Here is a 68,637-nt window from a genome sequence, read left to right on the forward strand (position 1 = left end):
ATGAAATCTCTCTCAGTATCTTTTCGTGTACAGGTTGTCCCGTAATATGATTCAGCGTCTTGTGTGAGTTACAGAGGAACAGAGCCAGGATCCAGCCGTGCATGACTGACAGGTGGACCAACAGGATTACACAGACAGTAGATTCAAAAGCTCCTTTCAGTTTCACACCGCACAATCTCTTAAGAACACCTCTGATCAGTCGGAAGTCAGATGCATATTTCTCTCTCCCATCTTTTGTTAAATTCCGCATCGATTGGTTAGTTTTAGACACTTTGATAGCCATGAATTTTCCAACAGGAAATCATGGAGGACGGATCCTACTGACTTTTGTAATCCTGACTTTTCCTCTAGTGGACATTTTTGTGTTTTTGAAGAAATGTAAAACAAAGACCTGTTTTGTTCCACTCTGCTGGTTCATATGATTTATTATTTTCTTCACATTTAATGATTATTTTTCTTCATAATAGCTGTTAAAGCAGAGATTTTCATACATGCTACTAATAGAATTTTCTCACAGCAGACAGTTTGACTTGTCAGACACCAGTAATAACATTAATGATGGCTTTATGATTATAATTACACCTTTTTCTGCTATGACGAGCTCAGATCCACATAGTTATTTTCCATTAAATCACGTTTTCCTGATCAACTGATTTGGCACCTTTCCTAACTTTTTGTGCTTCATGGATCCTGTAGGCGTTGTTTTCCCCAAAGACTGCCTGACTGTGAAATAAATGCAACTCAGCTGCAATAATTTACGTTTTAATTTCAGCATTTATAGTCCCATGTCCACATTATTTCTTTTGGCTTTCCCTTCCGTTATCTATTTGCTCAGCTAAGCTCAATTTGCTGCGCTGGTATCAGTGAATCACCCTGTTGCAAAAGTATGTACAGTATGTACTATTACGATTCACCAAGACTAATAAATTAATGTTGGTCACACCCCACATATGAGTTTCTGGGTGTGTTTGACTCCTCTGCTCTCATTCCTCTCCTGATATTCAGAGCTTAGACTCCATTACGTGGGATTTCTGCTCCAAAACAGATTCTCGGAGAGCTGAGAGGGGTAATGCAGCTTTTTCATGCCAAACTTTTACATGCTACAAATCCTCTTTCTCTCCCTCCCCATTTGTATAAATCCTCACCTCTATCTCCTTTTCTTCCCCGTCCACAGTTAATACTTGTTACTTTATAGATGCTTTGCATTTACAGGCTAGAAAACAGAGGTCAGTCAGAGTTGTAGCTGTGATCAGTCAGGTTAGTTGTTTTTTTTTTCTTTTCTTTTTGTGTTTTTAGTTAGATAAGTTTACAGGCTGTAATCTAAAAAGATTAAATAAATAAAATGGAAAGTTCTCAGAATCTTGTCTGATGATGATATAATCAAATGTTTATCTGGTGCACAACAGGATCTACTTTATTTAAAAAGAAAGATTAATATCTTATGGACTGCCCCAGTGGTGCACAGTTCGAAAGAAGTCCACAAACTTTCAGTAAGAGTGAGCACTCCTCTTCCTCCTCCTCCTCCTCACAACATCTGTGTGAGTAAAAAAACAGCAGCAAAACAACCCGAGAGTCCCATCACTGACAGCAGAGCTCTGTTATGACAACCACGCAATCGATGCTGCCTGAGCATCATAGTTCAGCTGGTGTCCAAAGGCTATGTCCAGACGGAGGTGTGAGGGGTGAGAGGTCATCTTGTGTTCATGTGCGCTTGCCATCATTTGCTGGATTCCAGAAGACAAAGCTCAAAAGTTCATGTAAAATGTGTTGTTGATGCAAAAAAGAACAAGGCCTCGATTTACAAAGGCATCTTAAGCCTTGAGTTCACTTTCAGTCATAGTTTGACCATTATTCATTTCTTAACATCTCATCTTCATCATATCTTTAATATATATTTTTCAAATAAAATAAAGTTCATATGATTCATTTGAATGAGCATAGGAAAATAATACCATAATTGCAAGCAAGGGCCATAGAATCTGTGTCTGATATCAGTTTTTCTCTTTTAGCATGTTTTCAGTTCTGATAGTCTCTCATTCCTCTTTGGTCTTGTTTTGACGTTGGGTGGGCTTAGTGGCTCCCAGAGGGCATTTAGCAAGTGATTGGCACAGGTCATGGGTCAACTCTGAAGCACCCAGCCTGCTCATGTTTCACTTTCCCAAAGCAAATAGAAACACTGAGGTGGCAAATAGCAGTAACTTCAGTCTTATTTTGTCTGGCTCTGTTTGCCATATTAAAAGTCAGTGTTTCAGTTGCTTTTGACATGAAAATAATTATTTTAGATCATCAAGCTCGTTAGTCACTTAGTACAAGTGAATAATGCAAAATATGTTTATATACCACAAAACATAATTGCTGCCTGATGTCATTCACTGTCTATGTTTTGCAGACTATCATTATACATTTTAATTCATACACCTGTTTATTTAGAAATAAAATATTGGCAGCATTACATTTCTTGCATTTGTTAACAGAAATGTGTTGTGTATGAGCAAAACTTTTAGGAAATATGGTTGTAATGATGACAAGAGATTAAATGAAAGCACTCTGATAGCGCTGGTTTTGCTTTTACAGTTTTTTCTAGTCATGCTACAAGTGTGCTGACAGCTGCTCCACTACTGTAGTTGATACTAAAGAGCTCAACAACTATTTGATGGACTGTAATGAATTGTGGTACAGATATTCATTTATCAGCGCCAGTTCAAACTTCTCAAGAGCTGGGTCAAAGCTCAAACTTTTGAAGTAAGTTGACAGTCCCAAAAGTTAACTGGGATGTTTCTTCCACTTGTTTATTTGTTCATTTTTATTTAGATATAATTTTAAATAGAACCTCTTCCTATCAGGGAAGCTGGAAGTCAGTCACAGTTGGGTATACTGGCAAAAGGCTGGTTTATATAATGACATCATACTAAATGGTGTGAGATATTTATGTTTTTTGTATTAATTTGATTGGACAGGATAACTTACTATAGCTATTAACAACAATTTACAATGAGAACATTTTGCACTACAGCAGACAGCAAACTTGAGCACCACTGCATGTCAAAGTGGCCACAGCAACTACACAGTCAACAAAGTCACAGTCAACATTTACATTCATTAGTTGCAAACTGATGCTTTCACCAAAAATATAACCATGTTCTTTCAATGTGCACGACTTTGTTCGTGGTGCCCAGAGGATGAATTGCAATGACTCTGGTGATCCTTTAACTTATCATCTAGCAGCAGCATCAGGTCAAAAGATCAATTTGCTCAATACTTTGATTTATGACTAAATACAGGGCAAACATGACATTCTTTGTGTTTAGTGTTAATTAGCACATGTTAACTATGATGGTGAACATTATACCAGCTAAACATCAGCACGTTAGCATTGTCGCATTGAACATTTTAGCATGTTGATGTTAGCATTAAGCCCAAAGCACCACTGTAGACGGACTATACTACTTCCATGACTATATGCTTTTATTGTTGCTGTTGTTGTTTATTGTTTTACTGACCCTCAGGTGACTCCATAAATCTCCTGAAGTTTCTCTAGCAGTTGTCATGCCTCCCAAAATGGGCTTTAAAGGCTGTTTTTTGTTATCCATGTCTCTTCATTTATTCAAGGCCTGCGCAGAGTGTCACCATCCACAGCCGCCACGACCATGAAAAGGTCAGAAAGAGCCTGCAGGTAGAAGACGATGACGTCCAGTCATAAACAGAGGAGACGATGGGGGGTCTGACATCGGCTTTACCCCAGGCGACAACAGCATCTGGAGTGTGTGTGTGCGTTAATCTGAGCAGAGTGTGTGTTTAAAGCGCAGTGGGATGATCTGCCCTCATATCCACCAAAAGGGGAGAGGAGAGAAACGAAGGGAAGGAGGGGGGTGGGTTTAAGCTTGTTATTAGAAACACCAGTCAGATTCTCTGGAAAGGGATGGGAAATCCCTCTCTGCCTCTGTGATTGTCTCTCCATCTCTCTCTGGATTTGGAGTGTGTACTCCCCCTCACCCCATCTATCTTCCTCCACCCCTCCTACTAGTGTAGCATAAGCAGCATATCCCAGAAAGCAACAGAAAATTGATTGTGATAGGGTTAAGCCAGTGCTCATGTCCACACACTCAAAAGAAAACCCCTCCCCATCCAAAGGAATGGGATTATAATAAAGTGCTGCACGAGCTGTAAAACCTGCTCTCTGTTTTTCATTATCTATAGACAAGGGATTGACAAAACTATAAGAGTTAAGAGATTTTAGGGTTAAAGGACAATTCTGGCTTTTGTTTTTGTTTATGCCTGCAGTGCTTATCACATTGAATATATATGTTAGCATACATACTGTACTCAATTTTATTTTTGTCAGAGACACTTCCTGTACAAGTTTGTCCAACACCTTATAACCAGCGTTTGAACACACCAGAGAAGTAGTAGGGAACACAGGGGTTTTATAATGGAGAACACAGTACCCAGCTGCATTTGATGCAACTACAAATACGCAGTTAACACTGTGAAATGTTCTCAGTTTGGGTAGGTTTAGGTGAGGGGTCAGCAGCCTGTGACTCTGGAGCCACATGCAGCTCTTTTGCCCTTCTCAAGTGGCTCTGTGTGGCTTTGACAAAAAAATTATATGGAAATATCGTCTCTCTTTTTTTTAACATTTTAATTTTCATTAATATTGTTGTAGGCTTAGGTTACAACAACTCAATACCTTGTGAGCAGTGTTCATGAATATGAAACTGCTCACAACAAGGTCTGTGGATTATCTGGAGAATCTGGGTCATGATTTTTAGAAAGAGACATTGTTTTTTGAATTTGAGAGAAGGCAGACATCACTATGGCCAATATCGCCAAAACTTGGCAACTCACATCAAAAAATGGAGATGGAGAAACGGCACTACAGGTCAGGGGAAATGTATGTATTGATTTGGGGATTAACTGTCCCATTAAGCAAACTTTTTCTGTTCTTCAGACACTTTTTTTTTTTTACTTTAGTTCACTCTTAAGCATATACAGACACAAAAAGTTTGCCACCATTTATTCATTTAGAACATACTGTCACATCAAAGTCTTTTATTTTTTTTTAATCCACCAGCCCAACGGACAAAACTAGAAAGACATCAGCTGATGGAAGCAGGCAGATGTTGAAAAAGAGCCAGTTTGCTGCTCGGTCAAATAAATAAAGGTTAGCGAGGAATAAAACTGAGCTACCAGAGCGAGGAGACCCACCAAGGCCAAAAGGCAACGTTCACTTAGCATACAAATGCCTGACAACGAGTTCACCTAGTTGCTATTTCTGACAAAGCGGCTCACAACAGAGGCGGAAGGATTGGATTTCAGCACCGAGGCCCAGTGTCTCTGGGCTAGTGGCTGTGGGCTAAAGGCTAATCGGACACAGGAGACGATCAGTCAGGCATGATGAGAAGGTAGACCAAAAAAAAAAAAGTGAGACAGAGAAAAACAAGAGCGGGAGGTAGGGATTTCTGGTGCTCCTGGGCACTAGCAGTAACACATACACACACACACACAAACACACACCCAGAGGGATAAGACTTTAGTCAGTGGCCGGGGGCAGCAGGCGTATTTGATGCGTGATTAACAAATTAATCTGCAGTCCTACTCAATATGGATTAATGAGCTATAAATAGCTCTCATTAATCTTCCATAGAAATAATGACATTAGCATCATTAAGAGGATCTGGATAGTTAGCATCATTTGGGCTTTTCTAGACCACTGCCCACTTTGTGTGCGTGTGTGTTTGTGTGTGTGTTTATGTGTGAGAGAGAAGTTTCTCACATCACCCACAAAGGATTGGCAAGGACAACTTTTACAGCTGAGTTGGTCAAGTCTGTTCAAAGTAAAGAGTGTCAGTGTTGATTAACTGGTTGAGAGGTGAGTCTGGAGAGCAAAGCATTAACTGTTGTGATTAGAAGTTCATTTAACAAATGTCAAACAAATAATTGAAAATGTCAGCTACTATCTTATTTTAGTATCAAAGTAAGTGAAGTTCAGTCTGTAACTGCTGGTTCAATGTCAGCTTTAATGATTTTTCATGGATCATTTCAGATCAGCCGACAAATGAATTCATTTAATGTCTGGTATAAAAAATGATACAAGCATCATTTGGTTTTAACAAGCTTTTTCTAGTGAGTTGTCCAACGTCAATTACTGTTTGGGTGTGTTGCTGTGTGTGTATGACTTCAGGGACACATGACAGACTCAAGAGCAGTTAACTGGGGACAGCTTAAGCAAGTGGGGACAAAAGTCACGCACCCAGTTAGAAAAAAAACTCTGATTTTGGGGTGTGTAGTAAAGGTTAGGGTTCGATTAAAGCAATCCATTCTCATTCCAGCTCGTCACATAGCGCCGTTTTGTCACCGCCCCTCCGCATCTCATACTGATGTGCAAGCTAAGGGACAGAGTTAGGGTCAGGGTTAGGGAAGCAGTGGTTAACGGTCTCAAGGACATTAATGTAAGTCTATGTGATCACCCCCAAAATGACATCTTTCCACCTTGACAGAAGACTTATGGAAAGTCTACGGTCGCCACAACAACAAAAAATAAAAAATTGCAGGAGAGCAAAGTGATGACCCGCCCTACTCTGACTCTGATCGGCTAGTAATCGTTAGGACGGGTGATGCCTTCACCATTCTGGAATAAAAAATATTACTCCCTCACCCTCCAGCAGTTGTCCCCAGTTTTTCCCACCATCCCCCACTTTCCCAGCTCATGTACCAGTCCACCATCAACTCACATCTGCTACATTGTTTATTGTGCTTCTCACCCTTCACATCCAGCCGTAGTTTTGCCTTCCCCTGCCTCTGCCTCTTGATGATGATTACAGCTAATTTTGGGTTTTAATTACCGGCCTGCTCTGTTTTTGGGCTTGTTGGCTTTCACTGACTGCTTAACCTGCTGCCAACCCTTTTCCTGAATTAATAAAATGTCCTTTTTACCTTATCTGCTTAGCATGTGACCTGCTTTTGGGCTCATACAGAAATTAGCAGAATTATTACAAGTTAAAGTTGACAAAATCCCCAAAGGTTTGTGTGTAGCACCTCTGTTCGGCTTTCTGTTCAGGTTCAAATAAGTTTTCCTCGTATGGGTTTAGACATGATGGCCAGCCCGCTGGGTGTAGACCTTTTTCTAACAAAGCTTTACACATGAGTTAATCCAGACCTGTGGGGCATGATGGGACGGACGTCTGGCTGTGTGAGATTTGTCACCATCCAATGAAAACCATGTCTCTACATTTTTTCATGTTTTTAGATTCTTACATGTCAACTAAGACTTTAAAAACTTTGATTGTTTCATTGATGCACTGTCATGAAATTGACTTGAATTATTTGATAAATAAACAGCTTTCACTTCAGTCCAACAGATTATTTGTTCAGGTGGAGCAAGTAATTGCTGTGGTTCTTTAAATGCAAAATGTTGCATAGGTCTACAACCAACCCTTCCCCCCCAATTCCAAAAAAAAAAAGTTATTTTTGTCTCACTGGCACTGCTTCTGTCACTTTGTCTCTATGGGTTGAACACGTGAGTGCAAAATGGAAGCTAGAAAAAGTCTCTGCTCTTTGATTCTGAGTGATTGACACTTAAACTTGACATTTGTCACTGTTCTTTTACATGACTAAATTAAAAAAAACATGAAACTCCAGTGTAGCTGCACTGGATGTACCTTGCATACATCATCACATCATTCACTTTTGTCCAGATATCTGTGGGAATGAGAAATGCACAACACCGTAAGTGACACAATGGAACCAGTAATGCAAAGCACATCCCTGACAGCGAATATATTTTAGCGTGGAACCTAGCAGAGAGGAGGAGAAGGGAGGGGGACATGAAAGAAAGAAAAATAAGAAGTGAAACTGAGGACCACTTAAACACACAGACATCAGGGTACTGTAGAGCATATGGACATGACAAGTACATGAGAAACACATTCGTCCCCACCCAAGCACACACATTTTCACTTTCTGCTCTCATGTTTCCAGTAAACACCACACGCACACGCACACACACACACACACACACACACACACACACACACACACACACACACACACACACACACACACACACGGACAGTTGTTCCAGCTGTGCTGAAGACAGCCAGTCAAACTATAACATGAGGAAAACACACATGTGCACCATTAAAACACAAAGAGGGCACAGCATCCATTTCCTTTAAAATATAGGTTAAAGGAGGAATATGTAGGAATCCAAAAATGAGTATTGCAGTCCAAATATTGAGTTGTACCCAGAGACATTGTATTATGCAGGTTGAATCCCTATTTAATATACAGTCTAGGGTTGAAGTGAGTTGTTTCCCCAGACTCCCTCCACCTCAGACTTGAGGAAGCTCAAGCAGACGGCAGGTACACTGCAGGAGCACAACATTGTAATCTGACAATAACACACAACAGTGAATCCTACATTGTAAGTTGATCAGCTGTCAACTGTCAGTTGTCTGTCATTGTAAAGCTAAGCCTGTAATCGTGAAACAAAAGCCCACTGCTCCGAAAATACACACCGTGGAGTTGGAGTTCAGTGACTGCCTGTCTGACTCCATTAACATATTGCTCAGTTTAACCGTTGTCAACATCTAAAAGATTATGAGTGATTTCTTACAAATCATAAACAGATACACACTCATTAAGCAAACATTCAGCATTAATTTTAACCATCATTAATGTGAAATGGGCAAACAGAAACAGTTACTGTGGGCCAGAATAGAAATTTTAAGGAAGTACACCACAGTTGTACCATCATTGTCACAGAGGCTGTAATTTAAACTCAGCGTGTTTCCTTAATCTCTGATGAGATGTCATGTTCATTTTATGTTTTATTACAGTAAATATATAGACTTTCCTTTTAATACCTCTATAGGACATGAAGATTAATAGTTTCCTATACAAAAACAGAAAGAATTTTGAGAAAGAATTTCACTGAGGAAAAAATGACTTTGTTTTTCCTGTCATGATTTCAGTGTGCATGTAGCAGCAGCCTCAGGTAGCAGACAGAAGATGATGGGCTACCATGAGGCATAGTAAAGTATCACGGGAGTACAATTAAAACAATTTACAGTAGTTTTAATTTTTATTCCTCCATGCCCATGACATCCCTGGATGGAGGCATTATTTTTTGGTTGTCTGTCCATCCCATTCTTTTGAGCACAATATCTCAAGAATGCCTGGAGGGGATTTTTTTCAAATTTGGCACAAATGTCCAGTTGAGCCCAAGGAAGAATTGGTTAGATTTTGGTGATCAACGGTCATAGTAACCTCATATCTGTCTCATTCTTATACATGCAACATCTCTAGAACACCTTGATGGAATTTCTTCAAATTCGACACAGACATCCAATTGTACTGATTCTATTTTAGAGGTCAAAGGTCACTGTGACTTCACATCTGGTGACAGTCTTGTGAATGCACTATCTCCGGATGCTTAGTGGGAATTTCTTCAAATTTAGTACAAACATTCACTTGGACTCAAGGATGATCTGATAAGAACTTCAAAGATCAAGTTCATGGTGACCTCACAAAACACGTTTTTGGCCATAACCCAGGAATCCATATGCTACGTATTATGCAATTTCACACAAATGTCTAATAAGATAAAATGATGAGGTGATGACATTCATCTGAACTCCTTTATAAAAAAGTCCAATAGTCTCTATGTGATGACAGCATGTTTACAACTTACATTTTGCAAAAAAATTAACTTAATACCTTTAATTAAATTCCCTCAAAGTCTTCACTACATACATTATATGAGTCTGGACAGACATGGATGTAAACTGCAACTCGACTGGATGGCAGAGGCAAACAACTATGAGGTGGTAATTCTTGTTTTCTGTATGTTGCCACATATGAAAAGACCCAGAATGAACACTATAAGCTGACTTGATAACTATGAGCATTTACACAAGACATTTATATAGTCACAAGCCTTTTGATCTCTAGAAGTGGTGTCCACTATAAGACGGAAGATGGAAATTTGATTTGTCAACATAGCAGAAGACAGAACCCAGCTATATTTTTGATACAATATATATGTGTGACTAAAAAGCATAGCAGAGTACAATTTATACTGTTTGTCCCTGAATTCTTCTCTAAGGACATCTTGAACATAATGCAGGATGTGTTGGGTGTGTGTCTCAGGTAAACAAGTGGAAGAGACTAAATAAAGATAACAGAAAGAAAGTAAAAGTCAATGAAAAGAAACTCACTTACCTTTCTAATAAAGCTGCAACAACTGAATCACCCACAGCCTTTGACCAGACAAAGAGTGTGTTCTGCTTTGTGCAGACGGGACCTGAAGTATTCATGGACTACTGAAGTGTGTGTGTGTGTGTGTGTGTGTGTGTGTGTGTGTGTGTGTGTGTGTGTGTGTGTGTGTGTATATGTGTGTTTAATGTCTGATGTTAATAGGCCTCATTATGAACAACCTCTAATCAGTAAAAATAGCAATGCAGGTCAGTGTTTAGTCTGCACACATACGCATGCAGTGTGACACACACACACACACACACACACACACACACACACACACACACACACACACACACACACACACACACACACATATTCTCCATGTTTCACATGATCATTAAATTTCAAGGCACGTGTGTGTATGTGTGTGTGATTACATGGTACTGGGGTCTCTGAGGCCACTTAAGCCCTATGGTCATAGAGGGCCTCTACACGCACAAATGCACACACACACACACACACACACACACTCACACACACACACACTTGGGGTGAGGTCATTGGAGAGAGAGTGACAGCTTCAGGAAATGAAACACACCTCAGATTACGGTTAAACAACATTAACTAACATTTAAAACATGTGGCTTCGCATGACTCTCCATCAGCAGAGCTGTGTGCATCTTGATTGAAACCTTTCCTTCTTCTATCGGTCTCTTTAAACACAAACAGCAGAGTGTGAAAATGTCATTCGGAGAACACCCAGGACTTTCTCTCCAGGTTGTATTTCTTTTCTTCCCCGCCGATCTTATAGTTTTTCCTCTGCTTGTTCAAATTTTTGCTGTCAGTGTCTGCACACGCTCAGCATAGTGAGTCAAAACGAGGCTTTTCTTCCCTTCAGAAGAAGCCATCTGCTGCTGTTTAATATTAAAATCCAGTTTCAGAGTTAAGTAAACCATCATAGTAAACACACAAGTTTCGGAGTGTTTTCGTATCAACACATGCATCAAGTTACGCTTTCCTTGCTGTCAATCACCCGACATCACAGGAGGAGTTTTCCACCAGGAAATCATCTTTAAAATATTATGTTGGCTCGCAAACATTATTGTTGCATCCACGCAATGCTTGAACTGAGAGATGAGAAGAGACTTTACTCTAAAGCAGCAACTGCACAGCATACAGCCTTTATGAGTAAGCAGTGTTTATGGCTGTATTTATTGTGATGAATGACTGTCAGGCTTGTGGTTATGTTAGTTTCTCACTTGTCCTCTTAAAAACAACGCTCCCTTAAACATATGTGATGGTAGCATCTTTTAAATGACTCTGATGGTATAATCTGTGTGTTGTTATCAACCCAGGTACCCAGGTTTGATTTGTCAGGGTTTACTGACGCACATTACTGTCTGCAACAGTCTTTTTTTTATATGACCACTTAAGGCTTTTTATACTGCTTTTACATATGAAAATAGACATGCATGTCTTAAACAATATAACTGTCACCGTCCCATTATGTTTACTTGCTCAGATTTTGTAGATTAGGTCCTCTTTCCTTGCTCTCTGTGCTTCTACCATAGATAAGCAGGCTACGTGGTTAAATAGTTTCTTTTCTGTCTTTATGATCATGAGTCTGCTTGGGGTCTTTTATTTTGAAAATTAACCGGATTTTCCCCGCCTTTTCCGTGTCTGACTTCCTGCCCGTTCAAACTGCTCTGTGCTAATTGACGCGGCATCTGAAACACACCGCGAAGAGTCAAAAGTTTCTGACAACAGCAAACATGGTGATGCTGGGGGAGCTGTAATAATGTACCTATTTATTCATTTATCTTTATTTATTTATTTAATACATTTATTGGACATGTTAAGATAACACAAAACAAAAGCAAAGTACATAAGCAATAAAAAGAAGTGTGCAACTCAAATAACAGACAGGAAGAAGTTGAAATTTCTTTCTAGTCCTACCCTCTCTTATCCTTCATTCACTTATAACAGAAAATAATATTTCAATTTACGGCCATCGGTGTCCGTGATATCTTAATAATCTTAATTTCAGTCAGCTCAAACAAGTCAGCCCATTTGGACAAAATAAGAACAAAATAATCGGGGCAGATACACCAAAGCCTTCAAACTACCCATTAACAATGATATCAACAACAAACTAACAAAAGAAGAAAGCACTGGTCCATCTCATAACCATTCAGTGTTTTGCTTTTGAAGATTTCTTTTTAGTTTAGATAGATAGAAGTGCCACATGTTTTTAGCTCATCACCACAGTTATTCCACAGACTAACAGCCTTTGTTGTAACACAGTGAAGCTTTGTATTTGTTCTTACTGGTGTTTTTTTTTTATTTTTTTTTTTTATTTTGATTATCTAGGTTCCTCTCAAGTTGTGTTTGGAGCGATCCCTGGACACTAGCAGGTAATTGTTGTTTTGTTGCTCTTGAAATTTTAGTGCTTTTAGTTTGATAAATAGTGGATTTGTTGGTTCTCAGTAAGTGGTTTCATCTGAGAAAAGAGGCAAAAGCAGAGGCAGCGTTTCACTGTCCATTTGAGGACAAAGGTCATTTATAATACTATTGGATTTTTAAAACTTCTTCATCATGTTCTGTGTTCGTGTCTTGCTTGAACTACTGGCTACACAACTACCAGAGGTACTGCTGCGCTCGGTTTGTGTCTGTAAGCTGTCAGACAAAATGCAGAAGTACAGGTGAAATGAACATGGAGTGCAGACAGAGGGCTCCATCCATGTCCATATGCATATCTAACATAGAGCATAAATGAGCCTTTACTGCTTTGATACTGTATATACTATATGTCAAACTAGAGGAGAGCAGATCTCAACCAACTTTTTGATTAGTAACTGTAATTTAATTGCATATTTTTCACTGAAACAGATTGCAATTACATTTTTTTTGTATTTTAATTACATGTAACTGGTAACATGTAAGTAGTTACTGACCAGAACTGCTCGTATCCTGTTAGATATTTGTGTGAAATCTTGTCATAATTAGTGTATAAATTATTGAATTATGGTGTTCAGTGACCAAAATCAGTTAATCCTTGAGTCCGAGCTAGATGTTAAGGAGAGAAGGATGGATGTGAGGTCACACTGACTTTTGACCTTTGAAAAACAAAATTTAACCAGTTCTTCTTTGAGTCCAAGTGGACGTTGAACAAATTCCCTCAGGACATTCTTGAGATATCACGTCCCATCAAGAATGGGATGATCCCAAAACATAACTTGTCTGGCCAAAACTGTTGCTGGTGTAGAGAAATAAAAAAAAGAGATCCTCCTCAAAGAGATCCTTCAGCATATAGTCATGAATGTGTATAAAAAGAATTAAGGTGGTTGAGTCCAGTAATATACAAGATTAGCTGTGGACAAGCTCCAGGTCTGTTGGTTATGCACATGTGCACATATGCAAGTGATCACATGATCCCCTCCAGGTGTATAAGACCAAGCGCTTTTCATTCTGTTCATAAAAAAATATATACCACTGCACTTATTCTTTTCATAGGTGCGATCATTTTTTGGTTTGGGCTTTGGTTAACAGACAGAAATCAGAACACACAATGAGGGTTTGGGGTTTTTTTGTCCTCAAGCTGAAGCACAAAATCAAAACTGAGAAAAGTGAGTTCAAGTGGGTTTAACTTCCACTCCATCAATAAATCAGAGGGCTGTTTTAATGAGAACCACTTTAAAATGTGTTGGCAGGAAAACTCTCACCATACTGGTCGTGTCAGCAGAGAGGAGCAGCACAGTAAGCATAACAAAATTGACTTGTTTGTATTTTTTTTAAGCAAATCACAGTGGTGGAACATTTGCGCGTGGAGAGGCGAGCCCTGGCATTAAAATGGCTAAATCCCCACAAGAGAAAAGGTAACAGCTGCTAACTTGCTTACATTTGTACCGTTAGTGACGAGGTTAGGCTCAGGTTAAGTTCAGGTTTTTGGCATTGTTAGCTCGGATGTTGTTGTTGTTGGGTATGCTTTGGGGTGTTGCCAAGGGGGCGGCGACAAATTGTCGCTACATGACAAGCCGGCAACAGTGCTGGCCCTTAACGCCACAATCCTTCCTTCCTTCCTTTCACCTTGTCATCTAAATGTGGTCAGTTCTGGCTCTAAAAAAACAAGATGGCAAAAATTCCAAGGCTTCAAAAATCAACATCCGCTTCTTTTAGAGTAAGTACGCAGACAGAACTACAGGTTGTAAAAAATGTAAAGGCTGCACTGAGCTGGTGGTTCTGTGTACTTGCCTGAGTATGAAACACTCAACCTCTCCAGTGTACCTCCTTCACTGAAAACGCAGGCTTAGATTTGGTTGAAAGTGGTCACAATGGATTCCAATAAGCTTTCATGGTGGAGAAAGTATCAGAGACCACTCAGCATAATCCACTCCTTCACCAGTCATCCGTGCACTCCGTATGTTCCAAACAGTCATATTTTTGCCAGAACTCGGCTAAACACTCTATATCTCAGTTTACATGCATGAGCCTGCAGCTTAGTCACTGATTGTACTGTAAACTAGACGCAGACAGATGCAAATGGGCCATAATGACACCAAGATTCTTCTCTGAAACAAGCGAAATAATGCCTGTCCTGACCACAAAACTCATCATAAATCATCACTGGGGGGACAAACCAGCATCATTATAGTGTTTTTAGATAGCAGCTTACTTACAAATTGGATTTAAAGTGTTTTGGAATGGAGCCCTTCAAGCTTCGATGGAAGATTTCCAGCACAGACTCTGGGCTCAGATCCAACATGTTTGTTTTTGTTTTTTGTCCCTAATTTGTACGCAGACATTTATATCCTGGTAAGTGAGAGCTTGCTAACGTGCAGTTTGGACCGGCTTACAGTCTCATTATTTTGAAAGAAAAATGAAGGCTTACACACGTACCTTACACACACTATCTCTCTCTCAGGCAACAAAATGAGCCCCTCCTACACCTGACTGGACAAGCTGCTACATTACATCTACTTGAATACACCTTAAGAGCGCTGAGATGCATTACAGTCCCTTACACGCCTTGCTTAAGGACTCCTTGACAGCTTGTGGGAAAGCAGAGAACATTTAATATTTATGTGAAATAGATGAGAATAAAGCAGAAGGTGATCTGTATGTAAAATTGTGAAAAAGAGAGTGTGAAACCTTTAAATGTTTAAGCCTCTTAGAGTAAACAGCAACATTTCCTGAGACAAATCTTTTTTTTCAACATGTAAATTCTGACTTTATGTCTGCCGCAGCAAAGCAAGCTTATCAGCGTAAACTGTGAAGGATCATGGTCAATTAGAAAAGACATGAAAAGAAGTAGTAAAATGTTCAAGTGTGTGTGTGTGTGAGTGTGTAGGGGATGGACTGTGAGAAGAGGAGAGGATTATCGACACACAGCTAATCTCTTTATTCCACTCAAATCTACATCGCCTAAAAAAACCTCACTTCCTCGCACAGTGACTTCACACACACACACACAAGTACAGTATGCATGATGCACCTTCACACATGATGGAGACAAACGTGTCGGAGGAAACACGTGTTATGCAGATATAGAAGGCTACTTACACACAGGCAAAGAAACAAGCACACACGCCTTGATACAGGTGGACTTTGCACGTGAGAGAAGTTTGCCTGTATGGCTTTCTGTCAGAGAAATCTAAATCTAACCAAAACCAGACAGACAGAAAACTGAAAATAATAAAAGAAAGAAGGAAAGAAAGACAGAAAGATTTGGCGATATCAGCCATGGAGATGTCTGCCTTCTTTTCAGTATAATGAGACTCATCTTGTCATCAAAGCCCAAAAAAATACATGTGAAATTTTCAAAAAACAGTGTCTCTTTTCAAAAATAATGACCCTGTTACTCAAGATAATCCACAGACCTCGTTGTGAGCAGTTTTATGCAGGAATCACTGTCGTTTTGCAGTAGAATCTATCAGAACTACTGTAAAATCTACCGGAACTACTTTCTTTCCATTCGAACCACTTCCTACTAGAAAGAAAGTAGTTCCTACATGAAAGGTCTGTGGATTATCTTGAGTAATCAGGCCATGATTTTTGGAGAGAGACACTGGTTTTGAATTTTTCAAATGTATTTTGTGTTTGTGAACGCTTTGAGAACCACAAGCCAAGTGCCATTTAGTTCCATTATGCCGGAGGGAAGGCAGGGATCTCTACGGCCGATATCTTCAAAACTCTGCAGCTCACACCAAGAAAATCTAGATGGATAAATAGCACTACAGGCCAGGGAAAAATATGTATTTTTTAATTTTGAGGTGAACTGTCCCTTTAAGCCTCACTTTGAGCCACCCAGAGTAAATATGCCTGTATGTACCATTGATTTGTATTAAAGTGGCACTCCTGAGATTTAGTGTTGCTCTTTTGTAAAGTTGGGGAGACAACTTTACAAAAGAGCAAATTGAGGTGCTTAGAATAAGTCCAGGTTTCTCACAATGAAGCTTGATAGGATCTTTTGTTTTTCCTGATGACATCGGGGTGATTTTCTCAGACTTTAATGAGCAGTCCAGAGCCACAGGAGAAAGTTTCCACAGGCTGAGTAGTGCTCCTCATAACAAAAGAAAAACTGAACTTCATGTTTAAAATCAGCGGAGTGCCCTTTAGGTTTATATGCAAAAAAAATAAATAAGTGAAAGAATAATTTGCATTCTGTTTGAACACCAACCAAGAGGATTTTGCAGTATTATAATGACATCATGCTAATTTTACTGATGCTAATTACACAAGCCGGTACTTATTCAACCACAAGAGACTGCTTGTCAGGAAAACATAAACATAGGTTATTTAAAGTGTTTGAACAAATGACTAACAGTCATTTTCTGGAGAACATGTTAAGTTTGTTTCTGCGATTCATTTGGCTTCACTCTCACAAAATAATAAATGTGTGTAATTTCGAACAGTTTAATTTGTTTTGGGGGTTTTTTGGCCCTTTGTCTTCCTCTAACTGAGTGAAGGGCGTTCAGCAAGCATTGAGAACCCTTCAGCGAGAAGACACACTTGGCTTTGTTCAGTGAAAAGAGCTGCCTGCAGATAGTTTTTGTTTTCTTGCCAGGAGTGTGTAATGCGAGGTAGAGGAGGGCAGGGTTTCCTGCAGCGCTGTCGCTGTGTCGAGCCTTGGCAGGGTGGCGGTAAATCACAGCGAATGTGGGGGATTGTGTCGTGTCATATTTTGCAAAGTCAGCCGCTAAACCTTGATGAAATTATTTTTTCTAGGTTACAATGATTTCGTCATGTAAAATTGCATTCTCCTGAATTTTTCTGATTGTGCAAAGCTTACACACACACACACACGCACACACACTCACCCACACACGCAGGCTAACAGCTCAGTCTCTGCCCGGCTGGAGCCTCCGAATCATTAAAACTGTCCCCGTGCTTTGACACCTGAGCGACATGCTGATCCTGTTTCTGTGAATGAGATTAGAAATATACTGGGTCACTGCACCAGAGATTGCATTTTTTTTATCAAATTAAAACACCATATGCGCAGACAGACATTAACCATCTCACCCACACTCTCTAGATACAAAGGAGACAATCTTCTCCTGCTGTCTCCTCTCTGTCTCTCTCTCAAAGTCCAGATTATGTATCATGACTCACTCAAATAATCCTGCTGTGTAATTATCAGCCTCCAGTGGTATTATCTAATCTGACACCTCGTATCACAGCACATGAACGTGTACACATCCACACTCATCAACACAAAAACTCTTCTTTGTATGGATTTTAACAACTGCCTCTCTCTCTCTCCCTCTCTCTCTCCTGCACTCTTTCTCTCACACACACATTTATCACACATGTATCTTTACGAAGACGTTTCAATAACTCACCTACCAGAGACCAGAATTCATAGCCGGAAATAGTATTTAGTATTATTTTCAAACATGATCTAATAGAATACAAGTTAAACACTTTCAATTTCCCTTTATTACAGCTTTATTACATGTCTCGTGCTTTGTTCCAGCACCATGTATGATTATGATAAGTGCTGGCTATTGGTACTCGATACCTTTAGAGTATCATCTGAAATAACCCAATACCAGCACCAGTACCAGTAGTATCCACACTTCCGTCAAATGATTCCTGTATTCGATCTTTTTTGTACCCACGTCTAGAAAAGAAAAACAGACTATTTGTATGGTTTTGCTCCCAGCCAATCACCACAAGTGTCGTGTAATTAGCCCACTACCACAACAGACAGTGTGCCAAGATGCCACATGCAAAAGTATGGCAATACTACACGTGTGGGGAAAAATGTGGAGGAATCGTGTCAGGAGTGCTTCAATACACATGATAGGATGGATGAAGAACTCTATTGCAGTGTATCCCAATCTTTTTCTCCAGAGACCACTTTATGAGAATACGCAGTTCACAACAGGCCTTATCAATAAATTCTCTGAGGAGTTCATTCGTGCATAAATGAACGTTCCTGACCATTTTTACTGCTATTTTTAGATCACTTTATATTGTCTTGAAACTTTACTGAAAACATGTTCAAACTTTAGAAATAAGAAATAAATGCATGTAAGCTAACAAGCCATCTCATCGCTCTAATTTCTTCTCAACAGAAACACAATATTGGGACATTTTAGCCTACTTAATAAATGAGACAAAATAAGTGTATTTAGACAGAATTAACAGGCTAATTTTTTCCCTCTTAGAGTAAAACAATATACACATTTTAAATGTTTTATAAAGGGTGTACTGCAGAATGTTTCCCATTGTCTTTTTTTTACCCAAATAAAATCTCCTGTGACCCACCTGTGGGTCCCGACCCAGTCTTTGAGAATGACTGCTCTATTGATCGTATCACTTTAAAGGTACTGATATTGTGCTGGTATTGTACCTTTTAAAATGATACCCAACACTAATTATGATTAACTGACTTTAATTTATTGTTTTCTCTATGATGGTAAAGGACATGAGTAACTGTTTGCAGTGTGCAGTATGTATTCCATATCACCACATTAAATGTCCAGCAGAAGAACTGAAATCATTATTTGAGTACATTTAGACTCTACAGCTCCAACCCTTCAAATTCATCACTTTTTATTTTGCATTTTGTTGCGTCATGGCATCACCGTTTCTGTCACTGTGTCCAACTTTTGTTGGATGAAATTTGCCCAAAACTGCAAATAATAATAAACTTAATTTGTGTGCACACTTTGTGTTTTTTTTTTTCAGGTTTTTAAATGTATCTTGTAACACTTTTGCCAAAAATCAGCAGGCCACTAAGTGTTCACGTCTCTGCAGCAGCAGGATCCTTTTCTGTCCTCATGCTGCCCCCTTCTGGAAAAAGTCTGTCATTGCAATCTGTGGATCCAATGCCCAGAGTAAATCTGTGCTCAGTGCAGTGTTTCAGAAAAATGTTATTTAGGTAGTATGAGCTTTTCTTCATGTTGCACACTTTTTCTGCTTCATGTATACATTATTATTTTTAGTTTAGTATTCACCATATAAGCAAAATAATCTGAAATAATAAATTCAGAGCCTCAGAGTCAGTTAAAAATGCAGTTTTTCCCTCACAAGTCCTGTACTTCTCGGTTTTATTGCTATATTTATGGGGATTTATTGGCAGAATATGGCAGAAATGTTATATAATATACATATGTATGTTTTGATTAGGATATAATCACCTGAAAATAAAAGTCTGTGTTTTTTTCATTATCCTAGTATGAGCCATTTATATCTACATGGGTTCTCTTATGTGGAGGCTGCCAAGTTGAACCACCATGTTTCTGCAGTAGCTGAAAATTAACAAACCAAACACTGGCTCCAGATAGGGCCTTTTGCATTTTTTTTTGCAACTTTTGCACTTTTTGCCAACCATAGTTTCTCCTGCATGTTTGGAAGGGGAGGGTGAGGTGAAGTGTTTGCTAAATGCTACTGAATCCTGCACACTAGCCCTTTAATATACTAAAATAATAAAGTCAATGCCTCAGGATCAGTAATAAGAAAAAGATTTGCGATTGATTAAAAAAAAAAAAAAAACTCAAACCAGTCACCTTCAGTCCCCTGATGGCCTGAGGCCTGTTTTGCTTTGGCGATCTAGCTTTGATAAAAGTAGGAGGTCCATTAAAAAAGATTTTGGAGAGAATATGAAGGACATGGCAGCTGTCTCTACTGAAAACAGGGACAATGTTGTAGTTGCAACAGAAAGGTCAGACAACCACTGGATTAGTTGTCATGGCTCCCTGTCAACAGGTTTCCTGCTGCCTGTGGTCTCTCCCTGCAGGAGAACTGAGATGAGGCTCATCAGGGAAAATGATGTTCACCTCGTCTGACAGGCTGCTAACCTGCTGTCAGTCTCCAAAGCTCTGTTCTGTTCCAAAATGTACATTGACAACAAAATTCCTCAATTTGAAGCATCGTGCAGCATCACACACACAGACATCATTCCCCCAGCTGTTAGCCTGTTAATGTGAAACACCTGGATCCCTTTTGCTGAAAATTCTACATGACTGAAATTAAATATGATATGAAACAAAACAAAAACTGATACCATTACAAAACTTATTCTATCAAAATGTATGTAACTTGTGAATGGATGTGATTTGATAAAATTACAAGATGCAGATTATTATACAGATTATTATGTAATATGTTGATAATTTACAACTGATTATGTAATATTTATATTATGTCATCCCTGATAATTATGAATGGTTATGTTAGTGTCAATGACAATACTTAGACATATGTGAACAACAAAAATATAAATATAAAATGAAACATTAACGTATCTAATTACATTATAGATTTTATTAAATTCTATATATATATTCTAAGAACAGATTGTCCAGAATTACAAGCATGACTAGTAAAATTATTGGAAAGAGCAGAAACAATATTTAATGTATTTGTAAAGCACAGGTGAAACAAAAAGCCCAACAAATTACATCTGATCCTCTTCATCCAGTTTTTAAAGCCATACCAAATGCAATAACTCTGCTAAACTCAAAAATATGATTCAGACTGGAGCCATGGCTGTTATTGTTGTCTGCATTGTGCATGTTCTGTTATTATTGTGTGAGCTGTAATTTAGTGTGATGTGGTTTTTTTACCAGACCTGTGAAGCTGAAGGCCAGGTTCCACATTGGTGGACAATAAAGATAGTGATTATTATGTAGTTCATGCTGCAGGTCATGTGGTCTGAAAACCCACAAACGGCTCTGGACTTAACTAAATGTCCTCAGTGACACGTACCTGTCTGTTTATTTGTCTCTGTCCGTTTGTCCGCCCGTCGTCTGGCTCGTGACCTCCAACTGTGCGGCCATCGCGGGTCATCACTCATGATGTCACAGCTTCCGGAAGTTCAGAGGTCACACTCTGACCTCACAGGAAACCTGGAAGACACTCGCTATGTCTGTCACACAAACTGCTCAACTTGGAGGGCGATCAGAGGTGATCAGACGTTTACCATTGAACTCGTCTGAGACCTGGAGGCAGAAACACGATCAGACGAGTGTGTGAACCCAGCTACCTATCAGGGCTAAAAATAGATTTTAGGGATTTCAGCATCACTTCATCAGAAGCTAAAAACATACATAGTGAATTAAAAAAGACATCTCAACAACACATAGCTTCCATATCAATTCGTATATACACACGGTTTCCATGTAACAGTTTGCACATACACACCCTCTGACAATAACAGTTCATCTTGATCTGGAGGAACCTCTTCTACTCTTCTAAGAAGAAGAAAATGAGTTGGATCAGACATTAATTTTGGTGTCTGTCTGATGATGATTGTTTGGAGGGGCAAGTATTTTTTAACTCCCATTATTTCCATAGCAGTCTGTACCAGACGAGCAGTCTGTGATTTCAATAGTGCAGACAAGCTGTTATACAGGCTGTTATCCCATATCTTATAAGATATAGAGAGCTGATTGCTGAGCCTAACATGCTGGGTGTAATTCATTAGAAAAGAAAAATAACATCTTAAAACAAAAGGATTAACATCTATCTGTTTAAATTTCTGAGTCAACATGTGAAGCCTCAGGCTCCTCCAGGTGTTTAGTGACCAGATGTGTGATGCTTAATAGTATCATCTGTGCTACGTCCCTGCATGTAAGCAAAGAGGCATAAAGTACCTATCTGCCTCAATCCTAAACCGGGACAAAACATTTGATAATGATAATGGAAGTCAATGCAAAAGGCCTAAAATTGCTGTTTACCTTTGGACAAATTTTGTTGGAGCAGGAGGAATTATTGCTTTTCTTTCCAGAGGGTGGGGATGGTGTGCAGCTCCACAGGTTTTTTGGGTTTTTTTTGGAGGATGGGACACCATGCTGATATCAGCTAATTTTGGATGTTTTTAGGAGAAATGCAGAGATGCCATCAAACACCTGTGGCCTTTTTGGTACAAGTGTGCTTAAAGTGGCTCAGCCTTTTAAGGATCTATCACCAGTATGCTTAATGTGTTTCTTTTAACAACCCAAAAGAACAGGCTTATAAACTCTTATCCTTACCAAAATAATAATAATTCATTATCACAGGGCTAAGAGGTCACAGAGGTGTGGCTCACTAAGTAGCCTGCTAGTTTTGACTGAGGACAAAAAAGTGTCTTCTTAATCTGCATTCTGTAATCAGTATACAAACTTTTGAAGAAATAGTGATTTTAATTAACCTGTGCAAATCTAATTTTTACAGTCTCAGAGCAGACAAAGCCCTGGGACCCCCTGTGATTTCTGGTGCCCAACTAGCAGGGAAACCGATGCTCTACAACATCTCTACAGTCAGAGAAGTAATGGCTTTCAAATATCAAGTAGGAGTCATTTAATTCACTTGCTTTTTGCAAAAGGACATTCCTAACTGGGGTCATATTAATGATCGCTCTCATAGCATCCCAGAGTTTTTTGCAAGCCAAGTTCTGTTTGATTACCTCCTTATGCCTCCTCCTAGCTTCCCAAAGCATGTGACATTGTTTGACATGAACTGAAGCTGTGCTATTCTTCCCTTAATTTACAAGTATCATATGTTTGTTGTCTTTAAATGCTTCAGTGATTAACTTTGAAGAATTATTATTTATGAGATTGTGGCTTGTTTTTTATTTATTAGTCAGGATGTCAGACAGGACAAAATCTGTCCCTTTACAACTGGTGTAATGTTGTTAGTATTATGAATTTGTTTCATGAATTCCAGCATTAAAGAATTACCAAAAACCTCTGTAGCTAATTTGAAGTCAATGACTTTTATTTTGTAGGCACTTTCAAATTCACACAGAAGAAGAAAGAAAACAATGGTGGAAAAACTAGGCAATAAATCACATCCTCTTCATTATCATTATGTTCATGTGTTGTTTTTTTGTACAAGAGAAAAGCAAATATGCCAACACTGCCTTGCGCTTCTTACAAGCTAATAAAGTTCATGGAAGGAAAAAAAAAAGAAACAGTGATCCATTTGATCTAAAGCGCAGTTCATGTGGGGTTCTGCCTTCTGAAAGGCAGCCATGTCACACATCTGTGAAATCCATGTCCAGAGAGTCTGTGGTGATTTGTAACAGCACTATGATACATCACGTCAGAGCAGACAGCATTCATGTGTGTGGAAAAACAAAGGAAAAAATAAGAGCACATAAATAAATCTGTGCCTCTGAGTTGGGAAGCATCCATCCTGCTGAAGTGTCCTGGAGCGTGTCAGACTGCTGCAGCTAACACTGACCTCTGACCTCTGACCCCCTCCTGGGGTCTGTTAAGAGTTGCATTACTATCAATATTCTTATTTCATTCCCATAATGCTGGAAATGTAAAGGCTGCATGGTCTCTCGTTTGGAAAAACCTTTGTAACATGGTGTTCATGTGTTAAAAATACTATTAATGATGATCTTTACTGTGTTTTTTTCAGTACTTTGGAATTATAGTATATAACTCCCTTCCTGGTATATCTATCTGTGCACAGTGGACACATCTTAATCCTTAAAAGAACTGACTCCTCTTGACTTCTATCAGCAGCATGCAACAATGTACAAGGACAAGGCAAAAGGGAGAAGGAAAGGAAGAATCACGAAGGGAAAGGTATGTGAATATAAGCAGATTTTAGCTTCTCAGCGCTACGTTGAGGGAATGAGAGGGAAGGGCAGAATGTACACGGTGAGATAATAACAGAGAGGTTACTTTCTGTCCTTCAAGAGCTCTTGTCCTCAAAGTAAGTCTGTTCGATGCGTCTGGAGAAGGACAACAGGTTGCTGTAGCTCTTGATCCTCTCTGCCAGCTCGGTGTTGGTCAGTCTGGTGGTCAGTATAGTGAAGAGGTGACCGAACACCAAAGCGTCCAGTTCTGTAGGCCTAAAAACACACACACACTTAGTTTGTGTGATACTGCTGAAATCAACCATTCAGTTTAAAATGCTTAATTATAATTATGTGGTATGCAATGCTTTTTCAAGTGCTGGTAAAGATTCCGTCAGCAATAACACTTTTAAACTGCTAAAAAGCACAATGTGTTGTTTTTAAATAAACATACTGGTCATTAATTATATTGAGAATTCATCACATATTGTTTAAACCTGTACCTGTTTCAACTACAATCAGTCAGTTTAAGCGTACACCATATTTAGAATATTTCCACTGCTTTATCTTGTCACCAGACAGCCTTTTCAGATTGGAAACTGCTGTTTATCTAAGGCAAATATTGCTCTCTCCAAAGCCACCAGGCTCCTCAATGCTTAGCTTCCATGCGGGTACTCCTCTCTTTTCTTTGCTTCCCCAAACTGGAGACATGTTGACCACAGTCTACTGTAGATAATACACTGACTTTCAATAAGTAAAACATACAACCCAACTTCATATTATTCAAACTATGTCTTTAAATTATTCTGTATGAAATAAGCTCCGCTGTTAGATGTGTAAGAGGTAATTGCAGTATTTCGCCACAAGGTGGTGCTAAAGAGAAGCAGTCAGATGCTTCCAAACATTTATGTCCTTTTGGCTTGGATCCCTATAAGGTCAGCTGCAGAGAGGAGGACACTGAAGAATACCCCTCACTATGCCAACCTGTCACTGTTTTGTCATTCAGCTGCTATGACAGACAGAGAAAAACAGTTAAATAGACACATACAGACGGATACATACTGTTTATTAAAGAAGTATGGTTGTGTTCCCAGCCTCTGAGAGAGAGCCTGGCAGCACTGACTCACATCCTCATAAACCTGAAACACCACAGGAAAAAAGGTTTTTAATCATGTTTTGTCCAGTTATGCAAAGAGACTAAAAAGCATAAATAGTATCTGAGATAATTATAAAGCATGTAAACTATCAGACATTCACAGACGGGTGGTTGCTAACCTGCTCCAGTGTTTTCCCTCCCCAGCCGATGGCGTTCATCTTCCTGCGAACCTCCCACTGCTTCTGGTAGGCGAGGATGTTACTGAGAGGCCACGAGTAAGGACTGCTGTATCTGGGACGTGTGATCTACACAAAACACATACATATGATTATTAAAATCAATCACTGCCAAATATTTTCTTATAATCTAAAGACAAGTATACACACCTCAGCAGCTGTAGCGTCATCACACCACTGGATGTACAACTGCAGAGAGGTGAAGAATGACAAGATGTTATCAGAGACACTGAGATTAATCGTGTCTAACTGTGTTATTGTTCTAATACTGGTATACTGTTTCAGCTGTTGCCTGGCAGTGAGTGTGTGTGTGTGTGTGTGTGTGTGTGTGTGTGTGTGTGTGTGTGTGTGTACCTCAGCAGTAAGCAGCATGTTGTTGACCAGCTCCATGTACGCTTTCATTTCAGCTCTCTGAACATCATCTAAGCCATCGCTCAGAGAATGACCCTGAGAACCCCAAAGCACACAGAGAAAATGTATTTTCTTTTTATCTTTAATCAGTTCTACGAGTGATTTCCTAAAATTAGCAATATTGTTACAAAATTAGATCAATGACAACTAGACTGATGCTATCAAGCCTTACATTAGAAAGGATGAAAAGCTACAGAGACCTCAATTGTGTTAAAAATTTAGCTTTAACAGATGACTAATTTCTGTGGACAACGCAGTTTCCACTCTTCTGTAAGGGGGGTGTTTTTATTTAGAGCTATTAATCAACATTTTAATGTATTTGCTGGTTGCTTTGGTCCTCTTGTCTTTGGGTTGTGAACGGGGAGGAGACATTTGTGAATGTCATCTTCATATTTTTCAGCATTTTCTGACATTTAGTGGACTGAACAGTTGATTGAGAAGATAACTGACAGACAAAGAAAGTAATCATTAGCTTCTAATTTTTGTTTTGTGTTAATGCAGCAATTTTATGTGAAATTTACAGCATACATTGAATGTAAAAGGCTGTATTTCATGCTGTTAAAATCTGAATAGAAATATTGCAGAAAGATCAATGACAGATTCAGGTGATAAAATGTCTCAGTGTGTCTCTGAGCATTAAGCAAGCTGGGATAAAAGTCAATAACACACACCTTAGCTTTGGTGAACTGCACTATCGGCCCCAGTTCTGACACCACCTGGTTCCCTACATGGATGAAGGGAATTTTACCTACAGAGAGACAAATAACAATGAGCAGAACATTAAGCAGTTAGGAGGAGTATCATCCAGTCGAAACTGCTGTCAGTTTCACCTGCAGCAAGACACAAACTGGACACAAATTAGTAGGACAGACCACAACGCAACGGCTGCAAAGTGCACTGACGTTATAACACTGAATTTCCAATAAAAGACAACCTGGAAGCTCAAACACTACAGTACAGAATACTGGTATCAAGACAGCATCGATGTTTGCGCTCACAAGGCCAGTAAATGAAAAATGCTTGCAGTAGTGTTGTTGCAATACTGGGATTTCTAAATTTGACACAATACAGTGACAAATATGGATAATTGATACAAAGGATAATTTAGTCAACATTGAGGGCATAAAGTTTAGATTTTCATTCAAAGATAAATATAATAAGGCTATAACATGATATACCAAATATGATGAGTGAATAAGAAGACAGGATTGTAAGTGAGAGGAGGCGGGACTATGTGAGCACTGCAGTCAAAGAGAAGAAAGAGAGAGAGTGCAGCTGGTTCCAGAATATCAATACTGCGAAAAAGGCCTATTGAAAGCATTTCAAATATTAAATATTTATGTATCAATACTTTTGACAACACTAGTTTGCATATACATCTGCAGGAAACCTTGACAGTGTAGCTGCTGTGCAGTGATGTCAGCACTCCCACTTGTGAGTCTTAGGAAGACGGCTAAAAGTTTGTTTCTCCTGCATCCAAGATTCTACAGTCACCACTGCTGATGGTGATGGTGGTGTCATCCTAAATCACAGCAAATCTTATCTAAAACCAACACTGGCTAGTGTTAAACATATATTATGGTACAATGTATAGAATAATGCAGATGAATGAATTTTCTCCTGACACACTGAACCGTGGGATGCCTTAAATACCAGCCACATTCTGGAATCAACATAATAACCCAATGTATTTTTCTATTTAATAAAAAAAAAAAATCCATGTTTCTGGCAAAGATAACCATGTATACTGATTGTAATGTGCATGGAATAATGGAATTATAAATTACTTCTGTTTGTTTTGATATCGGCATTGTATATTGGCCATCAGACCCTCTGTTATGTCCCTATATGCTGGCATCAGCCATTGAAAAACCCATATCAGTCAACCACTAAAGTACAACCACCTCTGCAGCAGTATGTATACTAACCAGAGGGTGACATGTATTCAGCATTTGCTCTACAAGCGACCTGCACTGGGAGACCGCACATCCTGAGGTAGGCCTGTACAGAAGACACACAGGATAGGGTCAGTTAGAACTGAAACTATTAACTGATAAGCAAATCAGTCTACAAGAAAATGAAAAACTGATGATCTGATATATTTTATGTCATCTATTAAATAACATACAAATTCAATGAGTAGTTATTATATGTGCCAGGGCTGGGTGAGATGGACAAAACTGAATATCACTGAATCATACCTCAATATGACTGTTGGTTCTTTCACAAAATAAACACTATGAGATTTTTGATGAATAATCATCAGTGATGTAAATATAATGGCTAAGTGGGTAAAGGCACCTAGAGTAGTTCTGTCAGAACATTACATCGCTTTACTGTAATGCAGCCTTTAAAATAAGGAAAATCTAAATCATCCAAACAACAAACATCCAAGGAAAACATGCTGACAGACATATGCTGATATATTTCCTGAGAGTAAACACAGAACATCACCTGAACAGCAAGAGATGAGGCACAGTCTGACAGCAGAATCTGATCCTCTGTGAAAACAACAACAAAGAAACATTGACAACCACACTCAGCCATGCCTCTGTAGCGATAATACATAATACATGCATTTCAGACAAACGCCGACTTACCCTTCAATGGTTGGTACAAGGTTGCAGTTTCAGGCCAGGGCTCAGCAGCTGTCAATGTCAAAACCAGACATGCAAGCAAGCACACACAGAAACACAAAATTATAAAAATGCAGCTGGCTTATCAAACTGTTATATTGCTCCCGAGTTTAACAGTAAACGTCCTATTTAATTGTGCACTGCATTCAATAATTAAGTCAATGTCACGTTATTCAAAATGTAACTACAGGCTACGTGCTAACAGACACGCCCCCCATAACGGCACTGACACCATCCTGAATATCCCTTAGCTTAGATGCAGACCCATTTCAGACATTCAGCGATAATAAAAGTTATAATTGGACGAAAATTGACAATGCAATCCCTTCAGAATCAACTTCTCAGCAACAGTTCAGGAGGGTTAATATCCATGTCGGGCGTGTATGAAGTGAAAAAACGTGATTTACGCCGACTGAGTGTAAGTAAACTTCATATAACTCCATACAACCAATGTAAAATCCAAGATGGCATCTATGTTCTTCTCTTCCCTAATGCGGTGCTGCTCAGCGGCACTGCGCTCACTCATGCTCCTGGTGGCTGAAAGTTATATTGCACCAGCCTATGGTACTGCATCATTATTGTTGCAATATACTTTCCGGCCACAAGAGGCAGCTTTAAGCAGACCGGTGCCGAGGAGCTCTCGAGGCCGAGAGAGGAAGAAATTATTCGCCATCTTGGATGTTACATCTCTGGTTGAATTACATACAATTTAGCCACACTTCATCAGAGTAAGTCGTAATTTCGTGCATCGAAACAAAGCTGTCATCGACGTGAATCCTCCTGAACTGTTCCTACATAAGTTAACTATCCTCTCTTTGGTTTGTATTTTTTAACAACAATCCGATACACGACTTTATTAGCATTGTCTGCCCAAAAGTGGTACTACACTTGTGCAGCCACCTAGGACACATAGGTTAGCTAGCTAGTGTGACAGTGTATCAGAGCTAGCTTAGCCAAGCTGGTGTTTAATAAAGACACAAACAAATATGAAAAGGGACATCATTCCTTACAGATGTAGCTGAACAGTCCTGTTACATTGCTATGGCAATGGTCACTTGTGTTATTAACTGGCATTGTAAAAAAGGCTACATGTCTGTAACGTTAGCTGGCGTTAGCTAGCTAAAGCTAGACAGTACTAGAAGCACTGATCAAAGTCAATGCGTGAACGTTACCTGCCATCTGAGACACGAAGGCCTCTGCTGCAAGAGTCATCCTGATGATTTAAATATCCTTACTGTTAAATAATAATTATACAAAGAGGTGATGTCGGTTCCACAGTGTGCAAGTTTAAGGGCAAGTGCTTGCTCTGCAGTCACCGTCTGGTCCGCCCACTATTAATGTGCCGGGTAGTAAACTGGCTGACTTTAGTTCCGCTTTACGGCGGAGCTGGATACAGTAACAGTCTGCTGCAGTGGACTATCCAATGTTTGTCTACCTGTAAATGTAGTGCGGCTTTCTTTACGATCTGTCTTGTGGTGACAGTGTATACAGATGGACAAAATAGTAACAAGAACAAAAATAATTTTAACCTTAAAATGGACATTTGAATCACGTTTGACGCAGTTTCAACAACTTAACTGTGTAAACTTTGCAAACAGTGGTATGTGTCACTGGTTTGTCTGCAGAATTTTGTGCAGGCGAACCCTTTATTATCACTTCCTGACAATATTTATATAGATGTTAGTTAAATCTTGATACGTCACACATTGGCCAAGGCTAGTGCCTAATAAATGATAATAATAATAATAATAATAATAATAATAATAATAATAATATAATTACATAAGGTGTATCATGTTTATTCGATTTAAAATGTAGTTATTATAATTTTTGTTACACCGATAACAGCAAAGAAATATGTTCAGAAATTGGTTTGTTTGTTTGTTTGTTTGTTTGTTTGTTTTCATTTGAATTGCCGCGGCCATAAGGTAATGTTCTTCAGGAGGTTTGGCGTGGAAAAGTTTGGGAACTGCTCAAGGCGACTGTATAATTACTCATAAATATCGCCATGAAGGTTGTGATCATGACTCGAGTCTGAGGGATGGAGCTTTTCTTCCATGGTCTTTGTTTATTTCCCTTTCAGGCAGCAGTACCTAGTGCAACCAGCCGGAGGCGTTCCTGCTTCACAGTCAGACTGCAGAGAGGGAGGATAGTGTAAGTCAGTAGCCAGCATGCAAAACGTCCAGGAGGCGCAAACACGTATGTTTGGGGTTTAAAATATATAATTATACGCGTTTACAATATAAAGAGTACAGATGCCGGTACTCAATTAGTGGCACAACATAAGCTGTTTATTTTAAATTATATTTGGAATGAATAATGCCTGTTTCTCACTGACTGTTGTCAAGTTTGCTAGTGAAATATTTTTTGCCCAATATAGGAGCATGTGCAGGTATGTTATTTATTTATTTATTCATATGAATATTTCCACTACGGTCTCCGTAATTTTAAAAACGTACGCTAACAAAATAATGAGTACAGTACAGCGTGGCAACCGAGTAATCAATGGCAGTTCTCTATTTGTAAAGAAGTTGACTGAATTTCCTACAGCGGAGCAAAACAAGTAAAGTAACCTTCACTTCTTTTTGGTTACGGTCTCATATTTCTGGCATATTAGAAGCCTCCCGTTTATCCGAATGAATATTTGGGCTTTTGCTGGTCTGTGTGGCCAGCTGTGGTGGATCTTTTTCGTGTGATAGATATTCCATGCTGCTCTCTGTCAGCCCCTTTCCTGCACATTTAACCCTGTCTCGTCCGGAAGCCACCAATTACTGTCTCTCATTTCCCACACAACCCACCACACACTCACACACACACACACACACACACACACACACACACATGCATAGACAGACAGAGGATTTCTTTCACCTAAAGTAATCCATTTCGTCCCTGCATTGTGCGTAAACAGTGCGTAAAGGCGCAGAGCAGTCACCAAGTCCTCTGGATGGCTATGAAAATATATTTCTAACCACATAGAGACGCTGATAGTCTTATATCAACTTATTAACATCTCAGATAATACTGAAGTCTGTGCAATCACATTTACACATTTTTCATTTCCGCGAAAAAACATACCTAGCATTTTAGATATTGTAACAGCACCATTGTGTAGTAAATTCTGCCTCTAACACCAGGTCTTTTAGGCTACTATATCATTGTCTTGGCTTAAGACAGCAGTTAAAGCAGACTGTCGCTCTATGTGATTAAACGTTAAGGATCACCGTTTATCCGCGGGATAATTCGGAGCACATTTTAAATCCTCCCACGGGAGAAAATGATCATACTTTAAAAAGCTTCTCAGTTGGGACGTCACGGACTAGATATTTGTCTTGGCTCACCTCAACTGGCTTGACGCTCCGTTAAATTATGACTGCAACAAAGATCGTGTATGTTAAAGGGGATTGCTCTGTTAAAAAGCGTGGAAAAATGTTATTAGCCACACGTCTGACAATACGGAGGTATTTTAACGCACAGTCGTTTGATTCTTTAAACGAGCCAAAGATGAAGATTATGAATTCTTCTTGCATTCATAAAGCACATTCGGAATAATTTTTACGTCACTTCCGTGGACCCTCACTCACCATCTCGTCACCCTCCAACAAAGTCATCTATCCTCCGCTTAAATACGGTCACAGCATAAACAGATGGTATGTGTGTGTGTGTGTGTGTGTGTGTGTGTGTGTGTGTGTGTGTGTGTGTGTGTGTCAAAGAAAAAAATATTCAGTTTCGCGGTTTGAAACATTTTTATTTTTTATCATCTAAGTATTTTTATCAAAACATTTCCACATATAAAATTCTTACACGAAGAGTTTTTCCTCTTTTTTTCAAAGATGAACACGTACAAAAAAGAACAGAGATGTCGCTTGCTACAAAGAATAAAATATGCTTCTAAATAATACAAATACAAAATAAGTACTGGCGTAGGCTATAATAGAGAATAATAGCATATAAAACTGGAATCAAAGAGAGAACACATTCTTTAAAAATGCAAAGCTGTTAATGTTGTTTCAGAAAAGATGAATCAAACAACAAACGTTCAGAAAGTTCTGTTCGTTAAAACCCTGTAACCCTGAGAAAATGTGTTGGATTTTTAATCAGCTTCGTGCATCAAAAACCTCCAATTTGGCTGCTTTCATTTGATACAGTTTCTATTTTATTTACTCCCCGTGTGTACATGTGTATGATTTTCTCCAAAATTATTGAAAAGTCTATTCACTCTTTGGAGATTTAAAACAAAAGAAAAAGCACGATATGGCTACGTATCCTACTAAATATGCATTGTTTTTGGATGCTTCTACAAAATAAATGCTAAAACTTTATTTCACCAACCATTCTGCAAGTCAGCTGCCGAGCAATTTGGCGTTTCTGCTCCTCTGTTTTGTCCCTTTAAGCGCAAGTTTGTGGAAACAACATTTTGGTAATGTGCATATTCATAAATTAGGCTATTTCATCTTTTAGGTAGCTATTATAAAACCCTGTATTATGTTTACCCTGTAGAAAATAAAACCCTGTTTTATCCAAATGACACAGTCTCTTCTGCGCCTTTAGCATCGGATGTCCAAATATGAAACAATTCCCTTACTTCAACAGAGAGGTGTCAGACCATCCACAACCTCGAAGTTTACCTAATTGTAAGACTCAAAGACATTCATTAATTATTAAATATCACACTAAAATGTTGGGGCAACCCCTACACAACAAAACCTTTTAAAAACACGTCAAAGTAAAACTTGAAATGAGGCATTGACGAAATATTAAAGCCTTATTCGGGCCTGTAGATGGAAGCCTGTAGTTTTAAAGCAGTTTGGAATTGTTTCAGGACTGCAGTCACCCTGGATCAATTTAGCAACATCAGTTTTGGAGAATGAAGGTGCTAACGTGGTGGCCGTGACGGCCAAACTCTGCTCCCACCGCTGTATTTACACAGTTATCACTGCCTTCACGTTACTGTCGCTGCTGCTGTTGCTGTCGTTGTTGTTGTTGTTGCTGTCCGTAGCCTTCTTGTTTTTGCTCCTTCCTTTGGTGTTCGGCAGCTTGTTGTCCTTCTTCCAGCGCATGCGCCGGTTCTGGAACCACACCTTCACCTGCCTCTCGCTCAGGCAGAGCGCGTGGGCCACCTCGACACGTCGGCGGCGCGTGAGGTAGCGGCTGAAGTGGAACTCCTTCTCGAGCTCCAGAACCTGCTGGCGCGTGTACGCCGTCCGTAGACGCTTCGGCTCCGGGCCCACGTGGTTTGGATTAACTGTAAAATAATAAAGAAAGAAATTAGTAAAAGGGTACGAAAATGTCAGTTTGAATTGTGTTAAATTAGTTTGTTTTACTTTACTAATTTTATTTTGTTTTCAATTATTAATACCAATAGTATTTTTACAATGGTAAATACCAACAGCCTGTACACTGTATTAGCTAAAGAAAATAGAATTAGCCCGGAAATTTAGCATTTTAAAATTTAATCTGAATATTATTGCCGTTATTATCGTGTGGTATTTTTGTGTTATGTCCATTTGTGGTTGACTGGGAAGAAATTCAAAAAACGATTTTACGTCTAACTTTCAGCTTTTTGTTCAGCCGCAGCGTTGCACACCAGACACACAATTTCGCCCGCGTGCACACGTAGACACACACACATACACACACACGCACACACGCTGTGGCAGGGCCATAAAACTTTATAGGGGTTGTAATTCTCCCTGACTCTCACTGAGATCATAAATAACTCGGCAACAAAAACGGTGCTCCTCACAAATGGACAAAACACTAGAAAGAAAGAGAAAAAAAAGAAAGAAGAGAGAGAAGAGAGTGCGATGGGTATCAGAGAAACTGAAGTGATGGAGAAATTAAATAAGGAGAGAGTGTGATGCAGAGATGAAAATCTTGAGGCTATCTCACCATGAGCGACGTGCACTTTCTTCATCCACGGGTAGACAACAATAGGCGGCTTGTCTTTCCCCTGGCAGGCCGTTTTCCTCTGCACCTGAGCGGGTTTGGCACAGGTCATCCAGGCCTGGCACTGCAGGTCACCCACCACGGAGAACCTCTCCTTGCCGGGCGCGTCTGTCTCTCTGTAGCCGGGGAAGGGCGCACCTTGGTGCTGCGAGTGGTCCTCTCCATCCTCCCGGTGGTGCCCCTGCAAAGAGTGTTGATAGCCGGTTTGTTGTGGTGTGTATGGAGGCGGAGGGGGCTGCATGGGCTGATAGCCACCACCATAACTACCACTGTCCTGGGGGTTGTTGTAATACCCCCCTTGGTCACTAAAATTACTGTAATCTTCTTCACAAGGCGGGAACTGCGGCTCAGCATATTTACAGCTCACCACGTAGGACTCCATGATTGATTTATAGCGAGGCTGGTAGGAGAATACTAATTTTTCTTTCTCTCCCCTCTCTCTGTCTCTTTTTCCCCCTCTGGCATCAAGCCATCCTGCGGCTGTCAAATAGACGGACGGCCGCGCGGGCCACGTGACCCTGCGGCCGACCAATGAGAGACGGCACTTGGGGTTGTTTATGTCAGACGTAATGGGATAATTTGAAGGGGAAAAAAATGTTCATTATAGGGCTAATGAAGTTTTGCTGGCGTGGAAAAATGGTCAAGAATAGATGTTTGTGGACTGAAAATAAGGTTAAGAACCTTTAAGACCCTTGCAATGTGGAGTCTAATTAGTCTCACTAAAAATTGATATATTTGAATATTTTTAATGACATTTCGTATCTATCTATCTATCTATCTATCTATCTATCTATCTATCTATCTATCTATCTATCTATCTATCTAATCTTGTCTCTTTATCTGCCCACTCCCCACCCCCTCCCACACACAGCACCTATTGAGCTGAACTCGGACTGTAGATTTATGACTTTTAGCTGAATGACTTTTACCCCCTCACAGATGGCCGGAGCTGAAAAATTAATCTCGCCCATATTGAGGGACGGCGCGGCCATATTTGGCCTTGTGGCGAGTCAAAGGATGGACAACAAAACATGGCCGGTCAGAAAGGCCCCCAATAAAAGAATGAGATAAAAGGGTCCCAGACAGTGACTAGTAGTTGGCTTTGTTAGGGCCGGGGTCAGCCCGAGGTGTCCCGTTCACCACCACCAACTCTGCTTTTTAAAGGAGGGGGAGAAATGCATTGCTTGTCTTAAAAAATGATGCTAAAGCAAGCTGGACGAGAGATAAATGCGACAGGGTTGAAAAATGAAAGCGAATTATGCTGGATTTAAAATAAATCGAAATACGTGAAAGAGATGAGTGAGAATATGCTAAATTTAAGCCCTCACACGATGAAGGGGTCATATAATGAAGATGCTTTTATTTTGTAGGCAATGCATGCATGAAAACGATGTTTCTTGTTCAAATTAACTTGTTTTTTTCTAAAATAAGAATGCAGAAGTCTAAAAAACCTGCAAACCTGCAAAAATCGTACGTGAATTTAGTTGAATCAGTAGATCTTTTCTTCATAACTTTTTAAGTTTTATTTATTCAAGTTAATTAAACTTAAAAATTCTACTTTTTTCAGAAGATTTCACTTCAGAACTTGTAAACATGAGTTCTTCTAACTTAAAGTATTTGACTTGAAATGATGAGTTGAATGACATACTTGAATCAATGAATACTTTTTACTACAGTACAATTATTTGATAACTTAACTGATAGTTACCAAGGAAATTAAGATTTTTCATAAAAAACATATAGTCAGTTTACAGAATATGATGCATTGTTGTAGATTAAATTACCCATGAGTATATAAACACAGTAAAAATATACAATAAGTTAGTGGAAATGCAATTATACAGGTTTTATTTATTTAACTCAGCTTAAAATGTGTAGTATTTTACTTTTGGAACTTAAAAACATGAGTTCTGCTTGAGTTCTCAAATGGGTTGAATGACTGTACAGAGTTCAATCAACTCATTAAATTAAGTTTCAGAAGAAAAAATCATGATCAGCATGTTAGCAGAGTTCCCAGCATGCAAAGTTTGACAGTTAAAAGTCTTCAGAAACCCTTCTTTTTTATAGTTTGAAGAAAAGATATGATGAAAACTTGCTATGAGAGAATAAGAAAAGTTGTGGTTGCTATTATTCACATTATAGAAAACACTGCAAACCATAATGAAGGTTAGTTTTGAATTATTAACGTTTAATAAATTCACTGGGAGCATTTTCAGGTATTGCCTTTGTGTGTAGCTCAAACAGGAGCAATTGTACGAGCTGACTTTTTAAACTGAAAAAATGTAAACTAACATGTTTTCACAAGTACAACTGAATCAATATCAAACTTATTTGACCAGAAAAGTTTATTTATTTAGAATCATTACAAAATTACCCCAATTTGTCTTTTCAAATTCAGACTTAAAATTTTAAGGCAATTTATGTTAAAACAAGTAGTTTATTTTTACAGTGTAGAACGTAAATCCATGTTATATCCTTCAGGATTACACGAGGATTTCTTCTTCGGCTGCAGCTGCTCTCTAAGGAAGCCGAAGGTCTGATGCTCAGCCAAAACCTCTTAATACGTCCTGCGATGTACTATTATTTCTGCCTAATATATCCTGTAATAATAGTCTAATAAAGAGAAGGGGAAGAAAATGTTTTTGCTTGGCTGGGACATTAAAAGGAGCTTGTGCAGGAGGGTGTAATATGGGATTGAAGATCTTGGCAAGGCTGACAGAGTGAAAGTGAACGAAAGCTTCAATGGGCTCAGTCTATCTCATCTAATGAGTCATTTGTTCTGAATTGCTCATAATGAATGACTGAAAATGGCCGATAAGCTACCAGATCAGTAATAAAGTGGCAAAATCTCACTTTTTTTTGTCAGTTTTAACAATTTTACCTTTGTTTCACAGGTAATGGTGGACTATAACATAGTGAATGAGCCTCTTGCCCCAACATCTTCCACTGAGATGCTATTGAGTAAAGCACTTAAACCGTATTTTGCAGTGGGAAGTGTTCACCATTGTACGCTAAAAAGCTACTTTTTATAGATTTTTCTCCCCACACAGGATGATCTTCAGACACTTTATTATTTAAAGCCTCAATTTCAGACATTTGGTAAAATCACTACTGTGAATACACGATTTATTGTCACATTAGCCACAGCCCTTTATTAACAGAGTAGGCTGTAGAAGTACATCCTTATCAGGTTTGCATGCACATCAATACCAAGATCAATTATTGTGTTGTTTTCTGTTTTTAAAGGGACAATTCAGTTCTGAACTATTGAATTAATCAGCAGCTATTTTCATAATCGTTTTGAGTCATTTTCTAAAGAAAAAAAAGTCAAATTCTCTCATTCTAGCTGCTCAAATGTGAATGTTTTCTGGTTTCTATAGTCCTTTATGACAATATATCTTCATATCTTCAGGTTTAGGATGTTACATTAGGCGATTAAACGATCAAAAGATCATTAGATCAATATATATTTAATTTTGTCTGCAGTGTTATGTGTCCATCTAGATAGTTTTGGTGTGAGGTGCAGAGATATTGGCCGCAGAGATGTCTGCTTTCTGTTGAATGTAATGGAGCTGGATGGCACTCAGAGCACCAAAAAACACATTTGAAAAACTCAGCAGTAAAGTTCCTTCCAGGAATCATGACTCAAGGTTTCATGTAGGAACTACTTTCTCTCTATCTTTAAAATACATATTTTTGAATTTGAGGTGAACTGTCCCCTTAAGGCTGTGTGCTGCAACCAAATTGCTGTTTTGATATCTCAATCAGGACTCAACAGAGCAGACCTGAACGCTGCCAGGGAATTGGATCCAGTGGTGTAATCACATCCTACGCTCAGCATGTGCAAACCATCCCGTTCAATCTGCTGATCTGTTTGGGCGCAAATATAAAAAAAAAAAATGACCTAACTTCCTCATCATCTCGTCAGAGCTGCTAGGTGCAAACAGCCATATAGCCTCTAGAAAAGTGTGACTTATAAATTGTAAAGTGTGAAATGTAGAATGTAAAACAGTGCAAGACCGAAAAGCAAAAGCCGTGTTAACAGTCTTCAGTTTTTCATTCCTCTCTCTTGGATTTTGATAGATGGTTAGTCATCGCCCATAGACTCCCCTAGAACCCAATCTGTGACCGAGGCAGCTCCACACACATTCGGTTCTACAGGGTATATATAGGCGAAGGTTCACTTCACGGCTCGCTGCTGATGGCTTCTTTTTGATGGTGACAGTGATATACACTCACATGGTCTCACACAGACTTTTTTTGTTGTATTTATTACGACTCTGCCTCAAAATATAGTAAAACACCAGTCATGTGCATGTTTCTATTGTTCAACATGATGTATCAGTGTCATTGTATAATTTATTGAAACCATTAATGGTGCAGTAGCATGTAGCATTTTGACATCAATAACTCATTAAGGCACAGTACATTAATTCTGATACATAAGTGTAATTACTGTAAGCAAGCAAGACCATCACTGACAAGACTGACTGTCAGCCTCGACAGTGCACAGTGGACAAGGCGGATATTGGGATGGGAAATCTGCATGCAATCTGTCTTCGAGCACAGTGGGGGAGTGATTTACAGAACAAAATAGCAGGAGGGGTGGCTGCTCCTCCACTGAAGCTAAAATTTTGTCATAATGGTACATGGCGTAACAAGTGAAACGCCAGTGAAAGAATTTATGATAAACATCAGCATTAACAGCATCAGTAGATAAGTGGTGTGAAAGGAGTCGGCCATGTATTGATGTTTGTACACTCTCCATCATAATACATCATCCAGCTCAGCACTGCAAGAGCTTTTCTAATTAGTATGTGTGACCTTGGTTGTTCTTTCAGTGGGGTATATATGCTTAAACTGGATTAGACAAAGTGGCAAGGAAATATATCAGTATTATATCGATATCATGATATTAAGACTGCATATTGTCTTGGATTTTGGATATCATTATATCATGATGCAGTATAAGTGATGTCCTTTCCTGGTTTTTCAAAGGCTGCATTGCAGTAAAGTGATGTAATTTTCCAAACTTTGCAGACTACCTGCTCTATTATTTTCCTCTACCCATTCACTCTGTGGATGATTAGTTATCAAAAATCATGTACCATTTTTTGTGAAGCACTAACACTCATCCCTACAATATTGTTGTAATATCGATATCAACGTATTTGGTCAAATATTGGGGTTTTTGCTAGTGTTCATATTGCCCACACCTACCAGTATGTTGTTTTGGAGAACGTTTGTTGAGATTAGAGTAACGCTAAATGAGATTATAACATGCAAGGGAATAAATTACAAAATAATGGTGAATATTTCTCATTTTTCCGCTGATTGTCTTTCTTAATTTATATACTAAATGTTTTGGCGGTTATTAGAGGGAGATGCTATCTTTCAAAACATGAAAATGCATTGTTTTGCATCTGTAATTTGCACAGCTGCTTTGTCATAATACAGTTATGCTAAACATTGATTGGACACTGACAGACTGCAGTGTTTATATTTTGATTTTTTTTATCAAATTTATTGCATGGGACAATTCAGTTATCCTTGGATAGTGGTAAGGAGCGATCTTACCCAGTTCTACACCCTTACACAGAAGAAAAACAAACTGCATACATGACAGTTTGTTACTGACGGCTTCATGTGGTTGAACAAGCCTTGTATATTTTCTTATTCTAAACATTTGATAAACAACCAGGGAGCAGTCTGCTTTACAGCAGCTGGTAAATCCACCCCCTTTCCCACATTTTCACCAGCCTCTTAGGTTTTTAGGAATAGAATAATGGCAGCTGGTCACCTGCCAAAGTTGCTAAACAAGTGAGCAGCTTGTTTACAAGCTACCAGCCGCAGTGCACACGTGACCAACAGTGGGATGGTGGCTTTATGGCAATTTGTGAACTTGGCCTGGATGACGATTACAATGACGATTGACGATTACAATGCTTGCCGGAGGGCAATTCTAAATTTCTCATTTAGATCCCGCTGAAACACATTTATGATGGTCCTCAGCCCGTATCGATTGTTATACTGTAATTCAGCTTCTATTGTCAGCTGGCCGGCGGAAGCACCAAAGGCTATTCTCAGAGTTTAGATTATAATCAGGCAATCTGCAATGAAAGGCAGCTTTAACAATATGACTGATAGCTTCAACACTGTAGTTGTTATTATTGTTACTGTCTGTCTGTGCTCTGTTTTTGCTTGGATACATATTGAATCAATTGTAAAATATATTTTATGTATTGATTTTTATCCCACTCTATTTATCAATGCCCATGCACTACTGAAGGCAACGTTGTCGTCTTTTTCCATTCCCACGCATCATATCTTTATTCACACACAGTAATGTAATATTAAGAAAACTGCTGACATTTATGCACAAATAATATAGGATGCGTTGTTCATGTGTGTTTACTGTAAGTTTTGGTCAAGATGCCACAGGGGTTTTCTGCTTCCAGCTCTTACCCTGGGTAATTTTCTGTGTTGGCAGGGGCTCATTTTTGCTGTTTATGTTCACTAAATTCCCATGGCTGTGTGAATGAGGAGCTGGTGAAAACTGGGCTGAACCATTTGTTGCTAAAGCAAAAAAGCTTGTGTTGGAGTGAAAGAAACAGCAAAACCTTATTCAAGGCAAGATTAGTTTCATATTAAATAGTGGGAAAGGTAAATACAAAAGAGTTTTAAAGCTGAGCTAAATGGATTTGGTTGAATAATGACACTGCAGACGTTAGAGCACCTATCTGCACATAATGGTCAAAAATCTATTCAGTTTAGGACTATTAATCCATGCCTCCACTAAAAAGGACTTTGACCTAAAACTTTCATTTTTCAAAATTCTTCCAACCTAACCTCTCCTGCTTGAATAGGGTTTTTTGAGAAGTGGAATCATTAGCTTTTACACCTTCTGAATGGGGTTCCCTAGCTCTGAACTTTGGCGGACTCTTTTTAGGGGCCACAACAACAACAGGAGTGATGTTTCGCTTTTTGAAAGAGCATTCTTCTTTAAGAATGTAGCCTAGCTGCCGTCAGGTCGCGGGAGGGTCAATCAGAATCGTTGACCGCTCGTTCACCGTTTCATTAGTCCTCGCGCTGCCGGACAGGGCCACGCAGGGGCTCGCGCTGGGGACCATCCAGAGTTCACGCGGCCTGCGGGAGTCGCGAGCCCATTGTTTCGCTGGTCTCTCCCTCTCCAGCTCTCCGCAGATGGATTATTGTTGTGTAAAGACTGATACTAGTTGGAAATTAAAGAGTTAACGTGGGAGAAAACGACGAGCATGGACAGTTTGGATCAAAATAGAGTCCATTGATTTAATTTCTGATGAGATTAGCAGGAATTTCATTGATTTTGTTTCTATTCCTGTAGCTGCCGTTTAATCATCCCTCATATCCATTTCAGTTATTGGAAGAGTATTGATTAGCATCAGCTCCTGAGGCTACCAGGATGAATATTCCTCTATTATATTTTGTACACACCCAGGAGCTTGTCTTTCTGAGCATCCTGCAGGGCTGATTTTTCCTGCGTATTTATTTTAGCATTTATCATTTTTCATACAGACCTCCCAGACTCAGCTTTGACCACAAATAGTAACAAATACTATAAACTGCCTACAGTCTGTTAGATAAACTCTTACGTAAATTCTCTGCTCATCCACAGTCGGGTTTGTGATATAAAGCCATTCAGATGTGGCTTTTCTTTCTGGGGTCGTTTCACTTTTTCATCTTAGACAGGCTGACCGCCGGCTCACCCCTCCGCCCCCGGCCCTCTGCCGGGTCAAAGCCGAGCTGAGTGCAGCTTTAACCCGGTTTAGACATTAACTGCGACCTCCAGCCCCTGGGAACCCCAGTGCACCGTCTCTGACTGACCAGCAGCGAGAAGCCGAGAAATACTGACTGTAAATCAGGCTTATGAGACGCTGAAATCAAACGCATCACAACATTTAGTCAAGATTGCTTTTTTTTTTCTTATTGCAGCACAGGATTTGTGATATTTTTTTTACTGAACTGTAATTGCAATTTGAAAACTTAATGGCCCTGAAACTAAAAAGGAATGATAGTATTTGGTAATATTTAAGAAGGGAAATTAAACCTGTTTCGTTGGCTAAAATATTATTGAAAATAAAATTAAAGTATTCGAGTTAAGAAATGTGTGCGCTATTTTTTATTTATTTATTTATTTATTTAACCACAGTTTCCTAAACATTTTAGAGTCAAAAGTAATAGGCTAATTAATTGCGTGTTAAACATTTCACTGTAAACAGCACATATCTTTGCCATTAAATAGCCATATTACTAGCTGTGTACTTTCTTAGGTTAATGAAATTAAATTTTACTTTGAGCATGTAGATACAAATAAAATATACAAGAAAAGCAAAACGAAATAAATAAAAACAACGAACTTAACAGCATAACGTTCAGCAGATTCACAATAAATAATTCATGTTCGAAAATGAAGAAGTGAATAAGTCTAAGCCCCCCCAAAAAATAATAACAGGCTGCAGACTATTATCTAAATACAATATGGTTGCCGTTATATATATATAATAATATTTTTTTTTAGAAAAATGGTTACTGTAAAAAAAAATAGACATAATAAATAAAAATCTTAAGTCAGTCTACAGAACATTTCACTAAATTTGTGCAAAATCCAGTTAAGAAAAGTGATGCAATATTTGCTCACAACTAAGAACTTCAATGCACCAAAAGTGTTCTACAACCCTGAGCATTATTCGGTTAAAGGTTGTTTAAAAGATTAATGTCAGTGTTGTTGTCTATTTGTGCCTGTCGCGCAGTTATGGAACAGAGTCCCCAGCTGTGACTATAATCAAAAAATTCTCCTTGTCATAAACTGTACAGTTCTCTTCTCGCTTCTGTTTATAGCCTGTAGAGGAGCGAGGCTTGGCGTGAGCAGAGACGGTCGTAAAATTTAACATCTCGAGAAAGCGCCATAACTCCTGATAACTCAAACTGTGTTTACATATACACACAAACAGCAAGCAATACACGAGCAGAATAAGAAATCATTTTGAATGCGGCAGTCTGAGCAAGAGACAAGGTATATTGCAAAAGGTGCTGTAAGTAAAAACTCGCAAATCCTGCCGCCTGCAGAAAAAAACAAAATGTAAAATGTGTTTTCTAACACAATATCGTTAGAGGGTCATACCAGTAGCTAATGTTCCCTTATTTTAAATTATTGTTGTTGTTATGTCGTCTGTAAATACAGGACTGTTATGTCAAAATCCAAAACCTGATAATCCCCAACATATGGAATAAGCTTTCGCCGCTTTAGGGAATGAAGTAGGCCTATATACACTATATGACCGCTTAAAAACACACATGTTGTGGAGATCGTGCACACAGGCACGCTGCTTCATGTAGGACTTCCCACAATGCACGTTAAAACACTGACATGTTCACTTAAAAAAAAATCATGGGAAACTGATATTTGATATCAACCACGTCTCTGTCCTGTGAGGTGAGGACAGACAGCAACATCAAAGCTATGATCCTAAACAGTGCTAAAAAATGGTGTTTCCTCTTGCCTTGGAAGTCCTTGAACATTTTTGATAAAGACTTAAAACAAGTTTGAAAAATTAATGACTAGCCGAGACCCCCTCAAAAAATAGCTTTAAATTATTTAATTAAAAAACAACAAGACAAAAAAAATCTTAAATGAACCTGACATTTTTACTACTGAAAACAGCCTTGAATTCAACCCAGGCAAGGCCTTGACAGTCCTTGAACATATTTGATATTTCAAAAAAACTTTAAACTATATATATATATTTTAATTCCCTCAAGTGTAGACATTTTTCTGATGATTTGACTAGAAAACGCCAATGTAAAAAAAAAAAACAAGCATCAACAAAATATCTAAAGCGAATCAGTGTCAAATCTTACCACTGAAAACACTTGAAATTCATCCAAACAAGACCTTGAAAGTGTATTTGAAGTCCGGATGTCCAAGAGGATGTGAGTGCTCTTCAGCCAAAAGTGTAACCTCTGGAGTGAGTTAATTAGATTATATGTTGGACTACAGGTGGATCTCTGGACCCCCTCATCCACTTGAGCAAGGGCCCTTTGGGGCTCCCCGAACCGCAGCTTTAACACCCCCTCCACCTCTGTCCTTCCATTTGCCCCCCCGCTCTTTGCAGTCATAACTTCATATCTGTGCCAAATATGAAAACAAGACGCACTTACTTGCTTTGATCTCGCGTTAAAACGCGGCTGTTTGCTACTGTAAAATCCCGTTGGAGCGGATCGAAGCTGATTATCGGAACCGTCTCTGCTGTTTCTCTCAGCGACACAAAGAGCATTCTGTTGATTTCGGACAAATATCGGCTACCAATCCCATCTGGCCGCCTGTCGGCTATTCTCTCTGAGTTATATTTTGGGGCTTGTCAAACCGCCGGCAATAAAACACACTTTATTACCGTCACGTGCTCAGCTTTTTTTTCCCTTCGCTGCTCCCACGCGGGTTCATAAATTATTAGGCCCTGCACCGCGAGCCACTTTAGTCGATAATGGCGCCAAAGAAAAAAACACTTTAATCTCTGAGGTTTTCTGCTGTTGGAGATTAAAAATTGCCCGCTTTATGCCTTTTTTTAAACCTTCCACTTTTTGATTTTACCTTTCGCCCATCAAAAAGCGTTTCCACTTTTTGTGACGGAGCCAAATATTTTTGTCTTTGGGTGGAGTATTAATCGAATTATTTGCCTCCTTTGATGTAACTGGGACTTTTTGGGTGCCCTGATAATTTAGGAAAACATGTTCCTTGGGGTAATTGTGTTGGATTTTTAAGCTCGGAGTCAAATCTGTGCGTAAAATTATTTTCAAATTTTATATTTTGTGTGATCTGCACGCTGTCACGTTATTGAGACCCCCGTGTGGGTTTGACTTGCAGTCCTTTCCTCCAAAACAAGCAGAGACGCTGTTTGCATTTTTCCGGATGTTTCTGGAATGCTGTTTGGAGCATTTGTTTCCTGCTTTGATTTCCGTAAATGGGGAGCAATAAAACCATAAACTGGCTCTGTGAAAACAGACCGCGCGTCTGTGTGTGTGGCTGAGTGTCAGCTCTGCGGCTGCTGAGGACAACCAAGTGTCAAAACCATTAATTAAAACAACAGTTAATTTTTTTTTTTTAAGTTTTAAAATAGTTTTAGAATAAAACAATTTGAATTTCAGTAATGATACACTTATAATAAATGGGTAAAAGTCATAATTTTAATACCTGAACCCGTTAAATTGAACTTAATCAAGGCACATTAATTCAGTCATCTGTCTCCAGGAAAATAAATAACAAGTATTTCATGGGTAGGCTATTCTCAATCATGTGCAACAACAAAAAACTTAACTACTTTGTTTTGTTTTGTTTTTGCAACGCTTTGTTTATTGGTGTATCTATTTATTTATTTATTTATCTATTTATTCGTTTGTTTTTCAGAAATGTTACAAAATATCCCCAAAACGGTCATCAAACGCCTTACAGTTAGTGAAATTGTTAATAATATGCAGGTTAAGCCGAATAACTGCAGCGGAAAACAAATCCGTTTTCTTGATCTTCCCTTTAATTAACAAAATGTCACCGCCGTTTTTAAAGCACAGCCCTACTTGAATCCGTGATTTATAGCGCCTTGGCTTGGCGTCCTGCCTAATGACGCCTCCCAGCTGCCGTAACATAAAATCACGTCCAGACCAAACAAAAATGTCCCGGGACAACAGAGCGCACCAAGTCGCCATGTTCGAGGTGCATTCATGGTTCTTCGGAAAAACGAATTCTCATAACCTCAAAGCTGAGTGAGCTGGAGGCTGGGAGGAAGATGGTGTCCTTAACCATCTGCAGAGCTGGAATCTGTACACTGATGCTATCAGAGAAAATGTCATACTTGAATCTGTTGCGCCATCTAGTGTTTAATTGTAATACAACAGCGCCAGGTCTGGTCTGTGTGACAATGAAGGATGCAGCAAGTCTGCCCTGTAGTAGTCTCATCTAAAGATGTTTTCTTGGGCTGCAACTAACGATTCTTTTCATCATCAATTCATTTTCATGATTAATTGATTAAATATTTAGTTTATGAAAATGTAAAAAATGTTCATCACAATCCCAGAGCCCACAGTAACATCTTTAGATTGCCTCTTTTGTCCAGCCAGCAGTCTTAAACCAAAAGACTCTCCGTTTACTGTCATGAATGACAAAGAAAAGCAGGAAATCCTTACATTTAAGAAGCTGAACGAGCAAATGTTTCACAATTTTTCTTGAAAAATAACTGAAAAGATTATCAAAACAGTTGGCAACAAATTTTCTTGCAAAGCACTAATTCATTAATTGACCAGTCGCTGCAGCTCAAATGTTTTGACTTCTTTTTTTAAAATTTAATTTCAACTCAGTTTGGTTTATTGATCTGAATGTTTAGCGAACAATATTGCCAATGCATTAAGGACAATATTACATAACACAAAGGAGATACAGTACATTACCACTGTAATACTAATGACATCATCACCATTATAATGATATATTGTCCTCTTCCTTTGATAATGGACAAGGATGTAGCAGCATCCCCGTTAGTATGAGAAGATTTCAGCATCAGTTTTGAAGTAGATAGTATCGTGGTTAATATTTTTCAGGTATTGGTCACTCAGTACGTGTCACTGTGAGAGATTAAAAACACTTCTAGTCATTTCAAAAATATTATTAACAAATGTAGAGAACTTTGAAGCTCTGATGGAGGTTTCCTACTTGCTTTCTGCACTGTTTCACCTGTCTCCTGTCCCTTATCACCCCCTGGTGGCTCATATTAACAATAGCACTCTTGCAGAACAATGAACCAAAATGGCAAATTATGACACCATATACTTATCATAGCTCACACAGTTATACTGTGTGCTTTATAGAAAATTAGGCTAGTTTTAATGTGAAACAGACTGTTTTTAAATAGCTTTCGGTTTATGTTTGAAACCTTTTTTTTGTTACCTGTATCAGGTGATAATGGCCAACTGCTTCACTTTTGGTCAACTTCTCAAGCTGTGTGAGTTCTGTAAATTAAAAAATAAAATGTTATCAGTGAATTGCATAATAATGAGCTGCATAAAAGTCAAAATCTTTGGATAAACATCACAAACAAGCCATGACTTTTTACTAAAACGTAATGACCACTCTCCCACATGAACAGTTCTCAAATTGTTCTTTATTTTGCAGTAGTTTGGTTATTTTAAATCATTAAAAATCAGGACAAACCTGCAGGTTGTTTTCTCCTTTGTAAACATCTGTCTGAATTTGAAGTCTCTGCACCATCCTGCAGGGAGAGAGAGACAAGCATGTTGTGTAATCATCTGAGAGGAGACACAAACACATTTATAACTGTCTCAGTCTTTCTGTCTCTGTCTCTCTCTCTCTCAGGCTCTGTGTCTGTCTGTTGTGTGTCTTTCTGTCTGTCTCAGGCTTTGATTTAATGTTTGTCTCATTCTCTGCATCACTGTCTTCCCCTATCTCCTTTTGTCTCTTTGTTTCTCTCTCACACACACATTGACACATAAACGCACACACACACACACACACACACGCACAGATCTGCTGCTGCATTGCAGTAGGTTGTAAATACTGAGTGCCAGCTGAGCTTGACTGAGCAGCACCAGTGAAATACTGTCTTTGTTTCTCTCTATCTCTCACACCCCGCCTTCTGTCCTCAGGGGGAGAAAAAAAAAAGAAATGTAAAATTCAGAAAAGGAAGAAATACTGTCTCTCTGTCTCTTTGTCTCGCTGACACTCAGGCTGGCCTCATAAAAACAGAACGTCAATGAAGGTAAAAAAAAAAAAAAAAAAAAAAAACAGAGGACAGGATTCCTTCTGTCTCATTCTGTCCATCTGTCCAAGTGCGTTTTATGGAGGAGAAACAAGAAAGTCAGCTTCTTCTACGGAGGCCCCAAACGATTTCATACAAAATTAGCATGAAGAAAAATAACAGGACAAAAATGAGAAAACTAAAATCTAAGAGGAAGATGTTTTCTGATCATTTGTCTACTTAGAGGGCAGATTATACTTTGCGAGAGAAAACCTATGTATCACACCTAAATGCCAACATTTAAGGATTTGCTTGTTTGAATTGAAAGAATCTTAGTTTTTCATCTGAAGGAAACACATAAAACCACTTTGTGTGATATTGATGGTTTAAACATATGCATATCTAATATAATAGCCTCAATTAATGTGCATGTGTATTAAAATCTCTCTAAAATTACTAAAAATGACCATATTTATGGCTGCTTGGGGCAGAAAGTCTTTGTATCAGCCTCATACATCCTCAAACTTCTTAAATACGTGTGTAGCTCACTACAATGAAGCATCTATTGGTTTCTCCATAGACATATGCTCACTTACTATAGTATGTAGATATGCAGATAGAACTTGGCCTGGTTATTGCAGCCTAATGCAATTGTGTTATGATATAAAATGAATCATAAAGGATAGTGCTTTTCCAATAACCTTCTGACTTGCTTGGAGCATTTGGAAATACAAGAACAGTTAAACATCAAACCACCATGTAACAAAACCTGTTTATTATATCTCTTAATGTACAATCTAGTCAAATTATGTTCATCTGCAACTAATTTTAGTTTGATGTGCTGGTAAATAAAGACATTTGGTCAAAATGTGCAGCCAAAATAGAGAATATTAGTATTATTGCAAGTATATATTCAGGTATTGTGTAATATTCTGTGGTCTAGTTGTAAGAGCCTCCTTAATTGGTTAAAACTTATCTATTATGCAAGATACAATTAAAGCCTATTGATCCATGGACATTAATAACAGAACAATCCACAGCAGAGCATAAATGCTGTATTAAATCTACGCACATAAGCATCTAGTGGAGCAATTATTGGATATCTATTCGTTTGCACAGCATCGCGAGCATTAAATTGCAGTTGAAGTGTCAGAGCTCGGTGTTGGTACCTGATGCGAGCAGTCTGCTGGACTCCATTTTCCTCTGCAGCATCCTGAGAGCAACAGGACAGAACAGAAAACAGAATTAACCACCCCACGAGCAGATAAAAACACAAATACAAGCCAGGAATCATTGGAAGTTCAATTTTCCACATGCATTTTGGAAGAGGAGAACTAGATAGTCGAGGAGAGAACAAACGTGCAAAATAAATCAGTGTGCGCATCTTTTTTTTTCGCCTGTGAATGAGACATTTTTTCACATCTTGTCGGTAATAATCGTCATTTTATGTGTGTTGTGTGTTAACAAGTGGCGTTTAAATAGCACGTTTTAACATTAAACCATAACATTTAACGAATAAATTAGACAAACCTACATTTTTTGTGGGAAATTTTGCAGAAAGACCAAAAAACATGTCGAGAGAAACCGTCGATGGAGGCGCGCGGGTACCGAGCAGCAGTTCTGGGCTGCCGAGAGCGCGCGAGGAAGGCTGCCCGTGAGGATACGCGCTGCACGCGCACACATGACCGTTAGCGGCCAATGGCCGCCGGTGCTGGCTCGTAAAGCCGTTTTATGACCGATGTGTGAGTGTGTGTTTGTGTATTTGTAAATGACGCAGACAGAGAGGGGGATTGGTGGCAGCTGCACTCAAGAGAAAGCTGCATTTCGTAATCAGCAAACACTCACACACACACGAAGAATACATTTTTAAAAGGCCTTTGAACCAGTCTGATTTGCAATTCTGTTTCATTTTTATTTGGTGCGACGATGGAGACACTGATTATGACATTTATGTACAAAAATACATGTCATCGTTTGTGTGTGATGTGTTGACCTGAGAAGCAGAAAACTAAGTCTTTTAAAGGAAACTAAAACTGTACCACAGTCTTAACCGAAATAACAAATACCCAAAATTCTTTGGTTTGGCAGTTTAAGCTAACGCCAACCAGCGCAACAGAAACTTTAAAAAAATTTCTTTTACTGTTAAACAACATTACATATTTTCCCTAAGACTAACTAAATACAAATTATGTAAGATACGCTAAAGAAAAGGGCAATTGTTTTTTATAGCATAGTCTTTGGTGTTTTTTTTTTGTTTGCTTGTTTTTTTTTCTTTTTCTAACCACAGGAATTCTTTTTTTCTTTTCTTCCAGTAAGCTCATGCAGGATATATTTTCTGCTGCTGGTTTCTTTTCTTTTTTCCTGTGGGGTACATTCTAGAGATTATTAGTGATCATCAATAATTATCACGATTGTTTGAGTACAATTTAAGATCTCCGACGAAATGCTGAATGTTTCTTATCTGCTCTGATGGCGGAATATTTCAATTCCAACTTCAGCTGCACAGGGGCTTTATTGTCATGGGAAGCACTGGTTTAGGCCTACATGCCAAAGCAAGCGTCAAACAGAAAACAACTAAATATGTACATAACCAAAAGAATTGTGACTGAAGAAAAAATATTTATTACTAAAATTCAGTTGGCTGTTTCTACTGATGCCTATTTAACCTGCATTAACTTATTTATTTATTTTTTTGGACCACGTGGGGGCAGCGGAAACAAATTTTAAATTGTCTTATGTCTATGATGTTTATTTTTCGTTCAGGTTTACTGTTTGTTTGTTTAGATATTCCTTCATTTGTCATGCATTTAAATTTAAAAACAGCTGTAAGGATACACATGAAAATATATTTTGTTAAGTACGCTAATTTAGACTCAAACTTTAAGTTAACTCCCATAAACTTATTCCGGCCTGGGCCTTGTGTTTTTACCCACAGTGCAGCAGGCGCAGCAGCAGCAGTAGCGGTAGTGTTGACAGGTTAGCTAACTTCATTCCTCTAAATGTTTCTTTAAATTAGATGTTGATGACAGTATTTTCACAGCTGAAAGCAGAACCTGCGCTGGACTGTGATGTGGTTTGTTTTTTTCTGAATTAAAAACAATATAATTCCCGCCTCCTTTCACTACAGAGGCCATGATAATGAATTTGCAGTGAATGGTTTCACTGAGAGCAGAGCGCAGTTGTCAGACTCGTTAATGCGTGCGCACTGCGCATGTCAGCATAGTTTTTTTTAAATGTACAATAAAATTGTAATCCTGCTAATAATCAAAATTTGTGCTAAATATATCTACAAATCTTCTACCTCTTTCTGTGTAACTGTAATGGAATACATTTACTTTTTCAAATCCTAATTATATAATCCCATTACACATAATGGGTTACTCCCAGAGGCTGCAATCATCACTTTTTAAGTTGATATGGTCTTATTAGTAAACAGCATCTTATTTACACATCCAGCAGTCATTTAGAGTCATATTTGTCTGCACCCAATGAATTTGATTCCAGTATTTTCTCTCTTTTAGCTCAGTTTTTGGTCTCCACCAACTCCTGATGGAAATATCTGGTTTTTAAGATGTTGAATTCTCCATTATGTTCACCAGCTAGTTGCTAACCATGTCTGTTGGTTGTCTGCTGCTGATCCAGTAGTGTACAGTGCTTTGTTTGTTTGTTTGTTTGTTTGTTTTTTACAGCTTTTTCACTGAAAACAGCTGCTGGAAAAACAAAGACATGAGAGCAGTGAGAGTGAACCAAAACAGTAAAGTCACATTGTAACATTTTTAGACAGTCCTTTGATACATTTGATACGTTCTTGGTGTAAAATATCCCTTATAGCTACTTTTTTTTTTTTTTTTTTCCAGAAAACAAGCTTCACAGACACCCTTTCTTTTACAAGTTGAACCCACAGTTGACTGCAGTAAAGTCTTTTGTCTGGGAAACAATCTCTTTAACTGAGGTGGTGTGTACAGTAGGACTTTGTTGCAGTATTTGTTGCAGAACTCTTGATTCTCATTTGGTCAGGTTTTCCAGCTATCTATTAGTTCACTAAATATTTCCATAGCATGAGCCAAAAGGCCATTTTCATCACCACACTTTAATTTAAAATCATTTTGTCTGTCTGTGCTTTGTAGTAATAAATACAAGCACAGGTAGGTCATTACTATATGGCTGGTTATATATCTTTTGTTGCATGTGATGGAAGTGTAATACAGTGCATGTGCTGTTCAGATTGTAGTTAATTCAAATACACAAAACTGTCTTTAGATTTTGATCTTAATGCCACGAAGGCGAAGCCATTCTTTGCCTTCTTACCCCTGACAGAGCTAATATGAATCAGGTCATTCATTACTCTCACCTTTACAGCATTCAGCTTCATCATCGTTACCCCCTGAGTGAAATATTCACTTTAATATCTTCACGTCTTACTTTTTTTTTTTTTTTCTGCAAGGGAAGATGGTCATCCGAACAAAAACTGCAATTCTTCAAGGCCTTAATCATTTAAATTTTTAATTGAACTCAAACTGAAATAACTGTTTCCAAACTTAAATTAGTGGTACAAATCTTGGGAGTGCATTTTAATGACTACAAATAAATTGGGTTTTAGTTATCTGAGCTTGTTCAGAGAATCATAGTCATTCCACCTTGAATATTGCAGGACGGTGTAATTAAAATAATCACTCATTTAGTCACTATGTTCTTATAATGCATTAAAGCTCTTTATGTGTTATTATTTCAAACTTCAAGTCTTTGTGCTGCCCAGTCAACTTTCCAAGTGTTCTTCCTTTGACAAATAAAAGTAGCTGCTATAAATAAAACATTCACGCTCTTGCTCATTTACATTTTCATGGCAGTGGCAGCCATCTTGTTTCAGGTGGTTCAGTACCACAATCCAGCCGTGCATTTAAACCGTTTTAGTCTCAGGGACTCTAACAGCGAGTGGATAGAAAATGGAAAAAACAAAGGATGCAATCAGATGTCGAACTGCATCTTTGTCAAAGCTGACACGATTCCTTCTTGCCTTCTGAATCCCACATTTGTCAGCTTGTCACATTTGGCACCTTGTCCTGAGGAAACACACACCTGAAATACAACATTTCATTTCATTGTACATGGCAGGTCAGCATGGGAAGCCTTTCATATTTTCAAGGATTGCAGCATATATGAGACAAAAAGTTGTGATTCATTCTGTGGGGCGGTGATATATCTCCTATGTTTATGTTTGGGTCTATGATTTATGATTTGTCTGTTTTATAGCAATGCAACTCTCTGAGAACATGAGCAGAAAGATGTGTTGACAACATTTTAATGCCTAACTCAGTAATTTATGTCATACTTCATCAGCGATGAAATAGTGTGCTTTTTAAACAACAAGATTTTTTTTTTTGCATTGTGTTACTGATTTACAATATTGGGTGGAAAATGTTTACATTCTTTTCCAATTTTGTTGTGAGATATTTTGTAAAAGTCCCTTTTCTCTGCCAAACAGCTCTAAATTTAATGGCTGACATTTAAAGGGGCAGTTCACCCAGAAATCAAAAATACATATTTTTCCCCAGGCCTGTAGTGCTATTGTTTTGGTGAGAGATGCAGAATTTGGAGATATCAGTTTTAGAAATGTCAGCCTTCTCACTCATATAATGAGACTAAATGGCACTCAGCTTGTGGTACTGAAAAATTTAAAACAAGTGCATCTTTCCAAAAATCATGACCCAGTTTCTCAAGATAATCCACATACCTTGTTGTTAGCCGTTTCACATAGGAAGAAAGTAGTTCTGGTAGATTGTACTGCAGAAAAAAAGAAGTTACTGCATGAAACTGCCCACAACCGCATCTGTGGATGCTCTTGAGCAACTGGGTCATAAGACATTGCTGTTAAGTTTTCCAAATGTGTTGGCTCGTTGAGCACCACAGGACTCGTGCCATTTAGTCCCATTGCATTGGAGAGAAGGGAGACATCTCTGCCAGGCAACTCACACCAAAACAGCAATGGATAAAAATAGCACTACAGGCCAGAGGCAAAATGTGTATTTTTGATTTTTGGGGTGAACTGTGCCTTTAAGGTATTGGTTTTATTTTGAAAAGGAAACATAAAGTGGAAGTAACATCCCCCTCTGATGCTCCCAGATGGCAGTATTTTTATGATCTTATGTTTTCACCTGTAATCAAAAGTAATCTTCCTTATTTTTAATTTGTTGTCTAAATTGAAATAGGATGAATGACAATGAGCATCACCTCAAATAAAACACACACACACACACACACACACACACACGCACACACACACACACACACACACACACACACACACACACACACGCACATACACACACATATTATCATGTAATATTACAATATGACCATTTCCCTTCATGTATTACACCCTATTATCTCTAAATCGGCTAATTTGAGGGAATTCATTCTTTAATCATTTCCCACAATTCTTATATAGGCTAAACATTGCCAGACATTGTGTCACTGCAACTCAGTGACACAATGTCTGGGCTACCGAGTTCAGACTTTTAACAGAACAGCTGCTGCACTTTCAGAAGATATTGAAATTTTAATCTTAATCTGTAAATCCAGATGTTAAACAGGCCAAATGTCATGGAGGATAAATACTGTAACTGGCTAAAGGCAGTGGAAAAGCCCTCGAATTAACTTGAGTTAAAGCACTTTGCCACTGAATATTTCTGTTCAAAACAGACAGATGGATCAGCAGCGGTGGAGTGTAACTAAGTACATGAACACAAGTTATTGTACTTAAGCACAAATTTGAAATGCTTCTTTCCTGAGTCTTCTCTTTTCACTACATTTCAGAGAGAAATATTGTATTTTTACGTCACATTTATCTGACATCTTTAGTTGCTTTAAAAATTAAGATTTTTCATACAAAAAAGAGCTGTTGTTATAAATGAAACTACGCAACACAACAGCAGGCCCATCTGCAATGATGAGTCGATTAATAAATTAGTATTTTGATAGAAAATGAACTGGAAAGTGTTTTGAAAAGAAATTTGTCATGCAAAAACATTTGATGATTCCAGCTTCCCAAATATAAGGGTTTCCTGCTCTTTCTTTGAATTATTTTAATATTTTTCATGCTTTGTTTTTAATAATTAAGATATCTGATGATACTACTGGTTGGGAGGAAAAAGCATTGTGAAGGTGCCACTGGCATCTGTTCTCACTTTTTTTTTTTTTTTTTTTTTTTAGAATTGTTACAAACCAAACAATCAGTTTATTGTGGGAAATAATTAGCAGATGAATCCATCAAAATGAAAATCAGTTACAGTCCTCTTCAAAATAGTTTAAAAAATAACTCCAGCTCAACCAACTACTGCAGTAATATCCTGCTTTTACATTAATGCATGAGTGATGATATTCTACTGATATAATATTAATATTCTAACAGTCAAAGTGAAGATTATTCAGAATCCACAGTGCCAAAGCAGCTTACACTGGACAGCAGCGCGACACTTCCACCCAGCGGACACAGTCTGTAACTACACATACAGGCATCAGCAATGATGCTCGACTTGGTGTTGTGTTTTTATTTGGGTCACAGTCTTTAAAACCACTTCATATCTTTGAATATAGAGGCGCCACTTTGAGACAACAAAATGTCTAGGTTCACTTCATCAACAAAATACATTTTAACTATTTATTACTTCTTTGTTAGGGTCAATCCAGGGTTGTATTGGCTGAACTGTGGGTAAACTGTAGTTTAACCACCTTGTTTCCCCTCATTGATCTGAAGATAGGTGAGTAAACTCTCTGTCATTTCAAAGAGGTGGATAAATTGAGTTTACTTGTGTTTACGCACCAGGTTCCATCAGCGTTCATTTAAACTGACGCGTTCTCATAAATAACAGATGAATATTACTCTATCTGTGTATTATCTACCTGTGCCGCTACAGATGCCTGTGTACGGCTGTTAAACCACGCCGCAATCCTTTATATGAATAATCATTTTGCATGTAACTCACCTTCGTTATTACAGTCTGTGTTACTGCACCGCTGTGACTTATTTTTATGTTATTGCACGCATTGTATTGGGAGCCACATTTAATCGGGAGCAATAATTTGATCATCACTTGCCGTCCAATTTAATTTCTGCTGCACAGTAAATATTCCCTTTGTTGTAGTTGACTGCTAATGCGGTTGTTTCGTTCATTTTATTTTATTACATCTTCTAGTTATGTCCTAGATATTTAATTGAAATTTCCATTTTTTTTTTTTTTTTTTTTTTTTGTGTGTGTGTTTGTTTGTTTTTTTTTTTGTTTTTTTTTCTTTTGGTGGTGGGGGTTCTCTTGTCATTTTTGGCAAACTAAACTAAAATTTATTTTTTTCTTTTTCTTTCCTTTTTGCCTTTGTTGAACCATAGGGAAGAAGTGTGCTGCATTTGCGCATCTGTCTTTTGTAGATTTTTTTTTTTTTTTTTTTAAAATATTATTATTATGATATGTTAAAAGACATTTATATTTTCAAGCTTTAATATTTTCCTCAGTTTTCATCTGCGTAAAGCTACACAAAGATAGCACTCAGTCAATATTTGGAAATACATCACACAAATGTGCGTAAAAAAACACGCATTTTAATTAAGAGAACTGGACGAGACGAGAAGCTTCTTTTCTATCAGTTCTGATACATAGCAAGAAAAATTCTGTCAGTCATTGTTGCAAAGTTACCCACAGTTTGTGGCATTAGAACCGCAGGTATTTCAGTTAAATTATGACATAGTGGCGATAATCCGCATTTTAACAGTTTTAGGCCTACAAGAAATGAACAAATCAAGACTGAAACGCTATTCAGGCACAAACGCTTTTGTTTACCTCTTAATCCTCTGTCTAGTGAAATTTCCTGTGTTTTGTGGTGTCTTGGTGTGTAGAGACGTGATTGAGGCTGTCTGGTCTCATCCGCAGACAATGACTTTAACATTTAGAAGGACAGTTGAGGCTCCGAGGCAGGAAAGGGTGTCCAATAAAACCATATAGTCCCGATGACTGTCTGGCCTAAATGACTTTATGGTACCTCTCTGTGTGCGTCTCTGTGTCTTGAGTGTGGGGAAAGTCACGTTTATTCTCCAAATGCATGCTGTTGCTTTATGACCCTGCAGTAGGATGAGCGCTGAGCGCGTTTATATGGCCGCAATAAATGAGGGAAGCTACGAGGCGCTGCACTGACTTTGACAAAACAAGGAGGCAGAAATGTCCCTCTGTGGACCGAAACACACACCGCATACCTGAGAGCAGTGAAACACCTTGACGTTGTAATAATATATTCCTAATAAAACATAATAAATGACATTATTAGTCTGTAATCCAGTGAAACGCCAAACGTGAGATTCTGCTTTTGTCCTGTTTTTCTCACCATGACAAAATAGGATAATACTACGAGAAAAGGACTAATATTATTTTTAATGGAATAATGTGAAGTTAATGTGTGTGTCTCTATTTCATAAAATATAAGTAATGATCTAATACTTAAATTATTTCCTCCTAGAATGCATAATAGAAGAAGCAGAAGTAGCTTGGCATTATTATGTTTGTAATTATGGATAGTTAGTGGTATAAAACGAAACATGGCTGCTACAACTAGGCTTAGGATGACCAGATTCCAACACACCAAAAAGGGGACAAAGGTGTGGGACAGTGTGGGACACGTTACCAATGAGAGGTCTGAAATTCTGATCTAACTTAAAAAGAAGAGTGATTTCTCAGGGGGGGTTGTTGGTCACTTTCCTTTTCTTTGAGGTGGTTTCCATCATATTGCGTCTTAATCTGCATATCTTGCGAAATGTTTGGGCGGAGGCCTAAATTTTCAACGTCCCTCCTTGTATAAGTGTTTTCCCAAAATGTTTGGCATCGTCTCAGTATGTGGGACGGTTGGACGAGGGGAAAATGCTGTCCAGTCCCTGTGCTGTGCAGGACACCTGGTCACCCTAACTTGACTTTTTCCCCCTGCATGTTACCTTAATTAATCTAGTTGTTTTTCTTGTTATTTTTCTCTTTTTAAATTTATCTGCTGTCTGTGTTTGTCAAATGTGTGTCAAGCTGGACGCCTTTTCTATTGCGAACCAAACGTTTACGGGTAGTAATCAAGGTTATCTTGGAATTGTTAACAAAAACTAAAATAAAAGGTAAAACTAGATGTGGAAAAAACATTTAAATTAACTGAAATAAACTTTATATAGACTTTTAAATAGAGTTTAAAAAACGATATTGTGTACAAATATAATAGGATGTATGTATGTTACAAACCTAACTAAAATAATATAAAAATATTTGGAAATGTCCTTAATTTGAGTCTTTCTCAGTTTGGTCAAATTTGTCCACAACAAACATGAAGAGGCTCTGGTGTGTGTGTGTTTATTGAGGCTACTATGAGTCTTATTCCTGACAAACGCCCTCGATGTTATAGAAAAAATACAATCAAATAAGGTAACAAAACCAAAAACTAACGTAACTAACGAACTAAACCAAAGATTTTTAAACAATGCAAGCAAACCCACTCTGAAAATGAACTGAAAGTAACTGAAAACAAAAATGTAAAACCAAATAATAATAAAAACTAATGAAAGAAATACAAAACTAATCACTCTGACACAAATAAGGTAACCAGAACCTGGACAACTAGGCTATACAACTAGTGTAACCTAGACATTGAGTAAAAAAAACAGAATCGATAAAGATTTTTTTAAATTAAAAATGATAAATAAATAAATGAAATAAAATAAATCTTTTAAAGCTACTATAAAGAACTTTCTTATTTTGTGGCAAAATGGCAGTTTTCCCACCATAATAGCCATCAAATGTAACGTCAAAAATAAAATTATCTAAATAAAAATGTCCCCCTGCTTCTTTTTAACTGTCAAATGTACACCTGAATGTAATATAAGGTGGAAAAATGTAAACAGTGGCTCGTTTCACGTGATTTCACGTAGAATCCAACCCGGTGTCAGGCATTTAGAATAATTTAACAGAAACAGCCAGTCTTTCCACTCATGGCGTCGTTTGCTTATGGTCAGATAGAGGCATCAGAATTAAATTAAGACTCTTTTAATGCCAGTTTAAAACTGCGTGTCTGGCTTTAAAATCGCACAAGACGAAATGAAACGTGAAATAAAAACAGCAGAGAAAGCGCACAATTAACAATGATGTAATGCATATTTTATTTCATTAAAAAAAAAATCCCCACGAGCAGCATATTTGTCCTAAATGAGCAGATGAAGGCCTCGTTTAATCACATTTTGACTCTAGTCAAAGCACAGCACAGGCCGCTGAAGGCTAACATAGCCTGATGTGTGTCCTTTTTCTCCCAGAGAGAGTGTGTTGTTGTTTCTGAGTCCATTTCATCCCCGTCGAAAAAAAAGACCCCAAAAAACAAACAAAAAAAAAAACATTAAAAAAAATCTAAAATACCTTTGATATCCCCATAATATTCCTATAATATCTTAACAAGATGTTATGTACATTCTGAAATGAAAATCGAGTTGTGCGTTGTTTCTGTAAAACGTCTTTTTTTTCTGTTTATTCTTACAGGAGGTAACAGAAAGAGAACCATCAGACTGCTGTCACACCATAGCTTAGCCATGACTGGTGTGTGTGTGTGTGTGTGTGTGTGTGTGTGTGTGTGTGTAGAAAGAGGAATATAGGCATGGCCATATCTGCATATTAGACCCACAGTAACAACAGATATACATAGTAACAATGACAACAACAGCAACAACAACAATAACAACAAATATGACCATTCGGCTACATGCACAGTTTATAAAAAACAAAACAAGGACGCTCATTCTGTTTGGAGGAACAAAATGTTATAAGTCCATTATGATTATTACTTTAGGGGAGACTGGGGTTGGTTGTAACACAGAGAACTGAGAGTCATTTCCAAAATAAAAAACATCTGGGTATCGGCCTTTCTGACATCATTACCTGGACACACTTGAAATACACATAGAATCACTCCAAAGTGTTTTGAATGTACTGATTGTTGTTATATTAATTTAATAGTTTGTTCGTCTGTTTATTTTTCTTTATTTAAAAGTTAAAATTCGGCAAACTTGACATACTTAAATGTTCCAAAACTCATAGTCCACACCGAGGATACAACTGCAAGCTGTGTAATAAACTTGAAGACAGCGGGACTGACATATTTGAGCATGTTGCAACCTTCAAATTCCCTAAGCTGGTTAATATAATGATTAACACATTTTACTTTATCTTTAGCCTTAGAAGGAAAGACAAGAGTACTCCTTAAAGGCCCAGTGCATAAGATTTAGGGGGATTTATTGGCAGAATATCATAGAAATGGAATAAAATATTTTTAAAGGTACTACAAGGAGTTTTTGAACTCCTCATATGAGCTACACAAGCAGACAAGATCATTCGTGAATAGACTGGCTGTTTCAAAATTGTTATTCTTAATGTCAGATTCTCCATGAAATCACTTGGAACAAGCCTGCCTTACACTTTCTTTCTTTACAAAGATAAAGTGAGTCATAAGTTAGCTAGTTAAAAAGAAGCATGAAGAGATTCTTATGCAGAATGTCAATTTAATTTTGACATTGTAATATGTATTCTTACAGTGTAAACACTACCACTTTTGTCCACAGAGGCGTCCAGAATCAACAAAACAGAAAAGCCTCTTGTAGCAGCTTTAAGTATGTTGTCATTAGTGAATTATCATCTGAAAATAAGAGTCACTGTGTTTTCATTACCTTAGAATGAGCGGATTATATCTACAGAGGATGCAGGTCCACCATGTTGAACTGCCATGTTTCTACAGTAGCCCAGAATGGACAAACCAAACGCTGTCTGTAGCTACAGCCTTTTGCATTTTGTAAGTTTAGATGCTTCTGTATGCTTGGAGGTGGAGGATGAGGTGAGGCGTTTGCAATTTGCAAGCTTACCGCTAGATGCCACTAAATCCCACACACTGGTCCTTTAACAGTAAAACTTTTCACAAGCTGTTGTCCTCAGAGGAGCAACAGATAATTTTGTATACCTAAAGCTATGTCACAGAATGCTGCTTATTTATTAAAATGGTTCATTTATACACTGAAGTAGCATGATGTTGGATGTTGCAGTTTTAAAGTAGGTTTTGACACTATTTTTTCTCTGGTTTGAACAAACTTTCACTCGTCCCATCTGAAACACTTTCCACACATTAATTACATGTGGAAAAAACATTTCACATGGTTAAAATTCACATCTAGGCACGTGATGATTTCACATATAAGCACATATGGTTTTCATATATTTCATATATACTATCTTGTGTGAAATGGACCTAAAATTGCAGTATTTTAAACCAAGAATATGAACAAATTTCACATGTAAATTCAAGCTAACATAAACATAAAATGATCGTCTTCCTGTTTACATTCGTTAGAACTGAACTGAATTTAACTGAAAAGGGACAGTTCACCCAAAATCAAAAATGTATATTTTTGCTCTTACATGTTGTGCTATTTATTGATCTAGATCAGCGGTTCTCAATTTTTTCTCAGCCAAGGACCCTTTACAATAATTTGATGCACTTTTATGTCTACTTAGTTATGTAAAAACACACAAAAGAAATGTATTAGAAAGATGTTAGACATATATGAAAAATAATTTCACCATGTCAACACAGATTAACTACAGTGGAAAGAAAGTAGTGCCCATAGATTCTACTGCAGGGAGAAAATAGTTCTAGTAGATTCTGCCATAGACAGAAAGTAGTTCCTACATGAAACTGATCAAAATAAGATCTGTTGATTATATTGAGTAACTGGGTCATGATTTCTGGAAAAAGACACGTGTGTTTAATTTTTCAAATATTTTTTTCTTAGTGCATTGAGTCCCAAAAGCCGAGTGCCATGTTCTTCCATTATGAGCGAAGGCAGACGTCTCTACAAGCAATAACTCCAAACCTCTGCAACTCACACCAAACAATCTTGATGGATAAATAACACTACAGGCCAGAGGAAAAATGTCCCTTCAATCTCTCTGATTTTGTTTCACATCTTTTTAGGGTATTAGTTTATTCTAAGTGTCAGGCTTCTGGTTGTTTAGATTTCTTTTCCACAAGTATTTCATTTTAATTTAAAATAAATACTCCGCGGCTGTTTTTCAGGCCGTAACAGACAGATGCTCAGACATTGAATCACTTCTGGGATTTATCTTCGATAGTCGCCTTGTAGCACTGTCTCATCTGGCAGACTGAAAGCAGCTTTTATGAGGACAATAGTTTTAGCATTAAATCATAAAACACAGTTTGGCAGAAAGCACAGACAATTTATGTGAAGTCAAGTATGTGTCAAGTAGTTTCACTTTTGGACATGTCAGATACCTCTCCTCGATCAAAAACAGATGTGTTTTAAAATGAGTAAAGTCTTTGATATCATCTAGTGTGTTTTTTTTTTGTGATTCAATTTATGGATCTCCCTGTGTATGTTAACATTTTATTCTGAGGATTATTTACAACTCGCCCAGGTTACAGGTCGACTGTCTTCATTCGGTAACATGCAGATGGAAGAATTCTACACCAGAGTTCAGAGGATCTAACATGAAAAGGCCAAAAAACAGTGGTAGGAATATAGGTGTTACAACGCATCCAGGTCTCCCCTGCAGAGTTCCACCACTGCAGTTTACCAAGGCGGCCATATTAGCGCCACAGTCCGTTGCTTAGTAACAGCTGATGCATCGTGGAGCACTGTGTTTCTTTTATGAGCTCTCCTCCTCCACACCTATCCTGGAAAAAAAAAAAAAAAAAAAAAACTACCCCCGGCCTCTTCTCCACATCCATCATTCATTCATACTCCTCCTCTCCCGGGTCATCAGCTTCTTCATCTTCATCCGTCTGTTCTGGAACCAGATTTTGACCTGTCTCTCTGTCAGATTTAAGAGTCCTGCCACCTCCAGACGCCGGTCCCTGGTCAGGTACATGTTGTAGAGGAACTCCTTCTCCAGCTCCAGGGTCTGGTGTTTGGTGTACGGACACCTTTTCTTCCGGGTGGACTTGGCGTGGATCCAGCTAGCCGAGGGGTTTTCTGCAGAAGAGGAAGACACAGATTTTTCACTTCAAGCACACACCGGTGTGCTCACGTTCTCCTGGTTGGTGTGTATCTGCGTGCCTGAGTGTGTGTGTGCTGTGGGGAGTTCAAAGACTGACATAAAAATCAAAGAAAATATTCTCAGGAACACGTTTTATGAGCCTGCAACTTTTGGCTCATTAGAAAAAGAAACAACAGCACACGCTCAAAACACAGCTCCATAAATAAAGACAGTGTTCAGTCACTTTCACCATTAAGGTTAAACCAGTCACAGAGTTTTATTGGCATTAAGGGTTCTTTATGCCCTCATTTTACCCTTCCTTCATTTTAATAATTTAACATAATGTGACAATATGTAAAATTATGTTCAAGGTTTCTAATGCAGCCATAGACCTTTTAAAAATGCTTTTGGGAAGACAGCGAGCAGCAGTAAATACAGCTGAGTGTGTCCAATAAAGAGCTTAAATCTGTGCCTGAGTGCAGGCAGTGTTGCCAAACTGAGTCTCGTTTTTAGAATTATTAAACTGTGGTTGGAGAGGGGTGTTTGAACCTTTGACTGATATGAAAATGCTTTACTGGCCACTTTAAAAAATGTAAAGCAGCCAGAGAGTGACATGAAGTTATAGTTGAACAGACAGCCAGTAGGAGAGCAACAAGTATTTTGGCTTTGATGCACAGATGACATCTTTGCTCGCTTTGTTTGAGTTTCTGAATTATTTATGTAATGAACTGGACTTCAGGTTGACAAAGATCTCCTTTACTCCTTTATTTATTTATAAGTAAGTTTTATTCTGTTGCACATACAGTGCATTTGAACAGTAAAGCATTAGCCTGCATTTGCGGAAAGTTATGTACATGTTGTCCTGTATGCTCCCATATGACAACTTTTTCATTTGTGGTTTTCTGTGTGTGTGTGTGTGTGTGTGTGTGTGTGTGTGTGTGTGTGTGCGTGCGTGTGTGCGTGTGTGTTTACGTTATTTGAGATTATTAAAAAATATCCTGAAAGTTGATGTCATTTTAGAACATTTACATGGAAATGTGTATGCATGTGCATGTAGCTTCACAACAGAGAAATAAACAAAAACAAAAAACAAAATATAGAATATTGGCAAATATAATAATATAATATGTTTTACTATCTAATATTGGTGTCACCCTTGGCCCCTAAAATCCAGTACGTGTGGGACTATCAATATAATGGCAGGAAAAATTCAAAGAAAAATGTCTAGTAATGAACAATAAAATTGATATTATTATTATTATTATTATTATTATTATTATTATTATTATTATTATTACAGTCTATTGTTTTGCTTCATGTCAAGTCTTTTTTTTCCCATGTTCCTCAGTCATTTTTGTTTATTGTAATTCAGACTTTTTAAATAAATACTTTTGGAGATCTCAAGTTAAGAAACTAATAATTGCAAAGTTTATTAGTGGCTGTTCCAGGCATGTTGCATAAAGTTACCTCTGTGCAAGCTGAGCAATAAAGAGCTTATAATTTATTAGTGTTTTTGGATAGAAGGGCTTACAACCTATACTCTTGTTTGTAATGCTCCTGCATCTTAACACACTTATTCAGAGCTCCCATCCTCAGCATTATTGTTTATGTTTACACTGTTTATGTATATGTGTTTATATTGTCATATACACATTTTTACACCTTTCTCATTTTCTATTTTTCTATATATTGTTGCATATTGTAGCATAATGCACTTATCTTCACATATTTTGACACACTTGTTATTTTTAGCTGTATTTCTCTATTCCTGTTCTTGAAAAGGGCAACTTATGTAGGTAATTTTTCCTTGGGGATCAATAAAGTATTTCTCTTTAATAAATCATATTGCATACACAGGCCATTTGCAGAAAAATAAGATTAATTGCCAGAAAAAAATAGTCTAACTCATGAGTTTACTTCAGAGAAACGCAGCGCATGTCTACCTGCTTTTTGACTCTAGTGACAAATTGTTAAATAACAGCAATAGCACCTTAATTATTTTAATGGACAATAAAGTTTTATATTTTACCGTTTACAAGACATTTATAGGGCTATAAAAGTCACACACACTTACTTAGGCCACGCTCTCCCTCTGTCATACACACACACACATACTGTCACACACACACTGTCACACACACACACACCTGTGTATGCACATGCTAATAAACATTCCTGAGTTTGGTGTATCTGTGTTTACCCGGGTCAAGCTGTTGCTGTGTTTTTCTCTCCTCGTCCTCTTTTTTGGGCTCCGGCTTCCTGCCCAGCTCCTCCACCGTCCCAAGCCGCTCGAGGACCACCTCGGTCGCGCTGGCGAAGTTGGAGTCCTCGGGACTGTCGTGCGACGGCGGTGAATTCTCGGGTTTGACCGCCTCGAACCTCGGACTCGGATTGGAGAGGTCACCCTGAGCGGGGAGGCACCCGGGGAAACCGGCCGATGCGTGCGACAGAGAGGTCTCCGAGGTGGGGGTCGCCCCTTCCCAGCAGCGGACGAATCTGCTCTCGGAAGCCGCCGAGGATGCGAGGTGTTCGGCGTGGGTCTGCGTCTGCGGGCCGTAGTAGGGGTGGTGGTGGCTCAGGAGGTGATGTGGGTGAAAAAGGCCGGGGATGGAGGCGCCGGGGGTGGACTGCAGCTGCGGGGAAGAGGATGAAGATGAGGTGGAGGTGTTCGTCCAGGGAGAAAAGCCGTTTAAGCTCGTTTGTTTGTTGGAAAAATGTGAAAAATCCGGAATGTGTGAGCCGGGGGTCCCCTCCTCCTCCTCCGCTCCCCGGGCTGGCTTTGCGCAGCCGGCCGTCGAACCCTGCAAGCCTCCCGGGATGAAATGTGCACCGTACGGCTCCTCGGTCTGGAGCCCCATCATGGAATAATAATTCGTTAGCGACATGTTTATTTTATTATTTCAATAAAAAGACACTTAAGTGCGACTGTAAAACGTTAGATGGGCTGGTATAGTGGCTTACATCCTCCCTTAAAATGGTAGTAATTTTTTTCCTGCCCTTACCTTCTTCTCGGCTGCCCATTGGTTACACTGAAGATCACATGGTTGGACTGTATTTACCCAGTATAGGAAATAAATCAAATAATTCTTTTGTGCTCAGAAACAGGCCCACTATCCTGCTGCCAGAGGCACCTGAATGTAACATACACGTTTTTAAAACTCTGCGCTGAAACATCGTTTTACAAGCTGAATAAAAAGTAGCAGGGAGCCGTTTACAAGCCTGTTTGAAGTGTGTGTGTGTGTGTGTGTGTGTGTGTGTGTGTGTGTGTGTGTGTGTGTGTGTGTGTGTGTGTGTGTGTGTGTGTGTGTGTGTGTGTGTGTAATGGCCCTGAGATTAATAGAGGAGAGATGGGCTTTGGCTTTTCTTTGTCTGGTCAAGTGATACCTTGATTTTGGTGTTAAAATGAAAAGATCGTGTAGTTTTTGGAAAAGTAAGACGTAAACTCTCCTTCGAAGTTCATGACGGACGTCTTTACTTGGGCTGTTTTTGTGCAAAGGCTTCTACCCAAAATGACAGCATATTGTCTTCACTTGGATTTGTATCAGTGGGCTGGTTCACTTGTCAAATCATTCAGTTTGTTTATTGCAGCTGTAGGGTATTTAGTCTGTATTCATGTATTTATTTACTTATTTGGTGACTCACTGACGCATCCTACGTATGGATTTATTGACTGTAGTCTATTATTATATTATAATAAGTCTACATATGGATTTTACTTTTTATAATTTTACTTTTTACTCTGCTTTTATTTTGATTGTTTTTTGTTTGTTTGTTTGTTTTTTTGTTATTTTATTGTTTCTTTTTGTTTTAGTTGTTATGTTTTTTCTTCTCTTTTTGAGACTGCCTCTGTATAGTGAAAACCATTCATCTCCAGTTTTGGTGACTTTGAATTTTTCAGAGACTGAGACCAAAATAAAACACTTAAATCTTTACTGATTTACATATTAATTCATCGACTGATAAATAAAACTGCACATGGATTTTTACACTGTTTTTAAAAAGTGTTTTTTTTTTTATTTTACTGTTTTTGTTGTTTTGCTTTTTGATCTAAAACATTTAGTTTGGGTAACTTTGAATTTTTCAGAGACTGAGACCAAAATAAACCTTTTTTTTTTCTTTTTTCTTTTTTTTTTTTTGGATTATCATAAACAAAAAGCATGGTCATAAAGTCACGTGCTCACGGAGCTGTTTTTCTTATAATTGACGTTTTGAATCCATCTTGGTCCAGTGAACCGGTGGTTATTCGAGTTGTATGCATCAGTTACCTCCTTAAGCTGCTGAAAACTGTTGGATTCAACCGTATTTGGCCCCATTAAAGACTTTAAGGAATCCATTCACGTCACTGTGCCCGTGTTTGTGTGTGAAAGTGAAATTCTATTGGTTGGAGAAGAGGGTGACAACCAGGATGGGGGCGTGGCCTAAAGACACAAATCGTAAATTCTGTAACAACCCTCTAACATAGACCTTGATCCCTGTATCTTGTGCACTCTAAGCGCCATCTGCTGGCTGGATGAGTTCAAACAGGAGGGATTCCCAAACTTTATCATGTCACAGGGCTCAAATATGTCCACAGAGCACAGACTGCATTTAATAAAATCTGGTCCTGCAAGCATTTTTATTAAATACAACTCCAGACACAATCTAGGTGTCTGCAATTTTACTATGAAACATCATTTATGATTTTTTTTTTTTTTAATTAAACATAACTCTGCACACAGGATGATTAACATCTGAACAAAACAGTCCTGTAAAGAGCATAACTGTGCTACCTTCCAAAGAGTGACATTATATAGTCCTGCCCTTTACACAGCAGCCATGCTTGACATGAAATAGTTGGTTAATACAGGTGTTGACAATGATAATAATTAAGGCTCAGTACCATTCAGGGCAACAGAGTCAGTGTGCCGCTGCACTAAATTAAATGGGATCTTAATTAGCATCATTGGTAACACCTATGTTACCCTACTATTTCATATCAATATGGCTGCTGTTAAAAAGGTTAAACCAGCTGCCTCGAACAGTTATTACCAAAGAATATCCATCCATTCAACAACAACAAAAAAAAAGTTTAATAGCAATATTTAAGCTGCCAACCCTGAAGATCTGCAGTCTGTTTTAGTAGACAGGGCACTTAAATGCATTTTTCTTATTTATCACATTATAAAGTTAGCATAAACCCTGTCAACTGGTCTGAGTAATAAAAGGAAGAAACACATGAATCAGCACTTAAAATTTAATTTAGCTGGGCCCTTGAGAGTTCAGGCCAGATGGAT

The 68,637-nt window shown here is 38.4% G+C and overlaps 3 protein-coding genes across 3 annotated transcripts; all 3 read right to left on the bottom strand.

The window, feature by feature from the left end:
* Positions 1 to 24,032: 24,032 nt before the first annotated feature.
* Positions 24,033 to 29,958, bottom strand: mtx2 (metaxin 2). The gene is made up of 10 exons (XM_084736345.1): positions 29,772 to 29,958; positions 28,564 to 28,611; positions 28,418 to 28,464; positions 27,892 to 27,964; positions 26,635 to 26,711; positions 25,907 to 25,999; positions 25,703 to 25,741; positions 25,496 to 25,621; positions 25,283 to 25,359; positions 24,033 to 24,496 (listed from the first exon to the last, which is right to left on the bottom strand). Exons 1-10 carry the CDS (start codon positions 29,809 to 29,811, stop codon positions 24,337 to 24,339), a joined length of 780 nt encoding a protein of 259 aa, XP_084592471.1. The 5' UTR covers positions 29,812 to 29,958; the 3' UTR covers positions 24,033 to 24,336.
* A 3,183-nt stretch (positions 29,959 to 33,141) lies between these two features.
* On the bottom strand, positions 33,142 to 35,970 carry LOC146315697 (homeobox protein Hox-D4b-like). The gene is made up of 2 exons (XM_084736120.1): positions 34,492 to 35,970; positions 33,142 to 33,844 (listed from the first exon to the last, which is right to left on the bottom strand). Exons 1-2 carry the CDS (start codon positions 34,928 to 34,930, stop codon positions 33,522 to 33,524), a joined length of 762 nt encoding a protein of 253 aa, XP_084592246.1. The 5' UTR covers positions 34,931 to 35,970; the 3' UTR covers positions 33,142 to 33,521.
* Positions 35,971 to 62,758: 26,788 nt separating this feature from the next.
* Positions 62,759 to 67,060, bottom strand: LOC146315698 (homeobox protein Hox-D9b-like). The gene is made up of 2 exons (XM_084736256.1): positions 65,565 to 67,060; positions 62,759 to 63,360 (listed from the first exon to the last, which is right to left on the bottom strand). Exons 1-2 carry the CDS (start codon positions 66,247 to 66,249, stop codon positions 63,116 to 63,118), a joined length of 930 nt encoding a protein of 309 aa, XP_084592382.1. The 5' UTR covers positions 66,250 to 67,060; the 3' UTR covers positions 62,759 to 63,115.
* Between the last annotated feature and the right edge of the window lie 1,577 nt (positions 67,061 to 68,637).

The sequence above is a fragment of the Lutjanus erythropterus genome, chromosome 14, assembly GCF_056507025.1.
Source record: "Lutjanus erythropterus isolate fLutEry1 chromosome 14, fLutEry1.hap2, whole genome shotgun sequence".
Classification (NCBI taxonomy): domain Eukaryota; kingdom Metazoa; phylum Chordata; class Actinopteri; order Lutjaniformes; family Lutjanidae; genus Lutjanus; species Lutjanus erythropterus.

Excerpts from the sequence above, each read along its gene's own strand:
- LOC146315697 (XM_084736120.1), bottom strand. The coding sequence starts at position 34,930 with ATGGAGTCCTACGTGGTGAGCTGTAAATATGCTGAGCCGCAGTTCCCG. Across the intron at positions 33,845-34,491 it reads GAAAGTGCACGTCGCTCATG|TTAATCCAAACCACGTGGGC; the intron begins GTGAGATAGCCT and ends ATTATTTTACAG.
- mtx2 (XM_084736345.1), bottom strand. The coding sequence starts at position 29,811 with ATGACTCTTGCAGCAGAGGCCTTCGTGTCTCAGATGGCAG. Across the intron at positions 26,000-26,634 it reads TGCAGTTCACCAAAGCTAAG|GGTCATTCTCTGAGCGATGG; the intron begins GTGTGTGTTATT and ends TGGGGTTCTCAG. Across the intron at positions 25,360-25,495 it reads GAGGGAAAACACTGGAGCAG|GTTTATGAGGATGTGAGTCA; the intron begins GTTAGCAACCAC and ends GTGGTGTTTCAG.
- LOC146315698 (XM_084736256.1), bottom strand. The coding sequence starts at position 66,249 with ATGTCGCTAACGAATTATTATTCCATGATGGGGCTCCAGACCGAGGAG. Across the intron at positions 63,361-65,564 it reads ACAGCAACAGCTTGACCCGG|AAAACCCCTCGGCTAGCTGG; the intron begins GTAAACACAGAT and ends CCTCTTCTGCAG.